A 72,089-nucleotide genomic window follows, 5' to 3' on the forward strand; every position below is an offset into this window, starting at 1 on the left:
AAAAATATGTGCTATGTAATGCAATAAACAAGCTCTTTCATAAAGTCTTCATTGTTTCTGTCACAGGAAAACTGAAATGAAGGGCCTGCAATAGCAGACAAGTTCTGTGTTTCACCTTTGAATAACAAATTTTTCAATATTGCTTACCCATCAAAGAATCAAGAACAGGTGCAATCCCACGCCACCATAGAGCCTGTGGTTGTCTGAGACGTAAGCTGCATGTAGTGGAGATCATCTCAAAATTCGTACCAGCTCAACACAGAAGAAGAAAAATCAGTCAGGGTTAATAAAAGTTGTCTGTAAAAATGAAAATTATGATGGCGATCGCACTACATATCATGGTAATAATAATTCAGTGCCTTCTTCTGGTTCTTCCCTAATGAATTCTCGTTTCTCTAGCACTTCAAATTCATTAGTGCCTAAACTAATTTCAAATGGTAAACAATCCAACAGTTCCACCAATTTCATATCATACACCAAACCGCCAATTTCATATCACACACGTTGGTCAAAGGCATCGAGATCGAAGGAGGACTAAAAAGACTCTACAAAACCTTTCCACGCGTTGGATTTTAACTTGATTGAAGGACACGAAAATGGAGAACGAGCATGTGTAGGGTGAACAGTGTTTGCTCACCCCATACTGACAAAGGTGTAATTATAATTTCATATTTTTAATGATAAAGAAAAGTATACAAAGTTAGAGTAAACACTTCATGATTTATACAAAATTCTATAAAAATTAAAAATAAAAAAACTTAACATGTGAAAACCTCCTTATAGAATACCAAATCAACACAAAAGAGATAAGGTTAAACTAAACATTGACCAACCCATTAAATGAGATCAGCAGACTAAAAGATATAAGGTGAAACTAAACATTGACCAACCGATTACATGATATTATAATTCACATAATATGATCAACATAAGTCTCTGTTTATGCAACGTGATATCGTTCATATAGATGAATCACATGGGGAAGGAAGAATAAAGTTTTGGTATGTCTGTGCAGTGTAGGTTCTCCATGTGAGATGTATTCCATTGTGCAGACTTGCTGACAATGGAAGCATCACATTTTGGTGAAGGAAACGGTCATCCACACAGACCATTGACCCCTGTAGTTCATATAGACACAAGGGAAGTTGCAGAATGATCACCATCAAAAGTGCTCCACATACCTGCAGCAGTTCCATTTGAATATCAAGTATAAGAAGGGTAGCACCAATAATGTTGCAGACTGCCTCAGTCGACTACCAATCATGGCGTTAACCACCATGCTCAACACTTCTGGGCACGAGACTTCTGATTGGCCACTTCTATACAAAAGCAACACAGAGTTCGGCCACGCATACCATATTCTCTTAGAGGGTCAGAAAGTTCTATATTTTCACCTCCAGGATGCCCTACTATGCCACTTGGGACACCTTCGTGTTCTTTCAAGTGAATGAGCCAAGATGATTTGGGAAGCACACTATAGTCGAGTCGCTGGGCATTTTTGGGTCAAGAAAATAATGGCAATTCTACAAAAGTATTTCTACTCGTTGAACCTTCAACAGGATGTAGGGAAGTACATCCGATCCTGCACTGCCTGTGCCATTGCCAAACCGACCATCAAGAATCAAGGCCTCTATACTCCGCTGCCTACCCCTAGTCGACCTTGGGAATCCATCTCCATCAATTACATGTGGGGAATTCCTTCTACTAAGCATGGAAACAACTGTGTTTTTGTGGTCGTTGACAGATTCTTGAAGATGGCTATTCTAGCGACCTACAAGAAGAATATCATAGCTGAAGCCACTGCTAAAATCTTCTTTGAATGAGTGTGGGTTGTTACATGTCTATTTGGGCACATCACTCCTGACATTCAGATCAGTACAATTAGGGCTCATCAAACCCTAATTCAGTTGTTACATGCCCTAGACAAGTCATCAAATTGAATGCTTCCATCCATGAAAGTTTCCTAGCTTGAAACCCTACTAAAATGCCTCCTTAGGACACCAGTGTAGCCTTGGTCAAAGGTAACTGCATTGCAGAGTAGGTAGCCCCATTAAGGCCTGCACTGCAGTGCACTTAGGCCCTCTTTGACTTGCGCTGGGTGAGAATGAGCGAAATTCACATTGGATTTTGGGAATATCCTCTGGTTCTAAAGCATTATAGAAGGATGCCCAACTCTTATCTCATCCTATGAGGTTGACTTTGGATAGGCTATGGATCAATTACCCCTCTATCCTTTCATCCCTTTCTCCATGGAAACTAACTCCAATTTTGGAAAGCCATTCAATACCCAATTTATGGCATAACCACCTATATTTCCCTATAAATTGACCACTCATCATAGTGATCAAGAGGCTGGAATTTGAAAATTGTAGAGAAATACTGTTGGTTTGAGATTTGAGTTCATGTCAAGTAATGTTATGCTTCTGGATTGATGTGCTTTTGGTGTGACGAGGGTTTGGACTGAAGTTGGAGGAGTGACACGGGATCGAACCGCTTTGGGTGTAACTCTTCCTTCTACATCAATAAAGTTGTTTGTTCCTTTTCCCATATTCTTGTTCATATCTATGATGCATATATGTTTGAATGTTGTCAATTCCATTGGTTTATAGTAGATATATCATGTATGCTTGATCATTATCATTTTTTGTTTCTGTTGATAGGTACCAGTTGAGCGGATTTAATTCAAGTGGGAGTGACAGGAGCAATTCAAAGGAGATCAAGGAAGTGAAAAATCACAAGTTCCCTCATCTCATCTATCTATTATAGGAAAAGTTTAAACCACTTTACTTATGTTTTTCTAAGTGTAGCTACCCACTTAGAGAAAATGTGTTTATCCATAGATACAAATTCCATATAACGTGGGTACACTTTGGGATCCCACAGTCTATCATCTCATATCGGGACAATAGGTCCCTCAATACATTTTGGTCCAGTCTCTAGTCGATGCTGGACACCAAGCTCACTAAGTCCACAACTTTCCCTCCCTAAATTGATGGCTAGACAGAGATTGTCAATAGGATGATCGTACACATTCTACGCATGTACAACTCAAAGCATCCACGAACATGGGATGAGAGCCCTCCCTATTTCCAACAAAACTATAACCGGGCTCTCCACAGCTCGACTGGCCACAACCCTTATCAAGTGGGCTTGGGATTCCAACCACTATGTCCCATTGATGTGGCCATACCATTTGCAACTACTCGGGCAAATTCGGCTCATGTCCAGTCAGAAGCCGATAAGGCAAACAACTTTATTGAACACATCCAACATATTCGCCAGCGGGTCCATGACATTTTGGAGAAATCAAATGCGAAGTACAAGCAGTGACATGATCAACAACGGGTGCGACACAAGTTTCGGGTGGGCGAAAAAGTCTAGTTGCATTTGCAGAAGGAACACCTTATCAGAGCCTGTCATAAACTCAGACCATTCTGATATGGTCCTTACACCATTACCATGGTTGTGGGTGACAATGCATTTGAGCTTAGGATTCCCCCATTCCTTGGCCTGCACCTAATGTTCAATGTGGACCACCTTCAACCATACTTCCCACCATTGTTGGACACATCAGACATTAACTCACACCTACAGAGTTAAATCCAAATTTCATGGATCAAGCCACAACTGATCGGATCATGGACATGCAGATCAGGAACACTCAGCAGTAGAAGATCCAACTGTATCGAGTGGTCAAAGTAGGCCAACTCCTTCACCAGGGCAAGTGGCTCACCAGGGACCAAGTTCAACAGAAGTTTCCTCATCTCATGGAGGAACTCAATGCAATGGGGACCATTACTTCCTAAGGGGGGAGGAATGATCCAGATGGGTATTGGTGGCCACCCACCAATTCCACTTGGACCCCCACCATTGTTTCTTTTAGTTTTTTAGTTTCCTTACTTGTATCACAATTTACTATTTTTAGCAGTTTTTCAGGTCCTAAACTTCTAGATCTGTTTTGAGGCCCTAAACGGCGTTTTTTTGGCAATCTACTGCCAACAACTTTTTGTTGAAAATCATATTTTTCGTCGTATTCCTTGGAGAGATCTTTCCAATGGGTTATGATGCGCATCAAATAGAGATAATATAATCAAGTCCTGACCCCAAGAAGTTGGATGTCCAACTCACCCCAACAGGGCCGATAAACTCTTGGTGTTACATCTCCTCGGGTTAGGGCTTTGGTTGTTTACGGTTTTCTCTTATTGTTCATAATAAAAAGGCCCTTGAGCCTCATTTTAATGTAGTTCAGAGACATGTAACCACCACATCTCTTCTCAGAGATATGCTACCATCACCCAAGATAGTCTTATTTCTATTCTGTTTGTAAGCACATTTCAGTATTTGATATTAATGAAATGAAGTGTTATTTCTACTGCATCTTTGTATTTATGGTTATATCTATAATTTTTTGCGTTCCTGTTTAAATCCAGATCAAGGGAAGTGGGAGAGAAATGGGGAGAGAGGAATTAAGAGAGATAAGGAGAGAGATATTGTTGCACTGAAAATTGTCACCTTGACATTCTGCTATCTGTGTGAGTGTATGACCACTCATACTTTCCTCACCTGCAAGTCTAAAACATCAATTCCTCATATCAAGCCTTGAAAATAAGAGAAAAGATCTCAAAAGTTTTTAAAACTCTAGTTCCACACTTTCTCTTTGTCTTACCTGCGGTCCCGCACCTAATGGTCATGTCTCCAGTGCACCTAACCGCATTGTCTCTGTGTTAAAGGTGCGGACCCCTGTAAAAGTTAAAAAGGCACAAGTATATTCTAAAAAACTCACTTTCAGTTATTTCTAGAAGCTTCTGGAAGGAATATTGAGGTGGCAAGTTCGCTCTTTTAAGGTTCATGTATCTCATACCTTAAGGAGCTAACCCCTTGATGTGAGGAGCTTATCCCTTTGAAGGAGGATTCTATCCCTTCATAGGTGGAACTGTAACCTCCTCCTCTGCACTATAAAAAGAAGCATTGGGTTGGTTAATAGGGAGTTAGAAGCTTACTATTTTTTGAGGGAAAATGTTGTTGGAACTTAGTCTTCTTTAGTTGAGTTTTTATGAGGAGAGATTACACACCTCTATGAATCTCATTTGGAAGAGTGGAAGACTTGTCGAAGTAAAGGAAATTCTTGTTTTGGACACGAGGAAGAACTTGTTCAACATCAAGGCTAAAAAGGTTGTAAGGTTCTTCTACTATTCAAAGTTAATACAAATATATTTGTTTTTCTCAATAAGCTGTTAATTCATGGTTTATGGATTCCTTGATCACCATGATAGGCATGATTTATAATATTTTCTATGCAGGTGCTATTTAATGTTTGCTCGTTTTTTATTGCAGGTCTTCAAAGATAACTCTTTCGAACAACTGGACAATGACTACTACGAACAAGCACTGGATCTAAGGTAGGATCTTAACACCTTTGTAGTATTTACTTATAAATCGCATATGTCTAGAGAAAGATAGGTTTGTTTGTCTATTTGTTGCTAGACTATATTCTGATACTAGGGAGACTGGTCTTGTCCACAATATCGATTTATCCGACCAACAAATTGGTGACTCCACTAGGGAATGAATTTGGTTTTTGGTTTTCCTTTGTTTTGACTTGAGAAAATTATTTTCATTTCTAGTTTTTGATTGATGTCTACTGGCTTGGGTAGTTTTTAGAATCTAGACTATTTTTTGTTTTTTTGGAAGTTTTCAGGGGACCGCACTTTCTCTTTACAGACAGTGTGGGCATCTCCGCAATTTTCCTTTAGTAAATAGAGCAGAACCGCACCTGTTTCTTCTGGAGCCTGCAGACCCTGTAATTTTTTTTTTTTTAAATCTAAAATATGTTCTTCCAGTTAAGTTTAGGTTTCATTTAGGATTTTTAGTGTCTACCGAGAACTATATTTTTCCTGTCAAAAATCTCTTGTGAGTGAGTACCGATAGTATTTTTGTTTTGAATGATTTTGTAGAAGTTTTGCATGCTTGGAGTGATTTTCACTTTGTCTCTGTAGTGACTCAAAGATTGGAAGCTTGAGAAACCTTAGATCACCCTGGTGTCTTTTCATCTTCTTGATGAGTCTGACTTGGTTGTGAAATCTATCCTTTGTGAGAAATAGATTTAGTTTTCTCGTTGCAAATCTTTGAACAAACTTTGTTATAAGTTTTGAATTTCATTTTTACAAAAGAAAACATATTTGGATGTTTTTTAATTGGTTTGTTATTCTGAACAAATGAATCCTTAGTTTACTGAACAACTAAGCAAAACATCCTCAAAAATAATTGAAGCTTTTATTTAATTAGATATTTAAAAAAATTTAGATGTCAAAATTAGTTTTTGTAGTTTTGATTGTTTTTCTATAACTTGTAGATCTCTTTTGAAGCAAATTGTTTTTTGTAGTTTCGAGTTTTGAAAAGTGAAAGGGATTTACTGTGAGCATTAATTATTAGTCTCGTTTTGAGTTCTTATGGAAAAACAAAAAGATTTTCTTTCCATTTCCATGTTGAAAGAAAGAATTGTTTCTTAAAGAATTGTATTCTCGAACTCTTTCTTTTAGCTAGAATTTCATTGAAAGAAAAAACGAGTTGCTTATCATTTTAGGTGCATTTTTTTTAGTGTGTTTGGAGTCGAGTTTTCACACCATCAAAGTTTCATTTCCATACCTATTGACTTAAAGAACAACCCATAAAAGCAACGCTTAATTAAAATTGATCTAGTAATCTTTTCTATTTCTAGAGCTCTTATCACCAACATAGCTTAGGCTAGTATCTTGGAGTAGGGAGTAATTAACTCTCCAAGATAGTTAAAACAAACAAGTAGACACATATTGCGGTAGGAAATAAACCTAATTGTAATTGATACGTTCTGGGAAGCTTCTCTTAAAGGAGTCAATCACGAGATCATGTATGAACTTTTGAGACAATCAATTCTATTTCATTGGGAAAGATAGAAGTTTTGCGCGTATTATAAACGGTAAACCTCTGATTAAACATTGTCGAGGAGCCTGGGGTCACTTGTTGGTAAACCTCGGATTGACCATGTTGAGGAGCCTTCAAGGGGATTGAGCTTTGTTACTCTGCCCTTGCGCGTGGAATCGGATCGTAGCCTATTCCCCGAGTTGTATTTTTTGTTATTGGTAACCTTAGTGTCCATAAACTTAAGATTATTTCCTAAGGTGACGGTGAAGGAAAGATCTCACTGTACCTGGAGCAGACATCGACTAGACTCACTTGGATTCTCTGGGCGGTTCTCTGCACTTGAGATGGTTTTGTGAAGAAACTTGTGCCAATCTGTTTCATTAACCAGGTTGTCGGGGTAACTGTTCCAACTGCCCTTTCTGTATTAAACATCTACTAAGTTGGATTTCATCACCAACTAGTGTTTTTAGTACGGGAGTTACTGTTTGTGCGTGGTTTGAACTCTTAGATTTTTTAGGCATGTGATTCAGTTGTTTGTTTCTTTAGAGACTTTAGGTGTTTTTATTGAAATTTTCTTCGTTTGTGTGTGATTAATTAATATTTAATCGTGGCCGAATTACCGAGACAATCTCGTAGACTTCAGGGGAAACCTCTTGAATATACACCAAGCCAACTTGAAGGGCTGCGAGCTCTCGTATCACCTAGTGACATTAGAGTTGGATCACCAAAAGTCATAGAGTCATCTCTAATTGTTCATCCTAATTATCAAATACAAACAACAGAGTATATTCAAGATCCAATTTCATTTTCCAAAGTTACTGGTAGTATTTCTCCTTCCAGTGAATTAGCTGAAGAACTTGAAATTTCTGAGCTTGACACTGAACCTGCTGTTTTGGAACCATCTTCAGGATTTTTTACTCCAACTTCTAGTGATCCTGGTTCACCTAGGGTAGGAAATATCATTACTCAAAATCTTCCTTCTGACCTCATTTCTAATGAATAACTTGTCGGTCCAGACGAAGACGTAACTCTTCCCAAAAACCAACAGACTTTGAATCTTAGGGAGCATGAACCAATATTCTACAGTCCTTTTAGGAGTGACGCTTGGTATTTTTCATTGACAAATTTTTTAGAAAACCTGGGTCTTAGTTTTTCACCACCTCGAATTTCTATTCATCCTACACCAAGAGGTTATTATCCTTCATCGATCATGTCAAGACAGTCATCTATGTTTTCCCAATCACCGGAAACATTTTTATCCGACGGTCCTTCTGTTCCTTCGGGGTACCGGTCACTCTCTGGTACATTTTTAGGAGCAACTCCTCGACCAATTGAACAAGAGTTATCATTTGGTAGTAATGGAACTCAAACTTTGAACGCAGAACAAAAACTTAGGATGTCTGGTAGTATTCCAAATCCTCAACCTCAAGGTAGTCAATTACCGCCTGGGGGGCAACCTCAAGGTAGTCAGTTACCGCCTGGGGAGCAACCTCAAGGTAGTCAGTTACCATGTGGGGGGCAACCCCAAGGTAGTCAGTTACCACCTAGGAGGCAACCCCAAGTTATTCAGTTATTGCCTAGGGGGCAACCTCAAGGTAGTCAGCTTCCGCCTAGAGGGCTACCTCAAGATTTTAACCTTCAAGACAGTACATGCCCCAAGGTCAACCTCAGACTCAGTATATTCCTCAAGATGCTTATCAACCCCAGATTCAGTACGTGCCTCAGGGTTATAAACCTCAAGGTCAGTACCCAGCTCAAGGTTTCCAACCGCCTTCTGGTCAATCATTTTTACAAGGAGCTAGAAATGTACCACTTAATTATCAGCTCTACATTCAACCAAGTTATGGTCCTCCATATGCACAACCTTTTATGAGTCCATACCCCAGAATGAACATGGTGTGGAATCCACCTCAAACTCAATAGACTGCAACCTAATGTGTAGTTATATAATCAACCTGGATAGCCTTTGGTTTCTAGTCCAACTCAGCAACCTGTCCAACTTACTGTTCAAACCCCTGCACCTAGTTTAGTTCAGCAGCCTGGGCCTATCACACCTCAGACTCTGCCACAAACTGCTGCAACTACTACAACATTTGTTCAACCTACCACACCTGTTTCTGGAGTATCTGTAGCTCCAGTTTCTACTATCACTGCATCAGTTCAAACTCCTCAAGTCTCTGTGCCACAGTTAGGACCTACAGTTCAAACTTTGGTCCAGATGCCTGCAGGACAAGCTGGTACAAGTATGGTTGCCACAAGTCAGCCACAATTCACCTATCAACCGTACCAGGGATAGTATCAATTCGGTCCTACTGTACAAAACCCATTTTATCAGTATCAACCATATCCTGGCTATACTTATCAACCATATCCTGGCTATACTTATCAACAGCCTGAACAACCTCAGTTTGGTCCAGTTAATCCTAGTTTTCCAGGAGGTTATAACATTCCTAATGCAAATCCGATTCTAGATGATCCTAGATATCCTCCTCCTGGAGCTAGTCTCATTACTCAAGGTTTTCACGACCCTAACCGTTAGTTACCATTTATTGTAACTTTGGATTTACGTGATTTGTTGTGACTTACGAATGATCTAATTTACTATCTTCCACATTGGCCGCCAATGCCTAGTAATTTGCCCAGTGATATCCCGAAATTCGAGGGTAAGTCAGGAGAGGATCCATCAAATCATGTTATGACTTAGCACCTCTGGTGTGCATCTAATTCAATCATTGATGATTCAATTTGATTGTGTCTTTTTCAACGAACTCTTATTGGTCTTGCCACCAAATGGTACATTGAGTTACCATGAGGCTCTTTTTATAATTTCAATCAGTTAGCCACTACTTTCTTAACTCATTTTCAGTTGCCTGTCAGATACGACAATGGCATGGAACTGTTAACTTCACTAAAAAAATCCACATCCACATATATTTCTGATCATATTCATGAATGGTGATGTAGAAGGAATTTAGTGAAATTTTTCATTCCGGATCAAATTTTAGCGGAATGGTTCATTAAATCATTGTTACCCAAAATCATTGAAGATGTAGCTAAGGGAGGAGTTGTCACTGAAGAGCAAGTCATTACTCAGGCTCAGTACCTTGACCTCGTATATACGCAGTCAGGTACTTTACATGAAAAAACCCCTGATCTTCCAAAACATGGTCAAATAACTGCAGCTCCTTCAGGGTCCCATGCCGCTGATTGTATGATTGGTTCAGTTAGTACTAAAAGTAAGAAGAAATATTCAAAGAATTCTTCTCCTATAATAACTTTACCTAATTCCCCGAAAGGAGATTCTTTCGCTTAAATTTTTGCCGATGTCCATGTCGTAGAATCATCTACGACCAAATCACAATCTGGTAGTAAAGAGAAGGGGAAGAAGAAAAACAAACAAAATTCAAAAGATAAAATAGATAAAAATGAATCTACTGACGAAAAATGGAAACCTCGCTATCCTTATTTCATTTGCGACAAGGATCATTTTACCAAAGAATGCCCACATCGAGCAGAGGTTTCGAAATTCATTAAAGCTTCTCAAACCCCTACTGTCTTGAAGGATCATTTTCCAACTCAAGATATTAAGATGATTGGTTCTTCCTCGAATGCCTCAGAAGAACCCATTATGATGATGTCTCATGTCAGAATTGCGACGCAATTGCAAGATTATGGTAGTAAAAATTCTGTTGGTGGTAAAGAAGCATAATCTTCTAATTCAAACACATCAATTACATATCCTCCTTGTTCTGATCTGCTACAGATCAAGAAACCCAACCCTCACTTAGTAATCAAACCGCCTGCTAAAGGTATACTTCATAAATCAGCTTTCAATCCACATGCGAGAGCTGCTCAGAATTATAACATTGTTGAAGACTTAGCTATTTCCCCTTCAGCAATGTTAGCTTTGGAAGTGTTGCAATCATGCCCAGCACAGTGTAAATTACTATTGTCTGCTATATGAGCTGTCGATATTCAGGATTCGAACCTAATAATCTTCGATTTAGAGAATAGTACACCCCGCCTACCTCATCAAATGGCTTTCCAAATTCCATTTTTAGTCAAAAACAGACCTTGTTTTTGGAGTCTGATTGATGAAGGGGCTTCTACGTGTATTATGTCGATCAAGTGTTGGAGATCGCTTGGTTCTCCCACACTAAATCAATCTCCAACAATTCTAAAGGCTTTTGATGGCCGAGGGTTCCATCGTTTTGGTATTTTAGAGGATTTACCTATAGGGGTTGAAGGCAAAATCGTAAATATAGATGTGGAAATGGTTGATGCCCCTATAGATTATGACATTCTCCTAGGTCGCAGTTGGTCTTATGCTATGACTACTATTGTTTCATCGGTCTTTCAGCTTATCAAGTTTCCTTGTAACGGAAAGATCGTTATGATAGACCAGCTGAATTATTTTTCATCAGACCCAACCTCTACAGATAGTGTTCAACACATTGGTAAAACAACTATCCCTTACAAGGATGTTGGCGTAGGTTTGATTAAAGATTCTGGTTTACTAGGAACGTTTTCCTTCCCTCCTCCTAACGTATCACCTTCTATTGCAAATATTCATATGATTTCATCGAATACTGTTACTTTTGATGATCCTTGGATCGTACCTTTCGATTCTGAGGTGGATTCATTTGATGGCACGATGCCTTTGAGTCCCTTTGAAATTGCATATCAGGCTGTACAGTCATTTTCTGATTCCTGATCAACCTCGAGGATAGTTTGTTCCTGTGTCAACCTCATTAAAAAATGAAACCAGGTGTCTCGAGGATAGTTTGTTCCTGTGTCAACCTCGTTAAAAAATGAAACCGGGTGTCTTGAGGATAGTTTGTTCCTGTGTCAACCTCATTAAAAAATGAAACCGGGTGTGTCAAGGATAGTTTGATCTTGTCTCAACCTCGTTAAAAAATGAAACAAGGATCATGGAGCATAGTTTCTTGTCTTGTGTCAAGCTCGTTAAAAAATGAATCAAGGGTTTCGAGGATAGTTTGATCTCGTCTCAACCTCGTTAAAAAATGAAACAAGGATCATGGAGCATAGTTCCTTGTCTTGTGTCAAGCTCGTTAAAAAATGAATCAAGGGTTTTGAGGAAAGTTCTTGATCTTGAGTCAACCTAGTTAAAAAATGAAACAAGGGTTATGAGGATAGTTCTTTTACTGTGTCAACCTCATTAAAAATGAAACAACTCCCTTTCCAAATCGAGTCTTTCATTAATATTTCGTAAAATCCAAGTCAAGTCTTTCCAAGATCTCAAAAGTGAACTTTCATTCCATCCACCTCGTTGAATGCAATGAAGTTGGGGGGCATGTACCTTGATTTGAGTCATTATGTTGGGGGCATGTGAACTTATAACAAGCATAGTTTTTCGTTTCAAGCTTGTGTAAACATGAAACTGAATCCAAGCAGAGTTCTCTATGGTTCAAGCTTTTGTAAAAATGAACCCGTACCCGATTTACATCTCGTGATTGTCGTTTTTATCCGCTAAATTCTGTTAGATGAGCCTTGGTTGTTTTCATTCCATCGCCACCATCTCTTTGGCTGGTTATATGCTTTCACTTGGTTGTTTTTCCTTTCCTGAGGGACCGCAACAATGAGTGGTTTTATTAGCCAGCCTCTTAACCATTACATGTTTTGAGGAGTTCCACTCTTGTCGGAACCGGTTGCTACCCTTTATACCACTCATTCCTATAGGACGAGTCTTCTTTAAGCTTTTTTCTGACTCGTAAAATATGAAAAGATTGCCAAGTTTTTCCCTTTTTAACTCGTTAAACGGAATTAAAAAGGTGATCCACTTTCAGCTCTTTTCTGACTGTATAAACATGAAAATATCGCCGGACTTTTGTCGTTTCAGGTTCGATACTGGTTACGAAACAACATGTCTTCGATCACTTTTCTACTTTTTCGAATTGAGGCCACTAATTATGAAAAGTACTCCTTGATCGTAATGGTCAAGCGGTTCTCTCAAGTATTATTTTATACTTTTTCGGGCTCGAGGGACACAAATTTACGAAAAATCGAAACATTGGAGTCCTCTTTAAGCCCTTTTCAGACTCTTGAAAATTGAAAAGATTGCCGAGCACTTGATTGTTCGAACTCGTTAAAATAAATGAATAATCGTCCCTTCAATATAAGTTTAACCCTTTTATGGACTGAAATGGACTATTTATGAAAAAGGTATACGTTGACTAATTACGGTCAATAGAGTCCTCTTTAAACTCTTTTCAGACTTGATAAACATGAAAAGATTGTCAAGTGCTTATCCTTTCTAGCTTGCTAAAGTATTGGAAATGTCATCCCTCCTGTATTATTTTATCCTTTTTCGGACCTGAGGGATTATTTTACAAAGTACCCCCATGGAGTTTTCTTAAGTTTTTCTTTTGACTCCCTAAAATTGAAAAACACCAAGTTTTCCCTATACTAGACTCGTTAAAATTTAACAGTAAAGGACATGATCAATTTTAAACAGGAACGAACCACTCCTTCTTAGGGTTCTAATTTTAAACTAAGTTGGACTCATCTGAAGGATGAGCTTATAAACAAGAAAATGTTATCCTCCTCAAGCTTGTCAAAAATAAAGAGGTACTTGCCAAAAATGGTGGGGGAAAAGAGAGAAAAATGAACCTGTTTGTTACACTTTGTTTTTTAGAAAAGCCGTTAACCACTCTTGAACATGACACTTTTTGTTCACCTGGGTTGGGAAAATCATTTGCCTAACAGTTAATCAAACCACATTGAAAGTCTTCAACCGGTTTCTAGGTATTAGCTTTGGGTCAATTGTCACCAAGCCATCTGCAGTGTCGTTATGTGTTCAAGAGAACAGTTCAAACAAACCATTCATCTGCAAGATATCTGTCATCCATTTTGACCATCCCTAAGTCAGTCCTTGCCAATATATTTCTTCAAAACTTGATCTACAATTTCGTGTTGTGGGCTTTCCTACGATGGATCGCTTTCTATCGACTTCAGCTCATTATCTAGGAAGTTGATCTAGAAATCATCAGTACCTTGAAATCTGCATGCCCTAATGGCAGGTTTCTCGCCTTCGACGATAGGTTGCATCATTGACCTTCGATCAAATGATTCTATGATATGTTTGACTTCAGCTCATTTATTCACATTTCATGGATTGTACTGAGTACTTTGAGACCCATTGACATTACTGGTGGTTTCTCTCACACTTGTTAACAGTCCATATCATTGACTGTTAATCAAGTGGTTTCTACCATGTTCGACTTCAACACATTCATTCACATGGATAGAATCATACTAGTTCAGGAAGCGGAAATCAAGACCCTGGATCTAGTTTCTACCATCCAGGCTGCGAGGAATTTTGTTATTCATTATACAGTGGACTATTCATAAACAGATGGCTGCATCCATACTGTGTCTACATATGTCTATTCTCTTTATGTATTACAAAATCATTCCTGTATCAGAACAGTTTAGTCAGTTTTCTAGTCAATTTTGATCTGAGTATGGGAATGCCGACCTTAGCAATGATATGTATGCATCTATATATATATATATATATATATATATATATATTGCATTGAATGTTTTTACAAGTTCCGACTGGGGTGTCCACAAGATGATCCTTGAAATGATAAATTACTTCACTCTTCATGCATGATAGACTCTATCTTCATCTATTACAGACTTCGCACTTTAGGGGGCAATATGTTGCACTGAAAATTGTCACCTTGACATTCTGCTATCTGTGTGAGTTCATTACCACTCATACTTTCCTCCTCTATAAGTCTAAAACATCAGTTCCTCATATCAAGCTTTGAAAATAAGAGAAAAGCTCTCAAAAGTTTTTAAAACTCTGGTTCCGCACTTTCTCTTTGTCTTACCTATGGTCCCACACCTAATGGTCATGTCTCGAGCGCACCTAACCACACTGTCTTTGTGTTAAAGGTGCGGACCCCTGTAAAAGTTTGTTATGAAACCAGCTCAAGAAAAGATAGAAAAGATAGATCAACGCCTTAGAATTCAGCCTCTTCGAGGGGGCAACCTCCTTTACATTACATAAATGAACAATTCTTCGATGATACAAATGACAAAACCTCCTTTCTATATATAGGAGTCTAAGGAGTCACAATATAATCCAGCCGACCTAACAATAATAATATAAAGCCACAGAAATAACAATAGAGGGATTCTATGGGGCACAGAAATAACAATATGGGGGTAATAGGGGCACAACAATATAAATAAGGGGTATAACTACAATAGTAATGGGGTAATTACTAGTATTATAGGGACCCAACATGCCCCTCTCCTTCAAAAAAGTGTTGTCCTCAACGCTTGAGCAGTTCTTGGTACTTCTGCATAAAATTCTCATCCTCCCATGTGGAATCTTCAGCGGATAAGTTCTTCCACTTGATAAGATACTCTGAAATTGATCGATTTCGTAGCTGTCGAGTTCTTGTTTCTGTGACTGCTTCCGGTTCCAATATAATTTTTCCTTCCTCATCAAGTTCTGGCAATATTGTTTGAACTGAGAGCTTGTCGCCTATGAGCTTCTTTAAACATGAAACATGGAAAACTGGGTGCAATCGAGAAGCTGCAGGAAGCTCCAATTTGTATGCCATAGTACCAATATTTTCCAACACCTTGTACGGACCATAATACTTTGGTGATAATTTATTATCCTTCTTAGCTTGCTTTAGGGACATTTGCTTATATGGTTGTAGCCGTAGGAATACCCAATCACCTACATCAAAACTTCTTTCACTGCGATGTTGATCTGCCTGTTGTTTCATTCTATTTTGTGCCAACACAAGGTTATCCTTTAAGAGTTGGAGGACTTGTTGTTGATGTTCGATGTGATGTTCCACTGCCTGAACCTTAGAATTTCCTCTTAAATATGATGTGATTGATGGTGGTTGGTACCCATAAAGTGCCATAAATGGGGTCATTTTTGTTGCTGTATGGAAGGAAGTGTTATACCACCATTCAACTAGAGGCAACCATTTGACCCATTGTGTCTGTTTATCAGATACAAAGCAACGAAGATATCCTTCCAAACATTTGTTTACTATCTCAGTTTGCCCATCAGATTGAGGATGATAAGATGAGCTATGAGCTAACTGAGTACCAAGACAAGAAAATAATTCTGTCCAAAAATTTCCAGTGAAAATGGGATCTCTGTCACTTACAATAATCTTTGGGTTTCCATGTAGCTTTTGAACTATTTCCATAAATGCAGTAGAAACTGTACTGGCTTTAAATGGATGTGATAATGCACAAAAGTGTGCATACTTGGTAAGTCTGTCAACTACCACCATGATGACACTCTTGCCCTCAGACTTGGGTAAACCTGTGATAAAATCCATTGAAACCTCCTCCCAACGTTGGCTTGGAATGGATAAAGGTTGTAATAGACCCGATGTCTTAATTGTTTCAACTTTATTTTGTTGGCAAACCAAACATTCCACCACAAACTTTTGAATATCTGATTTAAGGCCATCCCAAAAAAATTCCTTCTTAACCCTGTGGTAAGTTTTTAAAAATCCTGAGTGCCCTCCTAAGGGAGAAGTGTGCAATTCCATAAGAATCTTTTGTTTTAGCTGGGAATTCTTACAGAGGTATAAGCGATCTTTGTACCATAACGAATCATTTTTCCAGCTAAATGTATCAGAAGTACTAGAATCTTGTTGTAGCTTTCGAATAAGTGACCACACTTCTTCGTCATTCTTCCATTCCTCCTTTGCTTCGTTTATCCAATCTGGTTGGATAATAGAAATGGCACACAACAATGCTTCCATATCCTCATCCTTTCTTGAGAGTGCATCTGCCACCACATTTTGCTTCCCTTTTTTGTAGATGATTTCAAAGTCATAACCCAACATCTTTGTGACCCACTTTTGTTGCTCTTCAGAGGACAATCTTTGTTCTAAAAAGTATTTAAGGCTATCATGATCCGTTTTTACCTTGAAGTGTCTTCCCATTAGGTAGGGTCGCCATTTCTTAAGTGCATGGAGTATTGCCAACATTTCCTTCTCATAAATAGCTTTGCTTAAAAACTTTCCCTTGATTGGACGACTTTCAAAAGCAATGGGTCTTTCATCTTGCATTAGAACAGCACCAATTCCATTTCCTGAAGCATCACATTCCACAATAAAGGTTTTTGTGAAGTCCGGTGTAGCTAAGACCGGTGCTTGGCACATTGCCTCTTTAAGATGTTTAAAGGCCTTTGTTGCTTCCGGAGTCCATGAAAATGAATCTTTCTTCAATAATGTTGTTAGAGGTGCTGCTATTCTCCCATAATTCTTAACGAACTTGCGATAATACCTTGTCAACCCAAGAAATCCTCGCAGATGCTTTATGGATGTGGGGATTTTCCATTCCTTAATGGCTTTAATTTTGCTAGGGTCTACCTTAACTCCTTCATGAGATACAATATGACCCAAATATTCCACCTCCTGGACTCCAAAGAAACATTTGGATCTTTTTGCATATAAATGTTTCTCCTCCAATAGTTGTAGCACCTTGTCAACATGTTCAACATGATCCTTCCAAGACTTGCTGTAGATTAGTATATCATCAAAAAATACCAACACAAATTTTCTAAGGAATGGTTTGAAAATTGAATTCATCAAACCTTGAAATGTTGAAGGTGCATTGGTAAGGCCAAAAGGCATGACCAAAAATTCATAATGACCCTCATGAGTTCTAAATGCCGTTTTCGGAATGTCTTCAATCTTCATTCTGATTTGATGATATCCCGAACGAAGATCCAACTTGGTGAAGTAAATTGATCCATGCAATTCATCCAGTAATTCATCAATGACAGGAATGGGGAACTTATCTTTAATAGTGAGCTTGTTGAGCTCCCTATAATCTGGACACATGCGCCATGATCCATCCTTCTTGTGCACCAATACTACTGGAGCTGAGAAAGAACTTTGACTCGGTTGAATTATACCAGCCTCTAGCATTTCTGCAACCATACGTTCAATTTCACTTTTTTGGACATATGGATATCTGTACGGCCTGATGTTTGGAGGAACACTTCCTGGAATCAAATGAATAGCATGATCATGATCACGCATAGGTGGGAGACCTTTGGGAGTCTCAAATACCTTGGAATGATTGTCCAGGACTTTTTGGAGATCTGGAGAAATAGATGATTCCAATGTGGAAACATCTAGCGAACATAATTGTGCAATTACACCTCTTTGCTCCTTTTTTAGAAGCTTTGTCATGCCATTAGAGCTGATTATCTTTCCTGGTTTCCCTGCAATACCCCTTAATTCAACTTCCTTTCCTTCCATAGAAAATTTCATGAAAAGTTCTTGAAAATTAAAAGCTATTGTACCCAAGGATTGTAGCCATTGGACTCCTAGTACAACATCAGCACCTCCCATTGGAATGGAAAGCATTGGGCTAGTCAATACATATTCTCCCATGGATAGCTTGATATTATGGCACTTTCCAGAACAATTTATTGTTCCTCCATTTGCAATCATCACTTGACACTCTGGTGCTGGATATAGGAAGCAATTCAATTCTTTTGCTACCCTACAATGAATAAAATTGTGGGTGCTTCCTGAATCAATCAACACTATTACCTTTTTCTTCTTGATTTGTCCTTCTATCTTGATGGTTTGAGGAGTGGTAATTCCCACCAATGAATTACAAGATATGGTCGGATTTATTTGTTCTTCATCTAGGCTTTGTTCCTGGAATATATCCTCTTCTTTTGACCTTTCTTGCTCCTTTTCTTCTTCCTCTTCACAATCTATGTAGAATAATTTCCTCTCACCACACTTATGACCCTTTGTGTATTTGCTATCACAATTGTAACAAAGCCCTTTTGCTCTTTTTTCTTCCAATTTTTGTGGTGTCAACCTTGTAGGTTGTGGAAAACTATGGGCAACAACACTTCCGTCTTTATAGTTGTGAATGGTATGCTTCCTAGTTGCCATAATTTTGCTTTCCATTTTTCTTGCTAACCTGAATGCCTTCTCTAATGAATCAGGTTCCCAAAGGCGCACATCATGTTGGATATTATCCTTTAAAGACCCTATGAACACATCAATCCTATGCTCCTCTGGAATATCTTTTACCCTTATGTTCAATTTTTGGAACTCCTCAATGTGCTCCATTATTGAACCCTTTTTTTTGAGACTTATCAATTGGCTAAAAAAAGTGTTGCTTTGTGTATCCTCATAATGTGCTATCAATTCTTCCGTAAAAATTGCCCAAGTGATAAATTGTTTACGAGAACAAAGCCATTGATACCATACAAACTGATTTGGTTCCAAATATAAAGTTGCCATACGTACCTTTTGTGTGTTTTGCACATTATTGACATCGAAGAATTGCTCCATCTGTAATATCCATGTGGCGGGATCCTTGCCATCAAACTTCCTCATATCGATTTTTGGAACATGGTGAGTCTTCGATCCAACATTAGAGTCTATGGAATCATGATTAACATTTCTTTTGTTCTCATCATGAGTTTCCTTTACTACCTTTTCACCATTAGTGACCCTTTCTTGTAGCAACTTCTTCAATTCTTCCATCGAATCCTCCATCTTAGCTTCCATGCCCTTTATCTTGGATTCCACGCCATTTATCTTAGATTCCATGCCACTTATCTTAGCTTCTGTTAGCTTTTGTGAGCGTGACATTTGTTGCACTTGTTCTTGTAATTTTGATATATCATGTAGCATTTCTTCCTCTTCTTCATGAGTCATGCTAGAGCTTTCAGGTTCCTTACTAGGTGTTTGCATTTTCTTTCCTCGGGGCATCAGTTACCGATAATAATGCTTTACTATGCCCTTTGAATTCCTTCAAACCAGGCTTATGCAAAAAATAAAAATAAAAACTACACACCTTTTTTTTACTTTGTAGAAGCCTGATATTGAATCTGATGTATCTCTGTAATTTTGAATCATCCAGTTCTGAAATTGTGACCTGTAGTAGCCTTCTATGTCCTCTTTCCCATGCCACTAGTCTGATCTAAATTGGATTCTCCAAGAAAGAGTTATGCACAATCTCCCGCAGTGACCTGATTATAGACTAGTTCAGTAGAGAGAACTTGTATGAAGTGCCACGTGTCACTGTTTCAACCTTTTACTCTGAAAAATATATAAAAGAAAACTACAGTCCATCCTCTTTCTGTACGTTCTTACGAAATTTCAATCCGATGCCCAGAAAGAAAGTTATGGCGATTTTCCTCAGGTCACCTGTTTTGAGTGTAATTCAGGAGTCTTCAAAAAGACCAACTTCCTCAGATCATATCTCCGAAAATATCGTGCGAAAAGCTCTGACATTTGGACCCAAGGTTCAGCGCGATTTCTTCTCAAATGGGTTTTTTTTTGCGACTTCTGAAACGTCACAGAAAAAAAGTTATAGCGAAAATGCCACGATGACCTGTTTGGAGCAGCGAAACCCTAGAATCCAAAGCTCTGATACCAAATGTTATGAAACCAGCTCAAGAAAAGATAGAAAAGATAGATCAACGCCTTAGAATTCAGTCTCTTCGAGGGGGAAACCTCCTTTACATTACATAAATGAACAATTCTTCGATGATACAAATGACAAAACCTCCTTTCTATATATAGGAGTCTAAGGAGTCACAATATAATCCAGCCGACCTAACAATAATAATATAAAGCCACAGAAATAACAATATGGGGGTAATAGGGGCACAACAATATAAATAAGGGGTATAACTACAATAGTAATGGGGTAATTACTAGTATTATAGGGACCCAACAAAGTTAAAAAGGCGTAAGTATATTCTGAAAAAACTCACTTTCAGTTATTTCTAAAAGCTTCTGGAAGGAATCTTGAGGTGGCAAGTTCACTCTTTTAAGGTTCATGTATCTCATACATTAAGGAGCTAACCCCTTGATGTGAGGAGCTTATCCCTTTGAAGGAGGATTCTATCCCTTCATAGGTGTAACTGTAAACTCCTCCTCTGCACTATAAAAAGAAGCATTGGGCTGGTTAACAGGGAGTTAGAAGCTTACTATTTTTTGAGGGAAAATGCTATTGGAACTTAGTCTTCTTTAGTTGAGTTTTTATGAGGAGAGATTACATACCTCTATGAATCTCATTTGGAAGAGTGCAAGACTTGTCAAAGTAAAGGAAATTCTTGTTTCGGACCCTAGGAAGAACTTGTTCAACATCAAGGCTGAAAAGGTTGTAAGGTTCTTCTACTATTCAAAGTTAATACAAATATATTTGTTTTTCTCAATAAGCTATTAATTCATGGTTTATTTTATGGATTCCTTGATCACCATAATAGGCATGATTTATAATATTTGCTATGCAGGTGCTATTTAATGTTTGCTTGTTTGTGATTGCAGGTCTTCAAAGATAACTCTTTCGAATGACTGGAGAATGACTACTACGAACAAGCACTGGATCTAAGGTAGGATCTTAACACCTTTGTAGTATTTACTTATAAATCGCATATGTCTAGAGAAAGATAGGTTTGTTTGTCTGTTTGTTGCTAGACTATCTTCTGATACTAGGGAGATCGGTCTTGTTCGCAAGATCGATTTATCCAACCAACAGATATGGAGTTGGAGGGGGAGAGAGAGGGGGAAGGAAGAAGAAATACATAAGAGGGGAAAGGTGGAGAGAGAGAGGAGAGTGGGAGGGAAGAGAGAGAGACAGAGAAAGAGAGAGAGATATGGAGAGATTATGTGCATGTTTGGGGGTGAAATACAGAAATCAAATAAGAAAGAGACACATAAATACAAGAATAGATATTATATAGTACTATATAACCAACCTAGATCCATCTTAACCCTGGATCTATCAAGCACTGAGAGGGATCAAATGTCTCGAGGTGCACACCTTTACTCAAGTTTTACACTAAAAAAAGAGGTTTTCACCTCGAGAGATTGGATCCCTCTTGGTGCTTCATAGATATGGGGTAAAGATGGATCTAGGCTAGTTATAAGTATTTGAAGTTTTTATGAGGAAAATCTTACTTGGATATTTTGTATAATTTTAGCATAATTACATGTATTTTATGTATGGTTTTGTATAAATTATAAATATATATTTTTCATGAAATTTATTTTTGCACATCAATACTAAAGCATGGAGTTTTTAACATAGGGTTTAAACCCAGATGCAGGTGAATAATTTGATATTTAGGCAGATTAGATAGAAGGATGGCAGGCAGTCAGGCCACAGGGCCACCCGCGTCCCCTTCCATGCCAATTTATGGCAAGCCACAATCGGCCTACAGGCACCATTACTCTGGTGCTCAAATCGAGGAATTCGTAGCAAGCATAAGGCCATGGCTTCTGCAAGCCATAATCCATTCATCCCTTCCCCACTAAATTGCTCTTTCCCCCTCATGCTGCGGAGCCGAGCTCACACACAATTACAGGGAGGTTCTGTTGGATTCTCGGCTGTGCAGATTTGGGGAATGGCTTCCATTTCTCCCAAACCACTCACTGTGCACTAAATTCTGCCCAGAATTCCTCTACATATCTTCTGAATGGCCTCATCAATTCCAGACTAAACTTTGCCTCCCCTACTACAATCAATGATAACAACACAGTCATTTTGGCCCAGACCAACAACCGTCAACCAGCCATGCCGCATACTTGCCATCGAATAAGTAGCAGAAGAGGTGGTAGTCACAGTGGAAGCATTCGCCTTGCCTCGATGCCCACCCCTAAACCAACAACCCCTTCCTCATCCCCCTCTACTATTCATTCCAGAGATCATTTCTCTGGCAGATACCCTGACACGCGCAGCAGTAGAGGTCGGGCACATGCCCATGGTGCTAGAAGAATGAACAATGATACCCAAATGGCCAACCCCCCTATCCCCCCTCTCTCCTCTCACCACATGACCCAATTTCGCTTCCACGGTACATTGCATCGTCCCGATATCCTTGCCATTATCACAGTGACCTTCAGTGAGGAAATCAGTCCGCAGGATGAGTAGGATGCTCAGACCCATGAACTTGGACCAGAGAAATGGAACAACAATAAGCAGCAGAAGGAAAATAAGACGAACAAGGATGGTTGTGAACGAGAGAAAGGAAACAACAGCAAGCAACAGACGGTAGAGAAGACGAGAAAGGTTGGTCATGACATCATTCTGCATGGAAAGGATATGGCTGGAGGCAAGCATGCAATCGAAGGTAGTTCGGGTGGCACGCAAGTAGTTGGTGGTATCTCAGGCGGCACATCAGGAAAGCAAGCAGACGAGGGTGGTTTGGCCAACACGCATGCAGTCGATGGCATCCCACGAGGCACGTTAGCAGAGGATGATGACTGGTATGAGTATGCGTATCGCATTGTGGAGGAGCCTCCACCAAATGACACCTAGGGGGTCCAAACAGACTGCGGGTCAAGTCGCCAGGTTTTGATTCATCGCTCTCTTGTTATTTCATGGGGTTTTTCTATACTGTTTTTCTCAAACCATGTGGCTTGTTTTTATTGGTTTTGATTTAGGACCCCTATATGGCCTTTTTAGGTTAAGAATTGAGACCCCTGTGTGAGCTTTTAATAATGGGTTCACTCGGACTAGTTTCCCCTCAGTGGGCAGTCGAGTTTTGTCTTCTTAATAAAATTTTGACATAACTTTGTTCAACATCGCAGAGGTCGGAGCCTCATCGTATTTTTAATTTTGTTTTCATCAATAGAATAGTATTACTTAGAAAAAAAAACATAGGGTTTAACGGGTGGCACAATGTTCTTGTAGGATTCAAGGTAATGTCTTGAAACCTCAACAACTTTTCATACAATAAAGACAACATTGTGCCTACCAAGTTTCAAACCCCATATTCAGATTCAATAAGTTGTGTGCACACCTGGGGTTCACATGCCTATTATGAGGAATCCCAACCATCACAGAGCCATCATGGAAGCCCAACATTGACATATGGTACCAAGAAGATAAATAATGATCAGCATTGTTATGAATTTAAACCATATTTAGCAACTTAGCAAAGATTCTTGTAGTTGCATGTATTCCTACACAAACTATGTCTAATAACTTAGGTGGTGGGAAATTCCGTAAAAAAAAAATTCCAATAAGAAAAAGACATCATTTTTGTATTAATATTAATGCAAAGATGTAATTTACATCATCTAACATATACTAAATTTTCTTTACCTGAATGACATGATATTGTAATATGGTCAACATCTAATGTTCGGGCAATATCAAAATCCCCATAGGATTCAAAATAATTTCATAAGAGTCTAGTACTTCTATGTTCATAATGTATGTTCAAACTAGATAAGAAACATGGTATCCAAGTTAAAAACTAGTATCCTAATTTCAATGGATATGACCCTGATAATAAAAAATGTAGATATGCATGAAAAGTTAAGTGTTCAACTAAATGAAATGTGTCATCTACTAATTACTCAACATTTCTCCTTGTAGGTATTCTTCATAATGTATTTGACCCAACTATAAGCCCACTCCCATTTTGGATAATCTATCAGTATTTTAATGTAATTCCCTGTGAATGTGATCAAAGGGTATAACCCTGAAGGTTCTAATCAGCGCCATAACTCTAATAGTCCATTGATGCAGTAAAGAAGTGTTAAGGAAGTATAACCTGTTAGCCAATCTATAACTACCTTTGAATCCCCTATCACTTGTAAGTTTAGATTGTTGAATTAACATGATTAAAATGACTAACATAAACGACTAATTTGTACTATTTTATTACTTGTTAAATAGTCATGTTTATGTTACTATACTAAGCTAATCATTCACGTTAGTCATTTTTAGTTGTATCACTTATTATCTAGTCATATATTTTAACCTGAGACTAAATTAGTCGTTTATGTCGGTCATTTTTAGTTAATCACTTAAGATTGCTCATTTTTTGTAGTATTTCACTTGGAAAAGCTACAGTGACTAACTTTTTCAATCACCTAGTCATTAATTTCATCATTTTCTACTAGTGAAAGGAGAAAAAACATTATCATCAAGTTGGATAGCCAATGCCTTTGATCGAGTTAGACACAACTTCTTATTTAAGGTCCTATAGACGTTTTGGTTTAATTCATTACTTAGGTCTCTTCCTGTATCAACAACCCTTGGATCACTTCTTAATTCAGTACAAGATCCACATGGTTCTTTAGAGATTCAATATGGTTGCATGAAGGCTACTCTTTATCTCCCTTACTCTACATTCTTATGGTAGACTTCCTTAGAAATAAATTAGAGCATGAAAGACAAAGAGACAATCTTCTAAGACTACAAATAGTAAGGGGAGTAAAATACATCAACCTCTCTATGTGATATCCCCTGACTTAGTATTTAATTGTGAATATTATATATGTCAAGTGTGCTAGATTTTATGACTTTAAGACTTAATTGGGACTACTTCATTAGTATTGTGTTATTGATAGTTACCTTATGTAAATATGTTTTGTTAAGTTATTAATAAAAATTTGAAAAATAAGTTTGAAGTTGCAAATGGATATAGAGAAACTATGGGTTGCATGTTAATAGTTGAATTTAATCACCCTTGATGATATAAGACCTAGGAATCTAATATGGGGAATAGATTATTAGATTATGAAAATTTATTGATCAATAAATCTCCCAGTAAGATGGGACGCTATCTTAGGAGGTGTTGACATTGCTAGAAACTGCCAACATATAGGAGGTCTCCCTGATATGAAGTACCAACTACACCTCGCACCGTTTGGAATAGGATCCCCATCCAGGAAATAGGCCCAACTACCATAATCTTTATGATTTTTCTTGGTTGTCGTAAACAACATAATAAGGTACACATATACTTTCGAGATGAGCAAGTAAGTTAGCCTTGTGAAGTACTCAAATGCAATGTGTATAAAGGTTCTTTCACGAAAGGGAAAGAAAAGGTGAGTCATTCGAAGAAAAGTAATAGTACTATACTAATAAAGACACATGCATATGTCTAAAAGAATCATTAATTATCTTGTGAAATAGTTCACAAAGAAACAACGATCATGAAAGCAAGAGATGCACAATTGAAATATGCATACTAAAGCCAAAGAAATAGTTCATTTTCATTAGTATGTAGAAACACAAAAATACATCGAAAATAATGAAATAATAGTCTTAAAACATTCACTATATATACATGAAAGTGGGTCAGATCTGAAAGCTTCAAATCATTAAGTGAAATTTCTAAGATACACCAGTATAATGATATATTAGTAGCTCCAATAATGGAATGTTAAGTCACCACTTGTTCCTCAAAAGAATGATCTCTCCTATTCCTAGCTTGAGAAGCTAACATGAAAAGTCCTTTTCTTGAGCTATGAGGGTGTACTTATAAAAAATGAGGTGACCTTTCACCTCCCATATGACTCTTGACCTCCCTCATGGATCTTGAGCTTCCATGTGAATTTTGAGCTTCTATATGACTTTAGGACTTTCTAGTGACTTTCCACATTCAATGTGTGACCCTTGGGCTTCCACACATTTCACATTTTCTCATTTTTGGAAATACAAACTTACATTCCACAATTGTGGCAAAATACATGGACAACATAGGACTTTTTTGGTGACACTTTGAGAAGCCATAATTTGTTGACTGTGACATAAGACTTCATTATAGTGTATCAATGCCAAGTTCTTCTCTTTGCTACTATGTCTTCAAATCTTTATGATAGGTCTTTCTTGTAATTCATCTTACCCTCCAAAGGGTTAGGTTATAGTATCAAAGTCTTTCAAGTCTTCTTGAGTTGTCATCTATCTTTCGTAGTACGGAGTTCCTTTATCTCTTTGTATGATGATATCTTTGTGCTTTGTCTCCACGTGTTTTCTTGCAACCTATCCTCGATGATCCCTTCAAACGTTAACTACAATTTTAGGTTGATAGTACCTGTAATGAAGCTCATTCATGACAAGGCAATTTTAGTCCTGAAATCACCTAGTATACCTTGTTTATCATGCAACATGTTAACTGTGATGGGATACTATGCAAGTGATGAGGAAAGAGGCCTTCTTGGGTGTATTGTGAAGGATCAGGAGGAAATGAGTGAGGTACTAGGCACTATGAATACATAGCGAGCAATATCAAGGTAGAAGTAAGTGAAGGATTGCACATTGGGAAAGTTTACGAAGCAAGGAGGCATGTTGGGCACTATGATTGCATAGTACGCAACAACTAAGGAGGAGGCTATGGGCATCACGTAGTTGGATTCTACAAGGGTCTAGAAATGACCCACCGTTTGCTAGAAGTGTGAATTTCACAAGGTAAGGAAGGGCTAATTAGAATTTCACATTGGGCAAGTGTAATCAACAAGGCTAAGTGATTGAGCTATGAAGTTGCTCAATGAACAGTTGAAGGAGGTTGTCCTTTGGAATTGTGCAGTGCATAGTTCCAAGAGATAAGAACTTCATCACTATGGCTTAGGAATGCACATTACAAAATTGACAGAGGATAAAAGTTGTTCATTGATTGTGCAGGTTATGAGGACAAAGAAAACTCCAAGACTAAGTGTCAGATCAATGAAACAAAAGGGTAAGAGTAAAAGCATATAAAAAGTCTTTAACATGATCACACAAACATATACGATCAACCACATGATGAGAAGATACAGAGTACCCAAAATCAATACATATTCATTGAAACGACAAGAAAGTAATGCTTACCTCCAAGTGTGACACTTCAGATACAACAATTTACGACACAAGTGTCGACTGCGAAGAGAAATTTTTCAATCCCCTAGTAATGTGTCCAACGTGTGAGCCTATGATAGATAGAATGCACTAATGTAAGAGAATGTGCTGGATCTACCTCTTAAAGGTATGCCAAAAATACCTTTCACAAAGGACGACACTTCCCCTAACAAATGATGACACTTTGGATTTGTTTAGAAAGGAACTTGAAAACTTAGAGAAACTTAGAGAACAAGCATGAAACAAATTTAATGACTCAAAAAAGACATTTCACACGATCGATGGGAGCCTCCAAAATTTGAATGTAGGAAAAAAGTTGGAAGGTCTTGCAGCAAAGACAATAGAATGAGACTCAATAATTTTCGAAATTAGGTAAGAGGTATAGTGATAGAAAGAAAGAACATAAGGATAAGTTGGCTTGCAATCCACTGTAGCTTCGAGGGACCATTTCAGGAGAAAGAGCCAAGTTTGGGTGGAGCAATACAACTCCAACATTAATTTCCAGAAAATATTTACAAGTCAATACACTAACTCATATTCTTAGAATAGTTGTTACATACTATGATTTTTATGGTTGAAATTCTATGTAGAACTATAGTCATACATTTTTACAAAGTTCTTTGAAATGTGCATGAGAATGAAAGAGAAAGAAAACTAGAATATAAATTATATTAAGCTAGCATTCAAAATGACATAAGTATTTTGTGTGTATACATGTATAGAATGGTTAACATGACAGTGCAAACATATGAAGTAGAATAGGTAAATGGTTGACTATGTAATACCTCTGGAAAACTCTATATTAAGTAGATACTTTAAATAAACAAGAATCTAGTATTTGAGTAAAGGGTGAATGGTATATTTTTAGTAACAATTTAAAAAAAACATATGGCATATAATGGAAGTGTTTGTTCTTGTGTATAAATATAGTAAAAGTAAGTACTGCAAACTTCGAATCAATGGAACTGAATGGTAAGGTCATAATTGACATGACAAATTTAAAAAAATAAAAAGGAATAGAATTTGAGCCATAGTTCTAAGTTAAACCTATTTTTAGTTATAAGAGAAATGGACAAAAAATGTTTTATTTAAATAATTCTTGAGAGAATGACATAATTCTCTATAAGGAACCTCAAATAAGAATTGTTAAGTGAACGTAAACGAACAAAAGTGGATTAGTAGTAGTCCACTACTTAATTGGGAATAAAAATGGAAGAAAAACCCAACAATGATTTAGAAATTTTATAATCATTATTCTACAAATTCTATTAAAGAATACAAACATGGAAATATTACTATAATAAATGCTCGTAACATACAAAAGAACCAAGAAGAACCTGAAGCTCGAGTTATATAATAATTTCTTTTGAATTATCTAAACAAAAAAGTATGAGTTTACAAATTGTAGTTTATAAGTAAGGCCGAAAAGACCCATATCGTAAATTACATAGAACAAAAATTTTGGACTGAAGGATTTCAAACTTAATCCTCTTTAATAATACACTTAGGACACTATATCCTTAAACAAAAAATCAATGCCCCTTAGGGTAATAATATGAACAGTGTCGAGAGGCTACATTATTTTTGGGGAACAGAATGCAGCTGTTGACAGATTATCCAAAGAAGTTGAAGGCAGGCCTCTTGGCACTTGGATGATTCAAGAACATAGGGAAGGAGCCCACTATCAGTACTACTATCGACCATTTATGGACATAGCTGTGTAGCAGGTTCACAAGGAGTCTGGCTACGTTTTTTATTTTGCTTATTAGCTTTCATGTGTAAATATTCATGTGTTTTTTTCAATCAAGAACAGTGCAGACACTCTATATGACTAGAGTTTTTTTGATAAAATTTTATGCTGAATACAACTGAGAATGGTGCCTCCCTGTGTGGACATAAGGCATCAATTTTAGATCTGTATTGGAGAACTTATTTTTTTTACAGGCAATGCCCCTCTTACAGCATATGCATCATGCATATACAACATGTAATTTTCTCACTTAATGGAAATTACGTTTTTTCCAAGGGAAAAAATAATATGAACAATTTTCCATAGTGGAGGTTAAAGCATAGATCTGGGGTGTCTATCTTCAACAATGGAGAGTCAACAACATGCATAAGAATGAACAAGAGGTTCAAAAAGCATCTTACCTGGAGGTAGGATGCCAAACTCATTAATTAAATTGAACAATCTCCAGAGTAAACGAAAAAAATTGTAAATGATTTGACTAGGTTTAGTATACATGTGAATTATCAAACAAATTGGATGTAAGCCAAAGGTTTGTCCAATGAAATTATTGTTAAACGGAATATCAAGAGAATACTTTCTTTCTTTTTTAATATAAAAGGGGTTATACCTAAGAAAAAACCTCATTCTAAAAACCTGTAATTTATACTTGTAACAAATGTTAAACCCATTAAAAATATGGTAATGGGTTACCCAAATAACAAACTTGAATAGGATGAAAACTCTAAAGTATACACAAAGAAAATCCCCACATAAGGGAAAGTGGATTTTATAGAGTATTTATAAACATAGGTGTGGAAAATGAATAGTTCCAAGATTGACCAATGATTATATAAAACCCAGGAATGTTAGGGTTTAAAATTTAGAATCCCAAATTCAAAGAAAATCAACTAAAGTATAAGAAAACAACTGAAAGAAAAATGTTGAGGGATTTTCCCTAAAATTAATTAATAAAATTTACTTGCCAAAAACAAAAACCTTCTTGAGACATGGAACCCTACTAACAACAAAAACCATTCCCGAGGAACAAAAACTTATCAAAAGCAGGTCATAATTATTTTGTAGCTTTGTATCAAATTTGCATATAAAGGAAAAGAGGGTTAGAACTGTTGAATATTAACAAATGAAAAGGTATAGTAATTGAGAAAAGTGAAGGGTGAAAATTAACTAGAAACATGGAGCAATCACAAATGCATTATGCTATCCATCAAAGTAATTTTGCCAAAGACTGAGACCCATAAGAGTTTTAGAATCAAAATGGAGAAATATTTAACCTGAAAACCCAAGAAGGATAAATGAGCAGTTAGGTTAACATTTTGGGAAATATATGAGCAAAGAAGAATAAATACATAAAAAATATATATATAATTACAAACCTTCAAATGAATCTATCTCTCACCAGTTTGAACAAACAAAGTCAACTTGTTTTTCGCCATATTGAAACGAATATACACTGGCAAAAGCAAATAATATCAACCGTCTATAAACATTAATGGTGAAATATTGGAGTCTAGTCATGGAGCTTAGAAGGCTTTGTTTGAAATTAAATGAAAAATAAATGACCAAACAATTTGACGAATGAGAAGGTCATTACGACAAAAAAAAAACCTTAAATATTGAATACCATGGATTAAACCCAAAAACAATCATAGTCGTTGATTGAAGTTTCACATATTTCAGTGTTGGGTCTTGTGAAGGTAGGGGGAGCCATCCTCATGGTTTAATGAGATTATTCCATGTTTACAAGGAAAACCACATAATAAGTCTCTTTATTGCCCCCCTCAAACATGGTGTAAGGCTTATTATATAAACAACCTTAAAACACAAATCAATAATGTGTGTGTGTGTGTGAGTGTGTGTGTGTGTGTGTGTGTGTGTGTGTGTGTGTGTGTGTGGGAAGAATTTTGAAAATGAATATATCTTGGAACGAGTCTTCTTATTAATTCTAATGAGGAATGTAAGGACTATATAAGCCTAATTAGATATACTTATAGTTATAATGAAATTATGAATCGTGGTGGATTAGAAGGCTTTATAGTGATTCTAAGGGCACCAATCGTTTAGCATATCATCACTAAAATCATTGAATGAAAAGAATAATTTGAAATTATATGGGAAATTATAAATGTGAAATAGAGTAAGGAAAATATTTTTTTTAAACTTAAGGTTTAAACTTGTACCCAAGTATTGTAAAAGAATATTGGATAGAGATCAAGACTATGTAAAAATATTCAAATATAAGCAAGGGGGATATCATGTGAGTACAATATCTAAATTAATTATATTTTTTTTAAGGTGGGTTTGGTGTGTATAGATAGGTATGTTACACTCTCATTTTACCGATGAAATGATTTTATTAGGTGGGCCTATTCTATTATAGCTTCCCTCCATCCCATCATGCTTAATGTATTATAGAAGTTGAAACCCAAATTTAGTCAATTGGGCGCTTAATGGCTAAATCTCATTGGTCACCTAGTATTTATTCAATTTGTTCTCTCAACTCTCCTCCTTTATCAATTCTCGGACTTATTAGCTCATATTTTCTTTCAAAAAGTAACAACACAAGAGATATACATGCTTTTGTGGCAAGGACGAAAATCTAACACCTAGTCGTATCATCTTGTAAATTGGGTTGTATTTCATTTCCCAAAAAGCCATGGAGGACTATTGTGTCAAATATCCTTTCATCATGAATATGGCACCTTTGGTGCTAAGTTACTTTGAAGGCTTCTTTCAAGAAATTATGATGAGTGGAAAATTTCATTCACAAAAAACTATTTTGAAGAAGAGTGCCTTCGTTGCTTGGATCTAGTCCTATTAATGAAGGGAGACACTCAAATCTATAAACTCTTGTAGGTAGTACTCCTCCTAATATGTGCTTGGCATCACTTGGACTGCTAAATGTGGTAATAAAATCAACCTTTGGGATGATAGTATAATCACAACCCTTTCCCCCTAAACCAACGATCCAATCTTCCTTCCACTAAGACAATGACTATCATACGATGGTAGAAATACTCTCTTTGACATTTCAAATTGGTCAAGAATTAGAGAATGGCTCCATTGGAACCTAGGAAAGACACATAACCACGTCAAACCCAATATTGTATTTCTCCATTCAATTTTGAAAGGATTTAATCCTAACGACATTTTAAATCAACACTACACAAGATGGGGGAATATTGCTTATTGAGTTAACCAAGAATACAAATTCCAATGCTATCCCAATGGAATCTATCCATAATTAGTCATATTTTCAAATATACAAAAATTGGATGTTTTTATAAAGGTCAACATTTTTTACTAGACCATAGCCTAGAAAAGTATTCTTACCATAGAAAATATGAGCAAAAGGAGCTTCCAAGGGCCTTCAATTTCTACAATGTGTCGCCTCTACTCTGAAACATCAACATACCTTTTTTTGAAATGTGCTTTTTCAAAATTTGTATGGAAAAATTCCATCCATGGTCTTTCTTATCAAGTTCAATGACCTAACTTTGTGAACCAATTCTTTGATTCTTGGCCAAAGATCTACTTGAGTTCTTTCTTTTAAAAGTCGATTTTCAAGTGGGTATCGGTTACCCTTCAAAAATACGTTCACTAGAAAGTCTAGTTGGAATGAAATAAAGTGATTTTTAGGATCTTTGAAGTCATTTAATAGAAGTAGCATTGAGAGCAAGATAATTATTAGAAAAGCATCTTACAACATCACAGATTTTACTTTCTAACAAGCAATTGCTAGATCTTCCAAAAAAAGCTTGTTTCAATGATTTCTTAACCCTTTTCCTCTGGTCATAATCCTCCTTGGAGTATAATGGAGCCTCTAAGTGGAACCGTGTTGTTGAAAATGCCAGCGATGGGGGGTAGGGCATGGGTAGTTTTATGCCTTAGAGGAAAATGCATACTTTATTTTTCTCGGATTTTGGGTCTAGTCACTAGAAACCAAATGCAATCGTATTCACTGGTTCAAGGATTGAACCCAGAAACCACCATAAAACATGACATTCTACGAGTGATTGGTGATTAAAATAACCTGATTCGACACTTAATAACATGCTATACACCTCTAGATCCCAAGCTAATCTTAATCATTAGGAATTTTTGATTGGGGATTTCCTCCTCTTGATTGTGGACTTCCTTCATGTGCACATGTACCTCAAGTCTAACAATAATTATCTAGCCAATATAGCAGTCTCATGTTCATAGGGCTCCATACATATTAACTCTCACATATACATGCATCCCATCCCATGATAAAGTTAATTTCATGAGATATCATATGATGGATGAAACAAGTGGAGAATTAGCATAATACCTACTTAAATGGTTTCCATGGGTTGTAATATTAGCACACATGAATGCTATAATAAATGGAGTTGGTTGCTAGATCTCATTTGCTTTGAAGGAAAAATTCCTACGTTAGCAAATTCATGTTAGCTCCATGAGAAGGACCATGTGTTTTATGATGATGGGGTTTGTTCAGATTTGTTATCACCTATGGTAGTTCGAGGTGTCTATTTCCTCTCAAAACAACTCTGTTTGGACATCTTTTTCTTCCTCTAGTATTTCATTCTATTTCAGTTTTTCTCCTGTGTTATCTATAGTATGTAATTTTTTTCGTGTATATTATAGAATTTATATTATTAGAAGCTTTTGGAATACATAGATCTCAATTTCTCTTTTCACGAGAGACTCTAGTTTTTGTCCAAATTACTATAGAACATAGCCAAAGATACAATTTTTTTAGATGTAAATTTATTGTGAGCTTTGGCAACATTAATAAAATTCCATAATTATTTTTGAACTTAATCTTTTGTTATTCATAATGTTTAGAGAAATAACTCTTTCCTATCAATCATAATTATTGTTTAATAAAGTGTATTTGTGAATTTCTAAAAATTCTAACTGTATCTAATAATTAAATTACATATTACTTTATAATAAATGTGATGAGAAATAAATACAATAAAAATGATAATAATTAATTAATAAACACATATTATTAAAATATAAAATATATATATATATATATATATATATATATATATATATATATATTAAGTTTTTATTGAATTCAAAATTTAAATTATTTTAAACTGATTAAATTTGTAAACTAATTTTTTTATTTATAATATTTTTTATCAATTTATTAAAATAAGTTGAATTTGATAATTTAACTTATTAAATTTAAAATAAGTTAAATTTATGATATGTTTAAATAGTTTTTAATGAATATTTAAAATCTCAATTAATTAACTATAATCAAATTAGTGAGTAATTAAATTTCACTATCAATTGTATAATTACTTTTGTTTACTTAATAATTAAAATTATTAAATCAATTTATACGCTAATAAATATTTAAATGGAACTTCGAGGTGGGTAAGAGCCTAGCAACGACTTTGGTGCATCCAAAAGAGTTGACTGGATAAGTCGACCACCTCTTAATTCTTGATTCTCTCTCCACCATGGTGCTCGCAATTTTATATATTTTAATATAAAATTATGGAAAAAACATTTCATTAAAAATGTAACGAACTTTCCAAATTTTCAATGACATTCCTAACCATTAAACTATAAAATTTTAGTGTGACATTTCATTAGGTTGATGGAGACAGAACATCATTAACTACTACTTGATCATTTTTATATTGTGATTGTTGCGTCATCCACATGTGAACTCCACGACATTGACCAGGTTCCACACAGGGTGGTAGTTGTCGGTAGTGCCACCCATATGGATTGGTGGAATGGAGATTCTAGTTATCAACCCTATGCACCGTTGACCTTAAATACTTTTGTCATCATTTGATGTGTTTAAAATCATAGGAGTCATATCAGCGGCCTTCATTCAGAAAGCCCTATTTCCAATCCTATAGCATTTTAAATGTGGCCTGACATGGCCGCTCAATCGTCACTTTGTCCACCAATGTCGACAGTTACTTCGATGCTGTCACCTGATTCCATTACGAACATACCGGATCCCACAAAGCCTGCATTTGTGAGTTCTCATGTTGCAATGTATCTAAATATGTTAAGTAGCAACCAAGACCTCTGTCTTTATTTCTCAATTTCGTTATCCTTTTACCAAGTGACCCTCGTGGTTATGTTTCCTCCACCTTAAATGTTCACCTTTGTCTTCTTTATTCTCAATTTGGTTGTCCTTTTACCAAGTGATCCTTGTGGTTTTGCTTCCTTCACCTTGATGTTCACCTTTGTCTTCCTCTAGTGTAGGGTTGCAAATTCACAAACATTCCATGTCACTCATCTCATGGAAGTAGAAAACACCAAATTCATTCAAGCTCTCTTCACTTCTCATGATAATGTGATAATAACACATGAGACGAATGAGCCTAGTGCTTCACAATGTGATGATAGGTTTTGTGTTGTGCATGAAAAAATAGCATGCAATTTAATGCCCATTGAAGTCAATCTTTTCAATCTAATGCAAGACTGGGATTGGATAATGTGAAATTAACATGAGCCAAATGAGCATAAGATTTGATAATGTGATGCTAAGGTTTGTGATATTCATGTATAGCCTAATATCAAAGTTTACAATGTCCTTTAATCTCCATTAAGTGAAGTATTTAGACATAATGGGATATCATTTTCAAATGAAGTGATCCACATGTATCCTTTTAATTGTAGATTTGAGTTAATTTGATTGAGGTTCAATGGCCAAGTTTATTAGTTGAATCACATACTTGGTCTTTCAAGGTTTAGTGGCCAAGTTTAATAATTCAATATACTTTTATATTTATATTTAATTTATTTCATAATTGATCCATAAACTGTTGTGGATATCTCATTGGCCAATTCATCACACAAATATTCTAAAATATATTAGAAAAATCAAAATCTAGACTCTGAGGATTTATTTTCCTTAGATTCTTGGATATGTTAATTGTTTTTATTGCATATGTATGCAAATGATAATTATGTATAAAATAGAGAACAATGAAATAAAACTCATGAACCACAAATTAACACAAGATATAACCTCAAAAACCCTTTTAGGAGAAAACCCAACAAGAAGGTGAGGTTGTTATGCTCTTTTTCTATGCATGGAAAATAGATGCAAGTACAAAGACAGAGACATGTGGTGCGTGGAATGCTACAATGCACAAACCATATCTATTTTCTATCTCCTCTCTCTACTCCACTCTCATCTACTCTACTCATCTATGGAACAAAATGCACTCCCATAAAATGGAATCCATTTTCCTCCTAGTGGCCTGATTATAACATAACTTGATAGCCTACTAGTGGTTAAGTTTGAATCCTTCAACTCTTAACTAGAGTTACAATATGGAGCCTTCTAAAGTATTCTTCATCGTGATCAGTTGGAAATCTTGTTTTCCATGAATAATGGGGGATGAAATGTCATCCTCTCAAATTATGGTGGTCAAAACAGAAAGGTCAACTTCCAATTGACATAATTTTTCCATAGAGACTCAAATTGAGATGATTCTTATGTGATTGGAAAGGTATATGTGTCTAAGGTTCCATGCTAAATTAGTAAAGTTTTACTAGTCCCATCGAACTGCTTCTACAAGGTTTCTAGACCCCAATTTTCCAAACTAGGTCCCACTGAGAAAAATGGTCCTCTGCACAGGAGGGAAGAACATAGAGATGATAGAGTAGGACTAGGGGGGAGTAAGCTCATTGGGCTAATAGTAGGGGGAGAGAATTAGAATTACAAAGAGGCGGAAGTGAGGAATCCTGCTACAAAAACTAAACCAAAGAAGGGAACAAAGAAGCGATAACCAAAATTCTAGATTGGAGAGATTAAAGATACCATGAAAAGAAGCCAATCCTAGAATGAATTGTAGGGTTTGTGAATTAAAAGCCAAATCAAAGTGGTAGAGCACCTTGGGATAGGGGGATGTGACTTAAATCATGATTGAGAGCCAAGATCCTAGAGGGTTGATGGCAAACGTGAATCTCATGGCTTACAATGTGCTTGTTGCATGGAGGTTGGGACTTTGTATTGCTAGTCCACTGATATTGTCTCCATGTTTTAAAGGCGTCGATAACTGATCATAAATTTCCTTGAGCGATATCATAAGCTATCCCCTTCTGCATGAAATAATGGTGATGTCCTCAGCCTCGTAGAGCCATTAATTCATGTGTGATTCTTATAGAGTGAAATATACGGATCCATAGGCAATCCATCATCTTTCGCATGATTGAGTCTGATGGCATTAAGTTGATAGCTTTCTCGAAATTGGGATGGTGAGTTTGCCATGTGGGCTTCTAAGTGTGGGCATCTTGTCACCCTTTCTTACGATGATGGAACATCCTTATTGATTAGACACTCCATTGATGCACACCCTCGGTGGTGGAAGGATGTCTTCCAACTAAAAAGAGCATGTTATATCTATATATATATATATATATATATATATATATATATATATATATATATTCTTTATTTGAGATGATGGATACATACTACAAAATTGAAAAAAATGGTTAGTCTAGGTGGCAAGTTGTGTGAATTGATCATTTTATTTAAGGTATACATGAAAGAAGGAAAAAAAAATGCACTCTTTGGACATCTAATTACTATCCAATACATCTAATTATTATACTCAATGATGTCTTAGTATTAAGGTACAAGGAATCCATTAGAGATATTGAGTGGTTAGAGCCAACTGACTTGTGGTATATAAATGATGAAGGTCAAACTAATTTTCCCACAAGTAAACTATATTTATTACATCGGAAAGAGAATGAGGACACTATAAAAGAACTCAATGAAGGAATTACATCATGCATAAGAATGTGGAAGACACCATCAATAATGAGGCTTACCTAATTGTCATAGAGAAATGGAATAATAAGGTAGAGTATTAAAAAGTGTCCCTAATAGTTTTGAATAAAACTTTCAATGATCAGATGATAGTGGACACAATTCATTCATCTTCCAACGAATATTGACTTAATACAAGGAAAAAACCCCTATTCTTAGCATAACATATGTCATGTATCTCAAGTATTATGAAGGATTTTGAAATGTAATAGGCAAACTAATATATGTTAGACCCAAGTGTAACATGGAAATCTTATTGAGAATGTTGAGGAAATACATATATGATTCCCATTAAATCATGAAATGAGGATAGATGGGAGATTATTTGGATGGAAATGACCACCTCGGGTATCTTCTTTGGTAGTATACATAAGTTGATTCTTAGTGTTAAGGTTGATTGGTGAAGCCTAGATCATGGAATTACATGGAAAAACTGTTAAAACAACATTGGGTACCAAATCCCTAGAACATAGAACTTGTATATATTGTAGTTGATGCCATAATTTGGGATTAAAGAAAAAAGAAAGAAAATTTCATGATCAATATAAATAAATGTGTTGTAGATGGTGTAGCTCATGCATATGAGGATACCATGAAATTAGGTGGAAATGATTCATGAATGAAATTTTATTCTTGGAAGAATAATTAATATTTATGTAAAAGCAACTTTTAATGTTTGTTGTATATCATTTGTTGGATTCATATTTCTTTTTTTGTTAGTCTAACCAACGGGGATTTGAACTTTGAATCTCATGCTTTTACATATTACTTCATAACAAGGCGATCACCAATTGAGCTACACCTCGTGGGCTTTTGTGGGATTCATATTATTCTTTAAGGATTTTTAAATTATTTATTATGGATTTATAATTTTTTCTTCTAGCTTACCATATAACTTTTAATAATTATGTTTAATTATTTGAAGGTAAATAAATACAATGTGTTGTTGAAACCTAATATTTTGCTAATTTTTAGGGGTTGTAAGAGGAGGAGGGGTGTTGTAAAGCCTCGAAGGAAAATTGGTTACAATTCATGCATGAAGGTTGGGAAATATGACTAATGACCACGCTGAAATGCATGACCTGTTTCAAGGTCTACTTATACCCAAATATATTCAAGTCACATAGATTGTTATCCTTGGGGACTCACTTATTATTATTCAACATCTTTAATATGTAACTTGGCCAAAAAACATCGCTTGGATAATCTACTAAAGAGAATCACATTATTGTTGGATGGACTCCCTCATAAATATTTCTTTCATATCTGAATAAATGAAAATTGAACCAAATAAGAGAGCTAACCAGGCTTACTAGCTCTAGGTTGGGAAACTTGAAGTTAATGGTGTGTTGATGATGTTGGACCCGCCAACATTCAGGGGGTCTCCCCAATATGAAGTCCCAATTAGACCTCACACCGTTTGGAGTAGGGGCCCCATCCAGGATACGCCCTGGTTGCTAAAATAGTGGGTTTTAGTGGTATGCCTTGGTTGCAATAACACATAGAATGATGTATTCGTGACTTTTTGATGAGTCAAGTGCAATGCATGAAAGGTTTTAACATGACGAAGGGAAAGTGAGTGATCCCCTTAGAATCCTGTAATAGTACGTAGCTAAAAAGGAACACATAAGCATAAAAGGAATCATAAGTTAACCTGCAAAACAGTTCAAAAGATAAACATGATTTAAATATGCAACAACATTCATTCAACAAGATTCATACTAATGCAAACGAAATAGTTCATAAGCATTAATGTAAATTGAATAACATAAATTGCAACCATAAAAAGAATAGTCCTACTATATTAACAACATATGCATGAAAACGTGCCAGCTCTAAGCTTTTATTATAAGTGAAAGTCCCAAACATACATATATAATCGCCAAACCACTAGTCCCAATAATGGAACATGAAGCCAACACCTACTCCTCTAAAGAAAGATACTCCCTCTATGCTAAGGAGAAGCCAAGGCTTTCAAGAAAACTCCCAAGCTTTTGATCCTAAGAAAAAAGCTTGACCAAAAGCCTTTTACATGAGTTATGAGGGTATATTTATAACAAATGAGATGACTAATCATCTCCCCTTTGTGACTCTTGGACTTCCCTCATGACTCTTTCACTTCCTTCAACCATGACCTTTGGACTTCATTACAAAATGACTCTTCACATTCCACAATTGACACTTGGAATTTCACTTACAATTAATTACAAAAGAATATTACAATATGCTCATACCCATATAGGAAAAAATTGGGTAGAGTCAACTAGATAACCTAATCAGACAAAATAAGTCAAGCTTGAGTTTTGGGAAACTCCAACTCAACCACTTCAACTTGTAGTTTCTCAGTCACATAGTAGTACCAAGCTTTGTACTGTGCAATGAATTCCCAAAACTGTGCGATGGGATCAGGCTAGAAGCAGACTCTAGCCTCCATTGCATCCAGGTACACTAACTTGGAACCAGTCTAAGTTTCCTTCTTCAACAGGAGAAACATGGTATTGATCTAGACATGGCCACCAATGTAATTCTACATATTTTGCTTATTCACCTCTATATGTTCCTTCATGGAAATATGCCTTAGCTGATCCAAGTATTCTCCAACCTCATGCCTTACTTTGTTCCTTCCTTTGGCTTCAGTGAGTGAGCCAACTAAAGGGATCTTGTGTGACTTCACCATGAAATCCACACTATTGTACAATCATGTGTATGAGGCCTGAATGTTGGCGATGAATGAGTCGAGTTGTTTATTACTCTCGATAAGAATTCGAACCTCTTCTTTCTCTAACTCAACATGTTGCCTTGTCTTCTTCACCAACTCAGGAGGTGCCCATTTATGCTTCCTTGCCCACTCATGCATGGTATAAATTATGACTGTATGAACAACGTTGAGAGATTTAGCATTATCTTTACACTTTAGTTTCATGTCGCGAAAGCGGACAACTACTTTGTGCATGGTGACAAGCTCCTCGTAGAGGCTTCTCATTGTCTCTCCCAATGTCGATACTTCACCAAGTATGGTTGCCTTAAGTTCTTCTAGATATACCTGTGTGGGATATGCTTTCTGGACCTCTGCTTGGTGTTGTTCCACTTGTTGTCTTGTTGCTTATTAGTTCTTTTCCATCTTTCTATTCTCGGCCATGAGATAGTTTGTGTTTGACTTGGTAGCACCTACAAAGGCCAAGTTAGTTGCAACAATGGCTTCTGGATTCCTCTTGGTATCTGTCACAATCACCCTTTCTCTGATGTATGAAGGATATGTGAGATTGTCTGAAAAGTGTTTCTTTATCTCTTGTACAACCTTCTTTTGAAGCTCGTTATAAGTTAGATTATACACATCCATGAACAAACCATCATAAAGAGGAATAATTTCCTCTTCTTTGCTCAGAGCTTTCTCAGTCGTCGAAGGAGGGGGCGACTGAATAGTGATCTGTTGTGTGCTCAACATGAGATCAACACCTTGGTTTTGTTGCTCCGATTCCACCTCCATATCCTAGATTACTATTAGATCTTCAATTTCTCGAGAAAGTTCCTTATCCTACAACTACTTGCTCTCTTTTTCCAGCAGTCGACTTTGTTCCTCTTCCTCGGCTTGCTTCAATGATGCTTCATATTCTTCTTTCTTCTGTCTTTCTTCTTCTTATTTCCTTTGTCTTTCTTCTCGTTATTTTTTTTCTTATTCTTCCTTCCACTTCAATTCTTCCTCTTGCTTCCTCTGTTCTCTCTTTCTCCTTGCTTCTATGGTCACTTTCAAGATGGTTGGATTTTCTTTATATTTGTGGATTTGTTCTTTCGATGGATTGTGCATAACCTTCTACTTCCCCTTTTCACACACTAGGTTGCACCTCACTGATGGTTCTTCTTCCAGATTTGCCTCTGGCTCTATAGCAGTCTGTGATGTACCTATGAAGCTGATTGGTTGGCGGGGCTTAGATGTATTGTAACAATTCTTTATCCTTTCCTCCTCGAGCCTATAAAAGGTCCCACTCGGCCATTGGAAATGAATATTTGCATAGTGTTCTTTGCAAACATTCCTAGGGTCATACGGATTGTAATCCATTCAACCGAGTGCAAATTTCTTTATCTCTTTGTTTTTGGTGTCAGCAACCTTCATATTCTTGATCTCGTACAATCTAATTTGCAAAGGAAGAGCAGACCAAGGTGCTTTCTTCTTCCTCTACAACACTATTGATAACCCTATGGAAAGATAATAAGAAACTTCTTGCATGAATAGTTTTTCAGTGGCATACCTCAGTAGAAGATGTGGAGACTTCTAACTCCAAAACACTCTGAGGTAGGTACCATCCTGTGAGGAAAACCAATCTACTAATTCTAACACTACTTCCATTGCCCAACGTGACATGCAAGGTGACTCTTCCTCAAAGATCATCTTGTACAATGGAATGAGGAAGTGATCCGTCAGCTTCTCCATGACTCCTTTGTGGTTGCAATCCAAAAGAAACTTGCAATTTCCTTGGGTTTCCAAGTCCAACCCATGCCAGGAAAAGAGTTTTGAGCAAAAATTTCATCCAACAAGTAATCAGACATGTAGAACCTGGCTTGCTTACCCTTGGGAGGGTTCTTGGCATTATTTACATGGTTCCTCAACTTTTGATCCAACAAGTCCGACTAGTTAAATGGTTTTCCTTCTTTCACAACCTGATGTAGCAGGAATTCCTATCCTTCAAGAAATGTCTTAGTACTCTTTTGGCCATAGAGCCGACAACATACAACTATAAAGTACTGAAATGCCTTCCTAACATATTTAGTCTTGTAAGTGTTGTTGGGTGTCTGGTGGAATTTGGATGGTTCTTTCTCCCAGCCTTTGATAACATCCTTCATGCTCAAGTAGTTGATGGTCACATAGAAGTGGGAATCCACGTAATATTATGGTTGCGGTAAATGATATATAGAGTGAAAATCATGCGCCATAAAAGAGGCAAGCCTTCGTCCATTGGTACTATTGAGAATCATGGTCCTCGCATCCATATGTGACAAATCTAGTTGATGATGTCTACACATAAAAAGGTTGAATACCTGCACACAACCTTGTGTAATATTGACTTTTGGACATTGATGTAAACCTTCCTATCTTCAAGATGTTCTTTGAAAATGCTTGCTGTGTAAAGATCGTTCACTTTGTGTCATCTAATATTTGAGTCTTTCTCGATGAATAGATAAGTGTCGGAGAAAATTGGCATAGTGACAGGGACATTCTCAACAATATCATCGGTGCTACTTTCAGTGGTGTCCTTTGAGATAGATCTCTTGGGAACTATAGTAATAGTAATTGACTAAGAGAAGTTCTTGAAAAATGTAGTACCTGTGGGATACCAATGAAATCATGGAAAACATAAGTCAACTCAAGAAAAACAACCCTCAAAACAAGATCAAGACAACAACCATAATTCTGAAAGGTAGAACTGTGCAATCCCTAGACTAAAGGGAAGAGGTTGAGCTTAGGAACTGCAAATTGTGTAGTCTCGGCAAGAAAGGGAGAGGCTTGAGGCTTGAGACTACACAATGTGCAGTCTCAGCCTAGGTATACTGAGGGAGAGATTGTGCAATCAGTGGTCAAGGGTAAGGCTTGAGCCTTGGAACTGGGCAATGTGAAGTTGGGAAAGCTAGGCACTATGCATTGCATGGTACCAGAGGACAAGAACAATGCTTCAGACTTAGAGTTGTGAAATGCACAGTGGAAGAAGGAAATTGTTGACCAAGTAAGGGCAGATTTGCCCTAGAAAGAGATGGGAAAATGATAGATATGAGTGATAGTGAAAGCAAGATTGTAGATATGACTAAGGGTAAGGTATATTAGTGATAATCGAGTGCATAAAATTGACATGCAAAAGGAAAAACAAACATGCACAACGAGGTGTCATAATAACGACCATTAATGGGAAAAAACAAGATGTTGATGTGACACTTGTAAAATGAACGATAGACTGAACCAACACTTGTACAAGCTAATATGAGTTAAAAATCCATCTACTATGAGAAGAAACAAGAAAAATAACACTCACATAAGTGAAATGACAAAAAGTGACAAAAAAAGCGACAAAAAGAAAAACTCCCGAAAAAACACTAAAAACTTCACCAAAGGCTCCTTGATCTCCTTGGGAAGGCTAGAGCTCCAAGATCGAATGTTCAAATGAGCTCTAGAGGCAACTATTATATAGGCTAGGCTAGGCTAGGATTTATAATGCACATTCCTAAAATCAAGGGAAAAATGACACTTGGTGGAAAGTCAAAAATATCAACTTGTGCCACTCTTCGAGAAACTAATTTTCCACTCCCTATTTTCTAGGGATTACCTTTTTTCATTTTTTCTTTTTATCTTTTTCGAGAAACTGACCCTTCACACTGCCAAGAAGGATTGCACAATTTCTGACTTCAAGATTGGCCTACCTCTCAATATTGCACAATTTAGATCCTCAAGGTTGGTCTGCCTTCCAAGATTGCATAGTTTTTGAAGGGAAAATCGGCAATGTTGCAAGGTCAAGCTAGGAGATGGCTTGTGTTTGAAAAGGTTCATATCAGGATCAAAATAAGACACCACAAGCACCGCATGGAGTGATAAGTCTTTAACATAGCATTATTACTTGACGACAGTGAATGATGACCTCTTGTGGGCAGAAAGGAGGCTCCATAATCTAAGAATGGGTAAAATTTTGGAGGGTCATTGTAGTAGCTACAAAAGTTGGTGACACACTTGTATAACTCCAGCTCTCTGTATGGGTCTTAACTCATGTAAACCAGGTATAACTCTTCAGGAAGTATTTTTCATTTCATTGATCACCATAGCTTCTTTACTTAGCTCAAGTTAAAGATATAGTCCCTACCTTTCTATTCATCAGTGACACACTAACAAAAAAAAGTCACACTCAGTTGTTTCGATTGGGGATGGGTATATATATATACAAAAATGAAAAAGGATTTCCAAAGTCTAGGTTTTCATCTCTGATGTTGCTTCGCTGCCAGCAAGCCTGGACAATACCCGGATGGAGTCACTTCAAGGACACAAACATTGCTCCATTTCCATTGAGCCTAGACAATACACCAACAAATTTTCTTGCTTCACTTCCCTATGTAGGAAGGCTTTCTCTTCTTTCACCCTTTATTTATTTTTTTCATTTTATTCATATAACTATGCACCGACACTTATTGATTTCATGGGGCGGAAGAGAGATCCTGACTTATTGAGAGAAGAGGAGGTTTTTCCTTCAGAGAAGTTTATTCATACACCTCTGAAATACAATTCAATTGTTGAAGTTTCCTCCCCTTCTTACTCCACTCGACTTAGTTGACAAGGAAAATCGACCAATCATTAAGAAACCAATTAGAGTAGGTGGAACTAGTTATAGATTCAAGCATCGTAATTCCACTAAGGTTTTCTCCGAGAAAAAAAAATTCCATCAGGGTATCATCGAATAAAAGGTGCAAGGCCCACACAAAGAGAGGGAATAAAATATAACCAAGTATTGACAGTAGCACAATTTCCTCTTGAATTCCAACATGCTTGCTTCCGAAACCAAACACAGTTTCATGCAAAAGTTATTTACAACAAAAAGGAAAGAAAATGATAGGTCGGAAAAAAATCAAAAGAAAACCAAAAGAAACAAACAAACAAAACTGCCCCTACTCCTAAAATAACCAAGAATATGCCAGGCCTACGTAAAATGAAACTTCCAATGTAACCATCGAAGCATCAATTGACCGATATAGGCAAGGGAATCAATAGCAGGATAGATTTTTAGGAATAGCATCCAACCAAAAAGATAAAACATTAAATTCTTCAACATCCGAAGTCTGAAAATACAAGCAGAAAAATACAACAAGAAATCACATGTGAAACATTTTGTTAATGCATTGTGGTGTTCTTGCACATTGCAACAAGTTGTTGTGCTAAAACATTCCTCCAAAATTTCGATCTTGGCTAACATAATGAAATTGGAAAACTTTCATTTTGCAAATGATCTTACAAGGTATGACTCCTCCACTGATTAAGCGACCAAATCATGCAAAACAAATGGAGGATGTGAAACTTGTGAAATAGATTGATTTTCAAATTGTGCAATCAATTGATGAGGATTCTTGAGAGATAAAGTACTATCCTGATCATGATTGGAACTAGCGTCAAGTCTTCGATAACCTTTCATAACCATCAACGTAGGCTAAAGTGCCTTGACAGCTTGTGGTAGTTCCAATACATTGGAAGCTATATCATCAAAAATCGGTGGCTTAGAAAAATTGACAATAGAAAACATAGAGTCGTGACTAGATGATTTAATGAATAAATCACTACATCTATGATAAAAAATTCCATCATCAAGAAGCAAGGCATCCTCATGATCTGATGAATCAAAGAGAGGAGGATATTGAAGACAAGAAATTTCTCTCTTTTTTTCGTCACAATGATCAAATGATGGATTGGAGATATTAGAAAGAGAAGTTTTTTCCTCTCCATGTTCAAATGTAAAACTGAAATTCCATGAGTCGCGAGTGTGATTAGAATTAACATCATCATAAACTATTTCTTCAAAAGATACAACATGTATGACATGATCCTGTAAGATGTCAAGATAATGAGGGAGAGGGGAGAAAAGAGAAACATCAAATTGCATTCTAGATTCTTGTTCAGAAACTAAGAACCACACATAGTCATCATAATTAATATCACAAGTTTGATAGTCAATACTAACTCCGTCATGAAATTGTTCCCCAAGAACATCAGAAGAAACAATTGAAATGGGTCGACATAACAAATCACAATCAGGGGGACCAAAGGAACCAACAGATGGAGGTTGAAGAGAAAGAACATCACTGATAAAATTAAATTCACAATCAGAACATGCTCTTAAATTATGAATATGTGGGTTGGGAGAAGATGGTGGTAGATCAACAGATGAACTCTCAAGTTCTCCAACCCCAACCTACGTAAATAGAGTTTTCTGATGAGGAGAAGACGAGGAGTCACTTGGAACAGCAACTGCATTCGTCACAAATTTAGGAGCTCCATAACCAGTGTATGTTGGGAGACTTTCGAAGGATTCATATTCTGCTGGATTCATCGAAATATGAATAATAAATTCAAACTTCTCTTTCATGAAATTCCAATCAATATCACCTTCAAAAAATTCGTAACAGAAATGAATGAAGCAATCATGAAAATTGTTAAGAGATTCATCAGGTGCTTTTCTAAGATGCATGATTTTCTTGTAAACAGATTTATAATCATGCATGTCAAAGGCATGGTAGATCTTCTTGACAAGATGTTCACAAGAGTGAATAGAAGCGGTTGGCAATGTGTAACACCATTATTTGACGTACGCTTCGAATGGAAGGACAAACAACCTGCAAGTAGTATCCTCAAAATGAATTTTGTGATGAGTGCAGAATTCAAGAAAGCGAGCGGTGTGCTCGAGAATGGTTGTTCCACCCTCACCATCAAACTTCAGATTTGACAAGTCATTAATTATCCATGTAGGCACTTTCAAATTTGCAGTTCTTGAAAAACATGTCAGGGTTAAGATATGGGAAGAAGCCATTTAAAGATAAGGAAAGTTCTACAGACTTCACAGGCTCAGCTTGTAATCTGGCCTTCCTTCTGGCGCCAGAAATGTTGACAGTGTTGGACCCACCAACATTCAGGGGGGTCTCCTCGATATGAAGTCCCAATTAGACCTCACACTGTTTGGAGTACGAGCCCCATCCATAATACAAGCCGGTTACCCAAATAGTGGGTTTTAGTGGTATGCCTTCACTGCGATAACGTATGTAAAATTACGCAGCTAGAAAGGAACACACGAGCATAAAAGGAATCACAAGTTAGCCTGCAAAATAGTTCAAAAGATAACCACAATTGAAATATAAAACAACACGCATTCAACAAGATTCATACTAATGCAAATGAAATAGTTCATAAGCATTAGTGTAAATGAAATAACATATATTGCAAACATAACAATAATAGCCTATTATATTCACAACATATGCATGAAAACATGTTGGCTCTAGGATTTTATTATAAGTGAAAGTCCCAAACATACATATACAATTTCCAAGCCACTAGCCCCAATAGTGGAACATGAAGCCAACACCTACTCCTCCAAAGAAATATACTCCTTCTATGCTAAGGAGAAGCCAAGGATCTCAACAAAACTCCCAAGCTTCTGATACTAAGCCAAAATCCCGGCCAAAATCCTTTTACATGAGTTATGAGGGTATATTTATAACAAATTATATGATTAATCATCTCCCCTTTGTGACTCTTGGAATTCCCCCATGACTCTTTGACTTCCTTCAACCATGACCTTTGGACTTCATTACAAAATGACTCCACATTCCACAATTGACACTTGGAATTTCACTTACAATTTATTACAAAAGAAAATATTACAATATACTCATACACATATAGGACAAAATTAGGTAGAGTCAACTAGATAGCCTAATAAGACAAAACAAGCCAAGATTGAGTTTGGGGAAACTCCTGATCAGCCACTTCAACTTGTAGTTCCGCATTCACATAGTGGTACCAAGATTTGTGTTGTTCAATGACTTCCCCAAACTGTCTGATCAGATAAGGCTAGAAGTGAACTCTATCCTCTAATTCATTCGGGTACATTGACTTGGAACCAGTCTGAGTTTCCTTCTTCAGCAGGAGCAACATGGTATTGATCTGAACAAGGCCACCAATGTTCTTTTTCATATTCTTCCTGTTCACTTATAGATCTTCCTTGGTGGTGATCTACTTGAGCTGGTCCAAGTTTTCTTCAACCTCCTTCTTGACTTTGTTCCTGCCTTTGGCTTAGGTGAGTGAGACAATTGTAGGGATCTTTTGTGACTTCGCCAGGAGATCCACACTGTTGTACAATCATGTGTATGAGGCCTGAATTTTGGTGATGAATGAGTTGAGCTATTTGTTACTCTGGATAAGAATTTGAACCTCTGCTTTCTCTAAATCATCCTATTGCCTTGTCTTCTTCACCAACTTGGGAGGTGCCCCTTTATGATGCATTGCCCACTCATGCACGGTAGTAATGGTTGTATGAACAACCTTGAGATATTTAGCATTATCTTTACGCTTATGTTGCATGTTGTGCAAGCAGACAACTTCTGTGTGCATGGAAACAAGCCCCTCGTAGAGGCTTCTCATTGTCTCTCCCAATGCCAATACTTCACCGAGTATGGATTCCTTAAGTTATTCTAGATATACCTATGTGGGAGCTTCTTTCTGGACCTCTACTTGGAGTTGTTCCACTTTTTTCCTTGTTGCTTGTAATTTATTTTCCATCTGCCTGTTCTCGGCCATGAGATAGTCTGTGTTTAACTTGGTAGCACCTGCAAACGCCAAGTTGGCTACAACAATGACTTTTGGATTCTTCTTGGTATCCATCACAATTACCCTTTCTTTGATGTATGTAGGAGATGTGAGATCGTACAAAATTGTTTCATTCTCTCTTTTACAATATTCTTCTTAAGCTCATCATAAGTTAGATTGTAGTATCCATGACTAGACCATCATCAAGAGGAACTCTTCTTCGTTGGGAGCTTTCTCAGCCGTCGGAGGAGGGGGAGACTAAATAGCAATGTATTTTGTGCTCAGCATGAGATCAACATCTTGGTTATGTTGCTCTAGTTCCACCTCCATACCATGGATCACTATTAGATATTTAATTTCTTGAGCAACTTCCTTATCCTGCACTTGCTTGTTCTCTTCTTCGAGTAGCTGACTCTTTTCCTCTTCCTTGGCTTGCTTCAGTGCTTCTTCTTCTTCTTCTTTCCTCTTCTTCTTCTTTCTTCCATATTTCTTCTTCTTCTTTCCTTTTTCTTTCTTCTCATTCTTTTTATTCTTGTTCTTCCTTCCACTTCAATTCTTCCTCTTGCTTCCTATGTTCTGTCTTTCCCCCTGTAGTTATAGCCTCTTTCAAGATGATTAGATATGCTTTCCATTTACGGCTCTATTCTTCCATTGTATTGTGCATAGCCTTTTTCTTCCCCTTTTCCCACACTGGGTTGCACCTCACTTATGGTTATTATTTTGGAGTCGCCTCTTACTCCAGAGAAACCTATGATGTACCTGCGAATCTAACTCGTTAGCAGGGATTAGAGGCATTGTAAAATTTCATTATCCTTTCCTCGGGCTTGTAAAAAGTCTCGCTCGACCATTGGAAATGAACCTTTGCACAATGTTCTTTGCAAACATTTTTGGGATCATATGGATTGTAATCCATTCGACTGAATAAAAATTTATCTATCTCTTTTCCTTCGGTGTCATCAACCTCCAGATTCTTGATCTCATACAATCTAATTTGTAAAGGAACAGCAGGCCAGTGTGTTTTCTTATTCCTCTGCAACACTCCTAATAACCCTGTGGAAAGATGATAAGCAACTTCTTGCATGACCATCTTTTCAGTGACATACCTCGGTAGAAGATGTGGAGACTTCTTACCACCAAACACTTTGAGGTAGGTACCATCCAGTGAAGCAAACAAATATGCTATTTCTTACACTACTTCCATCTCCCCACATAACATGTAAGGTGGATCTTTCTCAAATATCATCTTGTACAATGGAATGAGTAAGTGATCTATCAGCTTCCCCATGACTCCTTTATCGTTGCAATCCAAAATCAGCTTGCAATAAATGTGCATTATAGGTTCCTTGGGTGTCCAGGCGCAATTCGTGCCAGGAAAAGAGTTATGAGCACATACTACATCCAACAAGTAAGAAAACATTTAGAACCTGGCTTGCTTACCCTTGGGAGATTTCTTGGAATTATTTACATGTGTCCTCAATTGTTGAGCCAGCAAGTCCAACTAATTGAATGGTTCTACTTCTTTCACAACATGTTGTAGCAAGAATGCCCAGCCTTTGGGAAAGGTCTCAGTACTCTTCTGGCCATAGCTCTGACAACATAGGACTATCAAGAATTGAAATACCTTCCAGAGCGATTTGGTCTTGTAAGTGTTGCTAAGTGTTTGGCGGAATTTGTATGGCTCTTTCACCCAGCCTTTGATGACATCCTTCATGCTCAAGTAGATGGTGACCGCATAGAAGTGGGAATCCATGTAAGATTCTCATTGCGAAAAATGATACATAGAGTGACAATTATGCGCCATAAAAGAGGAAAGCCTTCATCCACTGGTACTATTGAGAGTCATGTTATTTGCACACATATGTGACAAAATCCAGTTGACGATGTTTGTGCATTAAAGGGTTGGATACCTGCATTCAACCTTGTGTATTCTCGACTTATGGACATTGATGTAAACCTACTTGTTTTCAATATCTTATTTTAAATTGCTTGCAGTGTAAAAATATTTTACTTTGTGCCATGTAATGTCTGAGTCTTTCTCAATGAATCGTTGAGTATCGAAGAAAATTGTCATAGTGGCAAGGACACTCTCTGGTGGAATGACTTTTCCCCTTCCTTGATAAGAATGACATGTTGAATGATGTGTCTATCTTAAGTCTTCAGATCATCGTATGTCCACGCAAATACGTCTCGGTACTGTTTGAAGAGATGAATAAAATCTTGTCGTTCTTGAGGAGAAAAACATGTACCAAGATTGACATACTTCAAATCCTCTTTGGTTCCCAAATTGACCTATTCATGTCACAATGTTGAGCTCTGGGTCTTTGTGTTCACTGGTCCTTTGAATCGATTTTGCAATTTATAAAGATTCTCAAGAGATACCACACCATTGGGCATAGGGCTCCCTTTCAATGCTTTAACTACTTCCTACAAAGCCTTATTGTGCTCATCTTCTTCAATATATGCATCCTTGAACATGTCTGCGTTGGCCATGAAGTGAAGTATCTGTTTGTGATCATCATTAAATACACAAAAAGTAGTTATGTTGTCGTGCACTGGTGGCTTATAGATAATTTCAATAGAAAAACCATCTTTTAATGGTGACATGTGAGTAGATGCATTGGCTAATAAATCGGTGGTGATAGTATGAATCCTAGGAACATAAGCAATATTAAATGCTTTAAAATATGAAATGAGTTGCCATACCTCTTGTTGGTAGTTTTTCAAAGTAGGTGAAACATAGTGAATGTTTTTCCATACTTATCGTGTAACGATCTTAGAATCACCAATTACCTTAAGTACCTTTACCTTGAGGTCTATGGCTTTCTTTAACCCCATAACAATTGCTTCATATTCAATGGTATTTTTTGTGCAGTCGAACTCCAATCGACATGACAGAATGTACCTACTATTCTAAGGGTCAGTAAGAACACAACCAGCTATGGAACCATCTCGGGTCTTAGAACCATCAAAGTATAAGGTCCACATATCAGTTGTTTCTAGGTTTATTCTTCACTATTGGTATGTACATCTATATTACAAAGTTCATTTGCACCAATTGGACATGGAGGGGATGGGTGATGGTTGTGCTTGATAACACCCATGATCAACTTCCAGAAGATAGTTTCTGAAAATAATGTCTGCAAAGCTAACTGGCTCATTATGTCCCTCAAGTGGTGTCATGATTTACTTCATATAAGGATCAATTTCCACTCAAATATGATTGTTTCTTCCCTTGTAAGGAAGCCCTAAATGTGTCCAGTTTATTGAGAAAGACCCTTGTAATTTTCTAGACCAATCTCTACTTAGAAGAAAACCATAGGCTTCAAGAATGTCCATAATAACATTGTTAATGCATTAGTGAACTCTTTGGTTGGATGAAAAAATATAATAACATTATTTAGCTCACCAATTTCCTTGACTAACTATTTGTCCAACTATATGATTTGTGCATCGGTATTTTCCCATTTAGCATTAATTTTCTTAGAAATGGATAAAGGAATTACATTTTCAGATGCACTCGAATCCACAAGACAATTACAAACATTATAATTAAACATTTTGAATGTTAATAGGAACGAAGGGAAAAGAGCGTTATAATTTAAATTAACAACATTGACTACATATTTGAGAATGTCAGAAGACTTCCTAGAAAAACTTGAGAATCAAAAACTTGATTACCTATTGGAGCTTGTAATGAAATTGCTTGGATTAACAGTTGACAGTGTTTCAATATATTAGCGAGCTAAAAATTTGAAATATTGGCACAATCTATTTTCATGTCTTCAATAATGTTATAATCAATACTTTCGAGCTTCATAGGTTGTGTTGAAGTATCAGGCAGCATAGCTTTATTAGAAGCCTCCGGAGTGACAAACTTGTTCTTGTTATTCATGGAAGTGTTCTTAGAAGAAGGAGCACTTCTAGACTTGTTCTACAAATTCTTAGCTGGATTAGAAGGTGGAAAAATCCTTCTCAACAATTGTTTTTTAAGCTCTTGCTCAGAAACAAGTCCTTTTCTTCTGATATTATATCATTATTTTGTTTGTTGAGGAGGGGCTTCACTCACTAGTGGTTCTTCAACACTTTGTTTTTCAACATTATATATGATATGAAAAGCATTAACTAAATATCCAACACCTGAAATTTCCTAAGTCATGGTAGTTTCATTTGATTCTTCACTCTGCTTAGGATGCTCATCTGCTAATAAATTATCTACAAAGTTAGCCATCATAGCATTCATGTTATGGTTCCATTGGGGACATGTCTTCTCTGAATTCTTCTCTTGATGGAAAGTGCAATAGTTATCCATACCCAAAATTTCAACATTAAACACCAAATTAGGGCTCTGAGCGGACTTCATTGGTTGGTCATTGTTGTTCTTTTTCAAGAAAAGCGACTGAAAAGACTTATTGTTGGTAGATGCCTCACTTGACCTTCTCTTAATTCAGATACCTCATTAGTGAGCTATTTTAAAGACTTGGACAAGCTTTCCTTATTAATGAATCCTTCTCTTTAGCTTTAGCAGAAGAGTCTTGAGTTTTCTTACCAGTGCCTTTGGAGTCTTTAAAATATTCATGATCTTTAATGGCTCCAATAGAACACAAGTCTTTCTCAATAGTTATTTCTTCTGCAAAATTCAAAGCCAATGTTTCCTTTGCATCTCTTTTAACGAACACAAAAAAAATTGTAGGAAAGGTAGTTGTATAATAATATTTGGTTATTGAATCATGCTGCTGAATTTCTATGGGGAACTTATTCAATAAACGGGTAAACATTTATTGAAATACTTTACCTTTTTCTTATCCACCATTTTGATATTCCCGAGTTCTTTTAGCAACATAGCGAGAGTCTTGTCATCAAAAAATTTATCCAAGAACAACTTCTTGAACTCCCTCCAACTATGGATTGAATTAGGCAGAAGACTATGATACCAAATCGATGCTCTACCTTCTAGAGTGTACAGGAAAATTCTACAAGAAATGTCATCAAAGCGTACCTAAAACATTTGAAAATGCATTTAGAAGTTATCAATATGGTCCTCAACTTTCGTCTTCTCATGAGGATTTAACTGTGAAAGCAACTTCTTCAGGTGTTTAGGCATTTTATGAAGATTGCCCGAAAGAGCAAGCGGCCCTTGGGCCATCCAATCCAATTGTTCATCAACCATGTTTTCTTCTTCCTCTTCTTCTCCTTTTGAATATGAAGAGTTTTCTCCTTCACTATTTAAATCTTCATTATAATCTGACTGTTCTCCTTGTCCCAATCATTCTTCGTCAAAAAATTGAAAATCTTCCCCTTCACCATCTAAATCTTCCTCAATATGTGGAAATTCCCCTTGTTTATTTATTCTTTCAGAAGAATCAACTAACTCTTCAAGGGTTGCAATAACCAAATCTTCCACTGAAGAAACTAGTACACCACTGTGGGTTGTTTCTTTCTTTATCAACTTATGAGGTAGAATAGCGGCAATAGGAAGTAAACAAAAAGATCTTGCAAACTGACGAGTAATAGGTCAGATTTTCTAGAGTTGATCATAAGTAAATTCAAAATCTTGTTCCAAATTATGATGAGAGGACTCTCCTATCTCAGGATCACGAATTGGAGTAGAACTCAAAATGTTACTACCTTGCATGGAAGGTTTATTTTTTGGATGAGGTGAATTGTTAGCCATATAAAGGTGGCCCTCCTTGTAGCGCCAGAATATTTATGGTGTTGGACCCGCAAACATACAGGGAATATCCCCGATTTAAAGGACCAATTAGACCTCACGACATTTGGTATAGGAGTCCCATCAAAAAGTATGGCCTGAATGCCCTTTACTTAAAGACTTTCCTTGGTTGTGGCTATTAGCACAAGAGAGAAATGCAAATGTACTTTTGAATTTGAAAGCAAGTATGCCTTGTGAAATGTTCAAATGTAATATGTATCGTTCTTTCATTGGAAGGGAGCAAAAGTGATTCTTTAGAAGAGAAGTATTAGTACTAATCTAATAAAGACACACACATCATAAGAAAGAATCATTAGTCATGAAGCCAAATAGCTCACATAGATGCAAATATCATGAAAACAAATACAACACATATTCAATAAGATGAGCATCAAAGCCACTGAAATAGTTCAATTTCTTTAACACATGTGAATACTAGCATGTACCACAACATCCAAATAATAGTCTCAAAAAATTCATGGTATATGCATGAAAATGTGTTGGCTTAATAGAGCTTTAAATATGAGGCGAAAGTTCCAAGATACATTAATACAATGAACACCACTAGCTACAATAGTGGAGCATTAAGCCACTTATTTCTCTCCAAAAGAAATATCTTCCTCTATAATGCTTGGATGGAGAAGCCAAGGTTAAAATTCATCTCCTAGAGTATTGAGACATATTTTATAACCAACGGAATGATCTTTCATATCCTCGTGACTTTTGAACTTCCTCGTGACTCTTAGACTTCTAATATGACCTTTGGACTTCTATGACTTTTGAACTTCTAAGTGACCTTTGGACTTCTATGAGACTTTTGGACTTCTCCATGTGGCTCTTTTGTCCATATATGACTCTTGGACTTCCACATATTTACATTTACAATAATTGTCAAAATTACATCATAATTTCCACATCATCATGTGACGACAATATGACAAGTCAACAATATTGATGACTTGGACTCATGGTGACTTGTACATAAGTTCTCTAATCAGTGACAACACTGCTACTATGTATTCAATATTTGCAACAAATATTACATTATTGTAGCCATCTACCCTCTAAAGGGTCTTGAAAAATCTTGGAGTCTCCATGAGCCACTTTGATCATCAGGATCCATTATTCTTTCAATTGTCGCAACATGGTGCCTTTGTCTTCAAGATGTTTCCTTGGGTAATGATTCTCATCATATATCCTCACAGATATTTTCCATGCTTCATTGAACACCTGCAGATTTAGATCACTCATGGAAAGAAAAAATTACCCAAAAAATATCCTATTTTATCATGCTTCATGTGATATTTCTTCTTGTGGATCCACAGGTGCCCCAAAGGGGGGAGAGAGAGAAGGTTCTAGGCGTAGGGTACAGGAACAAGGGAAAAGTAGCATGATTTTTCATTGATGGTGCACTGGGAAGGAAGAGAAAATATTAGAAGGAGGGTGCAGGGCACAACAACAAGGAACAATAGAAGGCCTCACTACCCACTAAGAGTGTGCGGTGTGTTTAACTGGAGACTAGAAGCTTGACTGGGCATAGGGCACATAAACAAGCAATGGGGAGAGGGTCTTGATGAATGAAAGTGTGTTGTGTGCTGGACGAAGGATTTCTAGGCATAGCATGTAGTCACAATTGATAAGGGGGGTTCCACTAAGCCTTGAGAATGTGCAGTGCACTATAACCTAGAGTGTAGGATTGCAAAATCATAAAATTGTCTAAGTCTGGGATGGTGCAACCTTGAAATATACAATAAATTAGGAGAAAAATAAAGTATGACACATATCAACTCATAAACAGAACTTAGAGAGGACCCAATACTAAGAAGTATACATTAAAACACCAGTTTACAAACATTCTCCAAGTAGAATGGACACAATATGTGCAGTTACGACCAAAAGTGTCGTTTTGTGACCATAAAGTGTACTATGACCCTAAAGTGAACTATTGTTACTCTTGATGATGCGACGACACTTAGAAAGGAACATGGACACTTAGCATATGTGAAGAAACATGAAACAACACTTGACGACCAAAAGAAACACTTCACGTGATAAAGGGTAGGCTCCAAAATTCGAATATATCAAAATTTAGAGGGTGTTGTAGCAACAACAATAGGAATATACTCAGAGATGGAAAATAATTAAGGAGCTTCATTTTTCAGTCTCTGAGACAACACATAGCTCTTGTAGGGTAGGAGCCAACTCTTTTTGTTGGGAGCATCCAGGAGAACACTATGTATGTTAAATAGAATGCAACTAAGGTGGAGATAATAAAGGTTACCAATGCTCATTAATTCATTTTGTAAGTTTATTGAAACAAACCTTTAACAACAATTACTCAGTAAGCTTGTGAATGTGGAACCTTGGAAACAAATGCTCCGACTGACGAGTCTGTAGATACTGCAAGAGAGAATGATGTAGTAATACAAATATATACAAATAAGGCGAAAATTCCATCAATTATGCCATTGGAAACATAAGAGAGTGTGGTCAAGGAGGAGCTTGTTTTTGAAGAAGCAACTACAATAAGCACAAAATTAGGTAAAGAGAATTTAGAAGGTGAAGAACATGATGCAGATGAAAATGTAGACAAAGGGGAGTCTAAAGAAAGAGAGTGGAAGAAGGTGAAATCAAGAGAGAATGTACAAGATGAAGGTGAGCGATAAGAGACAAAGATTTCCATGTCAACCAATGTTGATAATGATATCAGAGAAACTATTCGGGGTATGGAGGCACTAGCTTCACTAGTTGATGGATACTTACCAAATCAATAAATTAAATATGCCAACAAGGAAGAAACTATTGAAGAAATAAAATACAAAAATATTGAAGAAAATACAATATTCCATGATAAGATTAATAAATCTCAAGTATCATTTGAAGAAATGGGTGTGTAGGTTGACAAGAACTCGGAATTTCCACTGAATAATTATGATGAGTTATTAGCCGATGAAGCCATTCCATTGGATATTGAGGAAAATGTAGTCTTGGGGGAGGAGGAGAAGTTAGAAGATCAAATTCAACTAAGTGATTCTATGTCTGATAAAATAGAATAGAAAAGAAGCCTATGACAAATGAGTTAGAGGTTGACTTAACAGGTGATGAGATGGAGGAAGATGAAAAAGAGCAAGACACGGGATTTTCCTTTACTATAGTAGTAGTTTCCAATACATGTTCTGAAAACACATCTACAAGTAGTTCAAGATTACATCTTTGAGCTTGCCCAATAGGCCTAGGAGATGCAACACCATTACCAGGGCCCACTCCTCATGCAGTGCATTAGTCCAGAGAAAATGGTACTTCAACATCTCACTACCCTAATTCATGGAGGATCAACCTACTGAAGATGATGAGAATGATGAAACCTGTGAGAAACTTTAGATGATCAAAGTGATATTTATGTGACTTTCTCATAGATTATGTCAAACTCCACACAATGTTTTGGTTGCACAGGTCTTTTATTGGCTTGGTATGGAAGAGCAGTTGAGGGAAAACAAAAATTCCGGCAGAACTGGAGCCTTCAAATTTAATGGAGCAAGTGTAATTATAGAGCAACAAGAGGTGTTCGCGAGGAGGACCTTGATTTCACCTGTACTATCTTGGTACTTGTGAATACTGGAGTTGGTTAGAGTGAAACCATCAATTCATTTTTTGATGAGGTGAAGTCTAGAACAAGTGCATTTGTGAATTAGGAACAAAGAAGGAACAAGAGATTATAGGAATAGTTCAAGGCATTAAAATCAGGGTAATTGATGGACCCAGACTTCTAGCTTCTTTTGTTGATCAATTCCAAAATGAGAAGGTTCTAAAATCAATCAAGTGTTTTACCAAGAAGATACCCCTAGATATTGTTTTTTACTTTTGTAGGATGGATATGGAGAGTAGGGATTATGGAGATATTTCATTATTATGCACTTTTACAAAAAAATTTGGCTTATCCATCTGGTTTAATGACATTGTAGTCTTAACCCATGCCACATCTGCACCACCAGATGGGCCATATAGGGCTCCTCTGAGTTATGATATGTTTGTAGCCTAGTGCAACAATATGATTCAACAGGTTATTCATTAAGCGACTAGAGACATGTGACTTGTGAATCTTGTATCTCTATTGGAGAATCATTCTACTCATAGGACCAATAAGGGGGGGGGGGAGATAGGGTTTTGGAAAATCAACAGATTTGGAAGCCTCATTTAATATTGCATTTCTTTTCTTCTAAAATTTTGGTTGAATAAAATGCACTCCTAAAGTTTCAAAGACAACACACCCACTAAATTATTTAGTTCTCGTCCTAAGGTCCCACCTTTGCCTTTCCTCTTGTATTCACTTCTGCAGTTAAGACCTCAACTAAAATATCTAGAAGAGAAGTTAGGAGATTTGGATGTTTCAAATGAGGAGTTGGATGAGGCTTTCGATAAAAAAGGTGAATTAGAGTATGATAAGGTTCCTCCATTTAGTTGTTTAATAAATTATCATCTAGATAAGTTGAGTAAAGAGTGGAGGAAATCATACTATGATGAATTTTAGTACAGGAAAAGTTGTTTTTGAAAAAATAGTTGAAAGAAAAAAGGCACCGTTATATATTTATGAAAAAAATGGTTGGAACTGCCAAGAAGGGAGATGAGGAGCATGATAGAAACACAGAAGAGGATTATGCTGGTCTAACATCCCTACTTCTACCAATGCTAGATAGGGATTTACCATCATCTTGTGATGTTGATTGTCCCACTCACAGATATCAACATCTTGATACCTCCAATCAGTGGTTTGTGAAAACTATTTTGGTAACTCATGGTTGGGACCATGACATTGGTTATGAAGGATTGAACTTGGAGAATATGATTTTGATTCACAATAAAATTATTGTCTCAATTCCAGGTCAAGTTACAAATGACAAAAAGGAGGATAATATGCAAATAAGGAGAGAGGAAAATGATTTTAGCAGGACCTATCCCCCTGACCAAAGAAGCACTAGAGTCTTCATATTGCAACATCGGGTAGTCTGTGTCTATTATGCATCAACTATTTTGCATAAAAGACTAAAGGGAGTTGGGGTTTCACTACTAAGACAAGGCACATCTATCTCTTCATTGAGTTAGCCCAGGTCATGATTGAAAGTGTGTGTCTTGATAGGATGCCTTCATGGTTTGGGTCTCAAGGTGTAGTAATCAATTCTAAAGGAGGATAACTTGTGATACTAAAAGGTCAAGCCCTAAGGAGAGAAATTGGTGAGGTGCCTTGTGGAGGTTGTTTGCAACTCATAGTTAGCATGGAGAAGTTCATGGAGAAGGAGAAAGAGATGACCACTGATGGTCATGACAAGGGTTTGAGTGAAAGCTACAAGATAATGGAAGATGGCAAAGTGTATGTCATGGGGAGAAGAAAATATGAGAGATGAATATTTTGACAGAGAGATGGCTCAGTTAAACGAGAGACATATTTTGATGGACATGATGCTACAAGAGATGGAAAATGAAGATCAAATATGCAGATGGGATCTGAATAAAAATATTCAATCATCTTTTACATAGCTACATGTCAGGAAATTCAAGAGGAATTTGAGGCACATGTTGAGCGTTGAGTTGAGAGATGAAGAACTCAGATCTGCTAAGTATGATGAGGAAGATAAATTTCATTATTCTGAACTAGAGCAATGAACATTCCTTGGAGAGAATGATGAGGAAGATGTTTGTATAGATACTAAATGAGAGTCTCATAAACTATGTAAAAATTTCAGACCATCTTGGATATCTAAAAGAAAATGTCTAAAATGAGGCTATAGGGCCTTGTGCTTTTAAATCTAAACCATTGTGTATGAATGTTGGTCACAGGAATGATTAAGGTGTACAATCAACTACAAATTTCATGAGAATAGAAGGGGAAGAAGGAGTTCCTTTCCAAAGTATTGGAGAAGGACATGATATAATAATTTCCATAATGGGAGATTACGAAATATTATCTCATAAAGGGAACCAAAAGAAGATCCATACACAATTAGAAGAATTAATGATGAAGACAAAAAAAGAGTATAGGAGGCCTTATATTTAAAAAGATGACAGATTGTATGTTAATTTTGTTGGCATTATGTTTCTGGTTTGGCTCTATGGTACATGTATTGTACTTGATGGCAACTCATTCAAGTGGCAAAACTATATTCAGGCTCTTCAAATAATGGAAAATAAGAGGTTCGCAGGTGCATTGTTCAAAAGGTGCGGACCTGCAGGTTCGCCGTCCAGGGAGTGCGAACATACCCGCAGGTTATCCGTTCATAAGGTGCGGTCCCTCAGTTCACTCACTCCAATGCAAAGAAGCGCACTCACGTGGGGTTTCTTATGTTTTGCCCTTGGTTTTTAGCCCGTCTTTTACGATCCTATGGTTTTGGCCCGTGGTATAGGATCTAATTTATTAAACCCCGGTTTGGATCCCTTGTATTGGTTTTTGATGGTTTTGTCCCATGGTGTGGATAAGGGTTTGACTATAAAAAGGGGAAGGAGATCACTTGGAAAAACACTTGTGAAATTTGAATATCTTAAGATCTGAATGTTTGGGTGATTGGTTTTAAAAGCTAGATCTAAATCAAGGAGAAAATTTAAGGCGAATCTATTGATAAGTCGTGATCTCTCAGGCGCATGATCAGATCTGTGGATCTAACTGACTGTGGCACATTGGAGGACTGTTAATTTGGCCCTAATCAGAGGTTCGCAGGCGATCCACGGTGTAATTGCGGGGGTATGCAGTGCAGGAGAAGACGCAGTGTGGGGGTACGCAGCGCAACAGAAGGCACAGTGCGAGGTACGCAGCGCAGAAGAAAACAAGGTGCGGAGATACGCAGAGGCACAGAAGGAACAGTGCGGAGGTACGCGGTCAAACAGAGAGTACAGTGCATATCTGAGTTGAGGTATGCAGTTCAGCAGAAGGAGAAAGTGCGGTGGTCCGCAGATCAGCAGAAGGATATGATGCGGATCTACACAGTTCAGGCACAGAAAGGCTGCGGATATCCACAGGTTTATATCGGTGAAGTTGCAGACCTGTCTTAAAACATTTGTTGACTGTCTTTTATCTATTGCTGTAGAGTTCTGGGTTTAGATTTCTGGTATTACTTTTCTATTTACAGCATTCTGAGAAGTTGGGTGATTCATTGGTTGATTGTATAAGGAGATTGGGTGATTTGCATGTACTTGATGATTATTTGATCTTCTTGGATCCAGTCTAAAAATTAATGAAACGTGGTCCTTAAAGAAGTAGAAGAGCAAAGGGGGTTGTAGCTCCTTTCCAGGAGAGACTGGAAAACGAGAGAGAGTTGTAGCTCTCTGCAGGTTGCAGCCTGCATACTGGTAAAGGATTGCACCAGTACAAAATCCTTGTAAAAGAAGTTTCTAATTGAAAGAAGATAGAGACATATTGCAGCAGGTGGTTTTCACCCACATTGGGTTTCCACCTTATATCTGGTGTTCTTTGGTGTGCTTATCTATTTTTCTTGTTCTTGTTCATTATTATATAACACTAACACACAGATTAATGATCAATATCTGAAGAATAAATTAAAGTATAAATCTGGAAGGCATATTGAAAAGAATTTGATAATACTGATTCACCCCCCCTCTCAGTATTATTTCCAACAAATGTAGGTAATGAGGATGGACACACTGCTTAAAAGAAAAAGGAGAAGTAAAATTTTATCCAAGGAGTTTAAGGGTAAACGAATTCAGAAGAGGATATACAATCCTTATAGATTGTCTCAAAGGAAGAAGAAGGCAAGGGAGTTGCTTCTCAAAATCTTAAACAAAGAGAAATGGGTTTGTTTCCGAAGAGCAATTGAAATAATCCCTACTTATAATCGACAAGGGTAGCCATGAAAACAAACAAGAGAATCCATGCAGAAGGTGGAGAATAACAACCACTAAAAGATGTTACAAAAAGAAGCAAAGATGAAGGATTGCATTGTGAGGGCATCCCCATAAAGTGTAGAAATTATGGTGTAGATTTGCAACTTCTCATGAAATTTTAATCGAAGTCATAAGACACAAACCTACTATATTTCTCTGCGGAATTCAATTCATAATTTAGAACATCAATCACAAGAATGCAATGAGAAATAACACACATGCACACAATACTTTTTCTTAGGAAAGCAATTTTCTAAAAACCCCAATGTCTGCTTGCATTAGTCTGATGAATAGAGATGTATTACAATTTCGTTTCTCAATTGAGCACAACCTGCAAGTGAATAACCTATCTCTCTTCTCACTCAGAAGCTCTGACCCAAACTTAGTCAATTTATGCCTCTACTTGAGCCCCTATTTCCTTGCACAATTCCTTGAGAAATTAGGCCCCTATTATTTATGGATTTCTCTAAAACGGATTGCGTAATTACCAAGCTTGATCACCTGACTACATGCAACACCTGTACACTCAAGACTACTCTACAATTGATGTTACACTGCCTTGGAATCTCCACCACTGCTGGGGAACTTGAATTCTCTACATGCAATAGCTATTTTGGGTTGATTGATCAGTTAATTGGATGATCATTGAGTTTGACTGAAGTCCCACTGCACAACTGACCTTCCACTAGTTCCTCCAACAATTGAAACTAGTTTAACTGAAAACAACTTGAGATAACTGACCTTAATTTCTACAAATTAGTAATCACACATGCTTAACTAAACTATAACTTATCCAACTTGAATTTAATGATTAAAATGAGTGACACGAGTCACGTCACACAAGTTAACTGCATCCAATTTGTCTGTTGATGTGGAAATTCGAATTTTCTCAATTTAATCAAGGAATTTAAATCAAACTGAGAATTTCTTGCTACAATTTTCAACACTCCCTCTCAGTAAGAAATGGATTATCAACCACCCCTATTCTGAACCTATGGAACTCAAAATTCCCTCTTGACAAGGCCTTTGTCAAAAGGTCAACATCTTGTTCCTCTGTCGAAATGTATTATAGCAACATTATCCGCCTCTACACACAGTCCTGTAAATGGTGATACCGGATATCTATATTCTTGGATCAATCATGAAATATAGGATTCTCAAATATCTTAATGAAACTATGATTATCAAAGTAGATCACAGTTGGATCCATCATCTGACCAAAAAATCCAATAAGTATCTTTCTTATCCATATCATCTCACATGACATTAGACTTGCAGCCATGTATTCTTATTCTACTGAGCTGAGCGCCACATATCTTTGCTTCTTGTTGTGCCAATAAACAACTATGAACCCAACACTGAAAATTTCACTTGATGTACTCTTTCGGTCTAATGGACTCCCCACCCAATCGACATATATGAATCCACACTCCCTTTGTCTGTTAACTCCAAACTGGGTAGTGCCTCTGAGGTACCATAAAACATGCTTAGTTGACTTCCAAAATAATTTGGTTGGCCTAAACATAGCTTACCTCGGTTGGTTGACTACATAGCACATATCTGGTCATGTGTTCACAAGATACATCAATGAACCCACTATCTATCGATAAATGGTAGCATCCACTTCCTCACTTGAAGTGGCATCCTCCTTCCTCTAGTTGGTCACTAGAGGTGTCTCCATGTGTTTGCAAATATCCATGCAGAATCTTTGCAGTATCTCATTTGCATACTTGCCTTGAGAGACAAACAGTTCCCCATCACCTTGCCATACTTCCAACCCAAGGAAGTAGTGCATGAGATCCATGTACTTCATTTCAAATTCCCTTACAAGGTCCTCCTTGCAAGATCTAATAAGCTGCTCATCACCAGTTAAAATCAAATCTTCAACATATAAGACAATAATAAGAAATTTACCTTCTACCAAGATATCATAGAGATTTTCATCCGCTTCACCTTTTGGTGAAGCCCAAACTAGTGAGATAGCTATCAGTCTTGGTGTACCAAGCATGGGGTGCTTGTTTGAGTCCGTACACTGCTCGCTTGAGTCTTCACACATGAGACTCTCGATAAAATGTCTTAAAACCTTTTGCTTGCTTGATGTACACGTCCTCCTCAATAAATCTATTGAGGAATGTTGTTTTTACATCCATTTAGTGGACCTTACACTCCATCTGCACAGCTAGTGCAAGAATTGACCTAATGGATGAGTACCTTGCTACAAGAGCAAAGGTCTCCTCATAGTCAATTCCCTAAAATTTAGAGTATCCCTTGGCCAAAAATCTAGCCTTATACTTCTCTATGCTACTGTCTATTTCCTACTTCACCTTGAAGATCCATCTTGAACCCACAACTTATTTATTTGTCGGTCTTGGGACCACTTCCCAAACACTGTTCTCTATAATGGATTTGTATTCCTCCACTATTGCATCAACCTATACAGGTTTCTATATTGCTTCCTCGAAAGAGGATGGCTCAATCTCTACAAGCCTAGTCATTATGTAGCTAGTGTACCAATCAAGTGACCTTCTTTGCTTGTGCATATTTGAAGGAGCTCCCACATTCTCCCTCGCACCTTACACAAGTCCATCAGCTTCCCTGGCCCTTTTCCGGCATTCTCTTGATGATTCTGCTTGAGTGGATGTCTCCACTCTCTGCTCCTCTACTTGTGGCTGCTCCACAAATTCCTAAGGCTCCTCCTTTGGAGCTAAAAGATCCTCTTCTCGTGGGAACTGAAGCTCCCTCTCAAGATATCACCACATCACTTTCTCCTCATCAAATTTTACATCCCTTCACACAACTGTCATTCTGAGGGATGGCAGGTACATGCGGTAGTTTTGGGGAGCTTTTGTGCAACCCACAAATACCCACAATTTTGTTCTTGTCTTAAGCTTCTTCCTTGATTCTTTGGGGACATGGAAATATACAGAGGCTCCAAAAATCCTGAAGTGTGACACATCTCATTTTCTCCCTAAGAAAGTGGCCTTCGGTGTAATCATGCCCATAATCCGATGAGGACTCCATTTCTACAAATAGATGTTGTGTTGCATGATTCAGCCCATAAATTCATAGCTAGGCCTTGGTCACGCATCATTTCCCTTGCTTTTCCCACAATGTTGTGGTTTTTTCTCTCAACCAGCCCATTATGTTGTGGGTTATGGGATGTTATCAACTCTCGTTGAATGCCTTCTTTCGCACAATTTATTTTGAATTCATTTGACACATACTCACCTCCATTATCACTCCTAAGAGCCTTCACCTTCTTGTTGGTTTCTTTCCCAAATAGTGCCTTGAATTCTACGAACTTGGAGAATGTCTCATCTTTCTTCTATACGAAGAAGATCCAGCACTTCTGTGAGAAGTAATTAATAAAAATCACAAAATATTTGTGTCTAACAGTGGAGGTTTTCGAAAAAGGTCCATATACATCATAGTGGATCCTTTCCAAGATTGCATGTGCTTTGTTGTCCCGATCATGGAATGTGGATTTTTTGTACTTCCTCGAAGTACATCCTTCTGCTCAAGTGCTCCTTTGGGGAGGACAATGGTTATTTGTTGTATAATCTTCAAGGTGCCATGATGCAAATGGCCAAGTCTTCTATGACAAAGTTCATTGACATCACGACCATATAATTTCTATGCCTTAATGCTTAATGCAACACGGTCTTCCACATATAGATTATATAGGTTCTTCACACGAAGCCCGATGTGTCTCATGAATGCTTTTCATTTTATGAAGATCACATCATAACCATGGTCTTCCAAAACTACAAAAAAGATGAGATGTTTATTTAAGCCTAGAATGAACATGACATCTTTGAGCTTGAGAGGGGAGCCTGACTCCCTTTGAAAGGTGACAGTACCAACCCTGGTCGCACTGTACCTTTTTTCATCCCCCAACTAAATGTGCATCTGCAAATCTTTCTCCTCCAGGTCACTAAAAAATCTCTACACCCTGTCATGTGGAATGAAGCACCAGAGCCCAAGTATGACATGCTCCCCATTATTGTGTTGGTCATGCATGCGATTAAATGGTAAAGTCAAACTCAAACTATGAAGCTAAGGCTTCACCTGCTCCTCCTCCTTAGGTCTTCTTGCTTTCCTTTTTTTGTGGATACTTCGTGGCATAGTGCCTGAATTCATGACAATGGAAGCATTTGATTTTGGACAAATATTTCTTCTTGCCCCCTTGGATGGATTCTGGTTTGGTTTGATATTTCTTCCTTTTTCCCTTCTTTCCCTTTCCAACCAATGACATTTTTTCTTCATCCTCGCCCTTGGATGAAGTCCCATCTCTTTTATTTTGCCTTATTTTCTCTTGTACCAAATTAGATAGTAAGTGTTCCCAATTTGATAGTTTCTCCCTCCTGCTCACCGAATCTTGGTAGTTATGCCAGCTCTTGGGAAGGCCTAGAAGGGCTAGGCTTACCAAATCATCTTTTGAAACAGTAACACCAACCCATCCAAGCCCATTACAAACTTATGTGAACATACTCATATATTAAGGAATTTAGACTTCTGTGATCCATAACATTGTCTGGATAATCTTCGGCAAAATCACATAATCAATCTTTTGAACGCGTCGACAAAAGATTGATTATGTGATACTCATATATTGCAGAATAATGTCATTCTTTTGCATCTAGCACTAGCTTCATGTGGTCACTACTATTCTGGAACATATTTCTCAGTGCCTGCCACATTACATAAGGATTTTCTTTCCCATGGATATTGGTGACAATGTGGTCCCATACTCCCTCTAATATTATTCTCCTTGCCTTGGCTATATCTTTATTCCACTGAGCAAGGTCCTAGACATCAGATTCTTTTGGTTTTGCAATATCTCTCTTGATGTATTCTAGCAATACATTGTCATCCAATACCGCCTCCATGTGATCCTTCCATGCAATGAACCTAGAGATGCCTTCCAAGACATACTTTAGCCTCAACTCATTGAAGGTCATATTCTCAACTCTGAAGAGATCCTGCTACACTAAATTGCAAATTCAAACCTATTGAGAAACAACTTCGAAATTCCTGCTCTAATGTGAATCCTGCTCCGATATCATGTAGAAATTATGGTACAAATTTGCAATTGCTTATGAATTTTTAATCAAAATCACAAGAGTCCAATCTACTATACTGCTCTGTGGAATTTAATTCACCATTTAGAACATCAATCACAAACATGCAATGAGAAATAAAACACATGCACAAATTATTTTTTCTGGGGTAAAGCAATCTGCTAAAAACCCCAATGTTTGCTTGCATTAATCTAATTAATAGAGATGCATTAAAATTGCTTTGCTCAACTAAGCACAACCTGCAAGTGAATAACCTATCTCTCTGGTCACTCAGAAGCTCTAACCCAAACTTAGTAAACTTTTGCCTCTGGTTGAGCCACTATTTCCTTGCGCAATTCCTTGAGAAATTAGGCCCCTATTATTTAGGAATTTCTCTAAAATGGATTTCACAATTCCCAAGGTTGATCATCTGACTGCATGCAACACTTGTACACTCAAGACTAGTCTACATCTGATGTTACACTGCCTTGGAATCTCCACCACATTCAGGGAACTCGAATTCTCTGTATGCACTAGCTATTTTGGTTTTATTGAACAATTAACTGGATGAACATTAAATTTGAATAAAGTCCCATTGCACAACTGACATTCCTCTAGTTCTTCCAACAATTGAAACTAGTTTAACTGAAAACAACTTGGGATAACTAACCTTGATTGCTAAAAACTAGCAATCACACATGCTTAACTAAACTTTAACTTCTCCAACTTGAATTTACTGAGTAAACTGAGTGACACAAGCCATGTCACACAAGCTATCTACATCCAAGTTGTCTACTGATGTGGAAATTCAAATTTCTCAATTTAATCAAGGAAAAATCAAATTCAGAATTTCTTGTTGCATTTTTCAACATAAAGGAGAAGGAATAACATTCAAACACAATCATTTTACAATATGAAAAGGAATTGAAATTTATGAAGGACTAGTTGGACAGTCCAAGATTTGAAGAAACTTGCACAAGGAATGAAGGCAAAGAACATGAGGAGGCCAGGATACCCTAACCACCTGACTATTTTGATGATAATGGAAGGATCGTTGAGATTATGGATATGTATACATGTTAAGAACAATGAGATTTGTTAGTAGAAAATGAGACAAAAAACTCATCCATGGACAAGCTAAAAAAAACAAGAGACAACTAGCAAGAAAATGTGGTTGGCTGAAAGTGATTACACCAAAAAAGCAACAAAAAAAAATGGGATTATGGAAAGGTGAAGAAAACAATAGAACAATTGGGACAACCATGTGGACATTAACAACACAGAGTTTGGTATCTCGGAGGACTGTAACAATGTCAATACATATGATCGGGAGGTCATACAATATTCCACCTAAGGATTATGATGTAGGAGAATCAAACCCCTAGGTAACCATTTTTCCTAGACCAAATGGGGCCATGAGATTTTATCCAGGAGAAAAATATTATCTTAAGGAAATATGTATATACTGAAGAATAATCAAATTTCATGTAAATACAAGTGTCTAATTTCTAAAGAGTTCCTAGATTGTTACAAAGTTTTAATGAGTGAGCACTCTTACCCATGTGGCATCTTGTAAAAGAAATGAATGCTATATTGAGGTGTTAAATAGTTTTCTAGACTCTAGAATATTGTCCAAAGGATCTTTATTCCGTTAAAAGATATTTGTGTCCAATATCTATATATATATATATAGAGAGAGAGAGAGAGAGAGAGAGAGATCTATATATATATATAGAGAGAGAGAGAGAGAGAGAGATCTATATATATATATATATATATATATATATATATAGAGAGAGAGAGAGAGAGAGAGAGAGAGAGAGAGAGAGAGAGAGAGAGAGAGAGATATCTATATATATATATATATATATATATATATAGAGAGAGAGAGAGAGAGAGAGAGAGAGAGAGAGAGAGAGAGAGAGAGAGAGAGAGAGAGAGAGAGAGAGAGATCTATATATATATATATATATATATATATAGAGAGAGAGAGAGAGAGAGAGAGAGAGAGATATCTATAAAAAATATTATCTTAAGGAAATATGTATATACTGAAGAATAATCAAATTTTCATGTAAATACAAGTGTCTAATTTCTAGAGAGTTCCTAGATTGTTACAAAGTTTTAATGAGTGAGCACTCTTACCCATGTGGCATCTTGTAAAAGAAATGAATGCTATATTGAGGTGTTAAATAGTTTTCTAGACTCTAGAATATTGTCCAAAGGATCTTTATTCCGTTAAAAGATATTTGTGTCCAATATCTATATATATATATATATATATATATATATATATATATATATATAGAGAGAGAGAGAGAGAGAGAGAGAGAGAGAGAGAGAGAGATATCTATATATATATCTATATATATATATATATATATATATATATATATATATAGATAGAGAGAGAGAGAGAGAGAGAGATATCTATATATATATATATATATATATATATATATAGAGAGAGAGAGAGAGAGAGAGAGAGAGAGAGAGAGGAAATCAATTTAGAAATAAACGTTGGGATTAGAGCTCAAACTACTGGAGACCATAGTTCAATTAGTCTAGAAAGAGAGTCAAATGGAGCATGAGAGCCCTACAGCTCATAAAGGGAATCTCTGTAAATATACTATTCTAGGTGACTTGTTGATTGAGTTGTGGTGTACATGCATTGTGTATTTTGATCTTTGTAGACATTTTTTTATATTCTGCATATTTGTGATATATTTTTGTGGTTCCCTATAAAAATTTATGTCCATGCTTTGCAAACATACAACATTGTATTCAGATAGTACCCGTGTCATAATATCAAGTGGTTGGAAATAAAATGGTTAGAAGCATTGCAGGCTTGTGGTCGAATTCATTTTTGAGTGATCCTCCTAACTGGCGAGCCCATAGACCAATTCCATCAAGAGCACATGTCCCCTTGACCAAAGAAGCATTAGATCCTACCCATTGCAACATCAAGTAGTCTACATTTGCTGTGTTTTAACCACTTTGTGCTAAAGGCCGAAGGGAGTTAGGGTTGTGCTATTGAGATGAGGTGCATCTAGCTCTGCGTTTAGTTAACCTAGTCATCACTATGAGTGTGTTCCTTGATGAGTTGCCTTCATGGTTGGGTATCCTTATGTCAAATGCAGATTCCAAGAATATCCCAAAAATCTAACCCTCAGGAGAGAGGTCTATTGTTTGACCTCTCTACTAACAATCAAATTCTAAGATATTCTCATAATCTGTAATCTACATAAGTTTAGCATTTGTGGCTTGGGTCTCGAGGCAGAGTAACCAGTGAACTTTTTTGGCCCCCCTTTCGCCTATGTCATCGAGAGACCCACCCTCACTCCACTTTCTCCGTGGATCTACCTCCCATCTGCCGCAACCATCTGATTTGATTGGCAAAAAAGAGCTTTGTTGTCCCCCAACCCTTTTCCTATGTCATAGGGGGAGGTCCCACACAATTCATACAAACCATTCATCTCCACCCTTTGATCACATCATTCACAGTGGAAATGCCTTTTCATCACCACAGTCATGTTAGAGGTGGTTGGTGCAAAGGCTATGAAACTCCGGGGCCAAGTCCTAGTTGTGTATTAATTCAGGAATCAACCTTGATCACATAACTCAGGCAAGCACTACGACTCAAGAAAACTCAAGGACAAGTGAGAATTAAGATTGTTGGTTACGTCACAAGTATGAAAAGTCAGTAAAGAACCAAGAAAAAAATGTATTGAACAATATATTGAAAGTAATGCTTTAGTATTTTGTAAACACTCATTCAAATTGTTAGAATATAGAGGTTGGACAATAACAAGTATGAAATATGCAATGTTTGCATTTCTCTCAACTAATATTTTAAGTGAAAGAATGGTTTTGTTAACCAATGAAGATCCTAGTGAAATATACCAAAGAAAATATATAACTTTATAAAATAAACATATAATGATATACATTTATTTCATATATATATATATATATATATATATATATATATATATATATATATATAT

At 36.9% G+C, this 72,089-nt stretch overlaps 1 pseudogene; it reads left to right on the forward strand.

The window, feature by feature from the left end:
- The first annotated feature begins 23,013 nt into the window (after positions 1–23,013).
- LOC149174989 (translocase of chloroplast 120, chloroplastic pseudogene) lies at positions 23,014–60,235 on the forward strand (annotated as a pseudogene).
- Positions 60,236–72,089: the final 11,854 nt, after the last annotated feature.

The sequence above is a fragment of the Pinus tabuliformis genome, chromosome 4_1 (genome assembly GCF_031772625.1).
Source record: "Pinus tabuliformis cultivar Carrire ecotype Pingquan chromosome 4_1, CPIR1, whole genome shotgun sequence".
Classification (NCBI taxonomy): domain Eukaryota; kingdom Viridiplantae; phylum Streptophyta; class Pinopsida; order Pinales; family Pinaceae; genus Pinus; species Pinus tabuliformis.